Source organism: Natrix helvetica (assembly GCF_964273705.1).
Source record: "Natrix helvetica genome assembly, chromosome: 2".
Taxonomy (NCBI): domain Eukaryota; kingdom Metazoa; phylum Chordata; class Lepidosauria; order Squamata; family Natricidae; genus Natrix; species Natrix helvetica.
The window spans coordinates 59,359,657-59,431,745 of NC_138552.1; the positions used below are offsets into that span (position 1 = coordinate 59,359,657).

The 72,089-nt window shown below is 39.0% G+C and overlaps 2 protein-coding genes across 4 annotated transcripts in view; one reads left to right on the plus strand and one right to left on the minus strand.

Annotated features, from left to right (window-relative positions):
* Nucleotides 1–3,014: 3,014 nt before the first annotated feature.
* LMNB1 (lamin B1) lies at nucleotides 3,015–31,749 on the plus strand. The gene is made up of 11 exons (XM_081941368.1): nucleotides 3,015–4,006; nucleotides 12,572–12,728; nucleotides 20,050–20,175; nucleotides 20,488–20,658; nucleotides 22,343–22,468; nucleotides 24,577–24,797; nucleotides 26,123–26,348; nucleotides 27,232–27,336; nucleotides 27,691–27,810; nucleotides 28,045–28,161; nucleotides 31,076–31,749. The coding sequence occupies exons 1-11, from the start codon at nucleotides 3,642–3,644 to the stop codon at nucleotides 31,115–31,117; spliced, it is 1,776 nt and encodes a 591-aa protein (XP_081797494.1). The 5' UTR covers nucleotides 3,015–3,641; the 3' UTR covers nucleotides 31,118–31,749.
* A 13,954-nt stretch (nucleotides 31,750–45,703) lies between these two features.
* Nucleotides 45,704–72,089, minus strand: part of MARCHF3 (membrane associated ring-CH-type finger 3) — a 124,374-nt gene continuing 97,988 nt past the window's right edge. For all 3 annotated transcript variants that reach the window (XM_081941129.1, XM_081941128.1, XM_081941127.1), the window contains 2 exons: nucleotides 53,968–54,177; nucleotides 45,704–46,124 (listed from right to left, as the gene is read on the minus strand). In XM_081941129.1, coding sequence (XP_081797255.1) covers nucleotides 45,966–46,124; nucleotides 53,968–54,177 — 369 coding nt within the window. In that variant the 3' untranslated portion in view covers nucleotides 45,704–45,965. The remainder of the gene's footprint in view (nucleotides 46,125–53,967; nucleotides 54,178–72,089) is intronic.

A 72,089-nucleotide genomic window follows, 5' to 3' on the forward strand; every position in this document is an offset into this window, starting at 1 on the left:
AAAGTAAATAAAAAGTGGTCTAATTACTGTCTAAAGTTGGATATTGTCATACAGGAAAAAGCAAAGCAAAACACAATTATGATAGAACAACGTCCCATATTAGAAGAAAATGCTGTCTAAATGTTCCCAGTATGCCAAACAAGATGTTTTATAACCAAATGGAGTCAGAACTGCAGTTTTTTTTAATAAAGTGCCCTTCCTATCTTGATATTTATGCACTGTGAGACCTTTGTCACAGATAAACCTGGATAATAGCATCACTCTTACATTGTGTGAGTATATATGAGCTGCAAGACTTGTATTTTGCCATAGTATCATCTACAGCTCCATAAGTATTACTAGGCTAGGGTTTTGACCAGCAGCTGGGCACCAATATATTGAGGAATACAGAAAGACTGATCATGTGGGGCAGTCTAATGAGCATTTCTGAAAAGGCAGATACCACAGAACAAAGTCTTCTTCCTTATCTACCCTCTCCCCATCCTGTTATTTTGAAAACAAAAACAAAAAGCAGCAGTGTGTGTGTGTGTGTGTGTGTGAATGATCAGGCGTGTACTGTATTACACAGAATTTACTGAACAGTGAAGTAGTTAATAAATTTTACTGAGTTTACTAAGTTACTACTTACTAAGGTTCTTGATAAATGACTATCAGACTTTGAAAACCTGGTATCACTGGATCATGTTCAACAATTTTGTTGAATTAACATTAACTAAAAAGTTTTTTAAATTGGATTTTGAATAAATGTGCAATTAATTGTTACAGTTTTGAATTTTACTGTTACTATCTTCCTTCGTGCAAACCGCCCAGTCAGATGACACCCCCCAGCCACGCCCACTAGCTCTATTTAGCGTTTACCGCCCACTTTGGGGACCACTGCTCTAGATTCTTGTCCCATGTTAGGCATGCAAAGATGCTGGTTGATTTTGAGCCAGCCATTCTCTCTCATCCCAACCTGCCTCACAGAATTACAGTTGTGGGGAAAATAGGAGGAGAAAAGAATATTAGGATATTCACTATATCAAGTTGTTCATAAGAAACAAGGGCGAGCTATTTTTTTAAAACATTAATCCTATATTCACCTCAAAATCAAAGAGATTAAACATGAAAAACTTAGTTCTTTTAGGCCAAAATTATAATAATGAAGTCATCATTTCTGCAAAGGAAGAATCACCTTGTTGCAAGCTTTAGATTCAGCATCATACAATCATCTCAATGCAATAAATTATAAGTTTATCAAGAATTAAAGAACAGCAAAATAGGAAAAAAAGCTTTGATACATTTTATGTTTTGTTTTGCCTTTAAACACATTGGTGTCCTGGCATGTCAGAAAGGATTGTTAATTTTTCTCTTAATGCTAGTCATGTAGAAAAGTGTTTTCCCCACCCAATTCTTAATTCTGGAAGAGAGGCTTTCTATTGTCACTTCAGAGCAAACAAGCATAGACTCATAATCACAAGTATCTAACATATTTGTAATATTTAGTTCCAATCTATAATATTTTTCAGGGAGAAGTCTAATTGAAAAAATGAGGTTGCTTCTGAACAGACAATTGTAGAATTACGTGTCTTAGCAATTAATTAATTGCATATCAGCACAATCATGTACAGCAGCCTGATATTTTGATATTTACTCAGCAATATGGTAATTTTATACTAGAGATATTTATATTAACATTTTTAAACTGCCAAGATATGAGAAACATATTAGCTGTGTATTCCAGAAATGAGTAAAAAAATGACTATATTTTGACTGAACCTATTGTGTGAACGGAGCCACAAATGTATTAATTTGGCTGAATTACCAATGAACACATTCTCAGATGTAGTTTACACACAACACTTAAGCCAAAAAGACAACCTAAGCCTCATAGAACCCATTTAAAATCTTAAAATCTGTTTCAGACGTTTCTACTAAATTGTAATTTTTAATCTGACTAGAGAAAATTCCAAAAATGGAAGAAACCATAATTTTAATTCAATTTAAATATTAATTACGGTAAAATCCTTTTTTTGCCCAGGAACTATTTATTTTGAAATGCAGCCCACATGCCTTCAAAGGTCAATTGTAGACATTAGCTCACAAAATGTTCATTTTTTTCCCAGCCACTGGATTTGCATTTAACTGACCAGGTATGAAACCCATGGCTAGCCAAGCAAATTTCTGGCTTAAGTTTGCTATGTGAAGTTAGCCAATTGTGAAACTCAGCAAGTAATCCTTACTGCCATGCATAACCTCAGGCTAAGCTTGGCTTCAAAACTACATACTAAGCCATTATTCGCTTTAGTGTATAAATCACGACAGACTGGCTTCACGTTCGGCCACAAAAACCTGACTAGCAATCCACAGCGGTTGGGATCACACCACAGTAAAGCCACAAAAAAAACCTAACCCAGCTGTTGCTTAATGAGCTGGGTCAATCCAGGCTTTCAAAGAGTCACGATTCAACCACCCAATCCTGCCCAGCCTTAACATGGAAAGGAAACTCAAGCAAGATAAATCAACAACTTCGGTTCACACGCTGGGGCAGTCGAGCACCCCCTTTTTGACCGGACATATTTCCCTGGCTATCTGCGACGAATAAGGCTGCTATGTAGGACATCCGCATTAATGAGGCGAAGGAGAAACTCAACACCGCGGCAGCAGCTGGGAAGGAAAACAAGAGCGAAGAACATAAGGGCGACCCCCGCTTCCTTCTCCTCCTCCGAGCAAATCCTAGCCTGGGCGGGGTGGGGGGGTGGGGGAGGGGATGCAGCAGCAAAGGACGGCGGTCGCGCGAGCCCAGCAACGCGCGCGGGCGCACTAAGGTGGGCGGTGGAGCGGGGAAAGCGCGCGCGCCGCTATCTCGCTGACAGTTGCAAGTCTGCGCGTTTTGAATTTTGCGTCCCGATCGCCATAAACAGCGAAGCTGAGCGCGCTTCGCCGCCCGATTGGCTAAGCTTCCGACACGTGACACAGGGATCCGCGCGGAGAGGACGGAGGGGGGGAAATAGGGAGGGACGTAGGGAGGTGGGGGAGCCGAGGTGCGTGGCGGCCATATTGGTTTTGCGCTGAGCCCGCCTGTTTTGTGTTCCTTTCTACGCGGGAGGAGCGGCCGGAGGCTGTGCACCATCTCGGTTGGATAGCTAGGTTTGCTCTTTCCAACGGCAAGCGCCAGCGGGAGTCTGCGCGGGTCTTCTTCGAGGCATCTGCACTTTTCCTTCTGCCGCTTTCCTTTTTTTTAAAAAAAAAACCCTCCCTGTCTTTCCCTCTCAGCACCTGCAGAAGCCTCATTTGTTTTCGCCCCTCCTCTTTCCTTTTCCTCCTTTTTTCCCGCCTGGCTGCTTCCTTTCGCCTCTGCAGTTCATTCATTTGAAACCTTGGAGTTGTTTTTTCTTTCGCTTTACTTTTCCCTCACCCTCTTTTTCCACAGCTGAAGCAAGAGGCATTCTTAATTTTTTTTTTGTTCGGCTTTGCTTGTAAAGTCTTTTTTCTGCTTTTCAATCCGATTTGTTCCGCTGGGCTCGGGAGACGTCTGAGTCCTCCGACCCTCTTCCCCCCCCTCCCGAAACTTTCGGGCCCCCTCCTTCGGCTCGACACCGCCGGTTTCCCGCTTTGCCTTCTTTTATCTTCATCCCGTTTACCCGCGCTTTGTTCGCGCCATGGCGGCTGCTGTGGCGGCTTCCACACCGATAGGGCAGCGCACCCGGAGCAGTGCGGCCAGCACACCGCTTAGTCCGACCCGCATCACCCGCCTGCAAGAGAAAGAGGAATTGCGGGACCTCAATGACCGCCTGGCCATTTATATTGATAAGGTCCGCAGCCTGGAGATCGAGAACAGCGCGCTTCATCTCCAAGTCACCGAGCGGGAAGAGGTGCGTGGCCGTGAAGTCACCGGCCTTAAATCCCTCTATGAGACCGAGTTGGCCGATGCCAGGCGCTCTTTGGACGACACGGCTCGGGAGAGAGCCAAGCTGCAGATCGAGGTGGGCAAGATCCGCGCTGAACACGATCAGCTCCTTGGCAAGTAAGTGGCTGACTTTGGGGCCTATTTCTCTCCCCTCCCCCAAAACCCCCATAGTAACTTTAACTGGAGATCGCCCAGTAATGGATGCAGGGTGATCGTTCAGCCGGAGCCATGTGGTTTCCTGTCGTCCCTTAGAGATTCCCTTGTGTTAGCTTTCTCCCTAATGTAGCCACGTGATCGCCCATCAGGGTCTATGTTCCTGAGGGGGAAATTGGGGGCGGGGGGTTTATTGGGTTTTGATGTAACCGACCAAACGATCCTCTGTTATCCCCAATAATTGTCTCTCATCCATCTCTATTCTGCAAAATCGTCAACTTTCCTTACCCCCCCTCCCGTAATGCATCGGATGCCACCGACTATGGAGGCAGAAAATGAATAAATAGCAGGCGAAGTCCTACAGCTTGGTTGAGGGTCCGTGGGTATTTTATATTTGGGGTTACAGGATACGCGGGATATTAATGGAAGGCTATATTGATTCCAACCTTAACGTTTAGTTTTAAGTATTCATTCTCTATTGTTAATCCTTGTTTTGAAAGGTTATATAATTGAGAAATATGGATCATTTGAAATTCAGATAAGATTCCAATCTCACTGTTTGCTACGTTCACAAATGAGAAACAAATGGTTAGAGAATGTTACTGTCTCCTCCCCTTTTCCCCCCATTCATTTTTCTGGTGGTATATTAATTCAGTTTTTAACCATCTGGGCCATGTGCTTCAGCTCATGTATTCTTGACTGAATGAAAATAAGTTTCCTGTTCTACCAACTGTTTATTTTCTGAATGATCAGTTTTAACCTTTGGGTTGATCATTCAATTTTGAATGTGAATAGTTGATTAACTATAAAATTCAACATTTACTTGATCTAAATATGATTATTGTGTAATAATATTGGACTCTGTAATATTGGATATTTAAAAGTCACTTAATTGGCCCACCCAGGCAAATATTGTTGATGCTGATTGGGAGCTGCTCTTCAGTTTTTGCAGACAGGAGTTTCTCCAACTCTATTTGGAGATACTAATGAAGGAATCTGGACCTCAATGCTATATACAATATCAAGTGTTCCACATTGTGGTTGATTTAGTTAGTCAGTTTTCTGTCACTTTACAATAGTCTCTTGCTATTTAAAAATCTGTTTTCTGTGAAAGAGCTCTGTGAAGTGCATAGCTATCTAACATGTATTAAAATCATACACATTTACAAAAAAGATTCATATTTCCATTTTAAATAGTTCAGGAATGCGTCTGAAAATACTTGTGCAGTGCTAGTAATTTGAACTTTGCTAAACAAAAATAGTAGACAAGTATTCACCTATTTGCAAATAAGAATCCTTGTATCATTGAAAGTAAAAATGCAAGCAAATTAATTTTAAGGAAAGCAGTTACATTCTTAATTGTTATGATATTGCATTTTTTGTTCTTAAATGTTAGCTATGTTTCTTTTGATAACTTGTTACTCTATTGAAATTAAAGTATATTTCATTTATAGTTTTGACATGTGCTTCTAGGGAAACTTCTCATAAATTGGTGCCTTCTACATTTGTTGACTTGAATATATATAATTTGCGATCAACAAACAATAAACCCTAGTTTTAGAGTCCAAACTATGTGTTGGCATCTGAAAATGTTGGTAAGTTATGCATTCATTGCAAATATGTATGGTATCTGACCCTAATGGTTGGTTACAAAAATATAAAAATAATAGCATACCCATATATTTGCAAAACTTGGAGTAAAACAGTGTGCTTTAGTTGCCATCCTAATTTGAATGAGATGGAACTCACTTCAACTTTAGCAATGCATGTCACAATGTAGATTCTTCAGTACAATTGATTTTAGGATTGGTTTATCTATAATACTATATCAGTCAGATTTGAGAGAGCCAAGTATATTTAATAGGTATTGCAAAATGGCTTTGCATGGCCGAGAATTGGATTCAATTTGAGATAAGCAGCTTTACTCATAAAAAGCAAGGTACCTCCTATTAAAGCTTTTGAGACTAGCTTTTCCACTTTACCCGAGGCATTGGTGGAAACATCTTTTCTGTCTGCACATCAAAGCAGCTGCTTCAAGGGCCTTGATGAGGTGGTGTTTAGTAATGGACATTTTCACATTTTGCAAAGCAACTCACATGGTTCAGCTAAGGCAATGATGGCTAACCTTTTTTTCCTCGGATGCTGAAATCGTGCGCGGGCATGCTGTCGCATGCACTCATGTGCCCACACCCATAATGCAATGTTCCTCCCACGTGCCTCCCCTGCACATGCGCACACGACACCCCCCCCCAAGCGCTCGCCCTATGGATGCATGCAACATCCCCCCCCCCTTTTGACCTCACATCCCGAAATAGCTCTGAGAGGGGGGAAAAGCCTCCCATTGAAAAGAGAGCTGAGTGGGGTGGGGAATCCTTCCTTCTCCTCCTCTCAGCGATCTTTTGCAAAGAGAGGCTTCCAAAACAACGATCTTTTGCGAAGGGAGGCTTCTCAAAATGGGATGCCCTCGTCTTTTTGCTCCCCTCAATCCGTCTTCAGGAAAGCCACCAGAGGGCGAAAAATGGCCAAAAATGAAGGACAAAATCAGCTGGCCAGCACGCGCATGTGCACTGGAGCTGACAGGGCAACGCCTCGCGTGCCCTAAGAAATGGCTCTGCGTGCCATAGGTTCACCATCACGGAACTAGGGTTTTGAAGGGAACACTTTGCACTGCATTGAATCAGGTGTTAACTGATTCTTTATTATTTGTATAGGATTTTTCCGGTTGTTCACTTTCTACTTCTTTCTATTAAGTAGGTTATTTCTTCATAATGTAATGTTTATACCATGAAAATTAGAAAAGGGAGCAGGTAGCCTTGTGTATTTCATAATGTGCACTACAAAATTATTACTGTCTCTTTTATAGTTTCAGTCTTTTAAATATTGCACTGATTCAGAATGTATCGTTTATATTTGAGTAGATAAACATCAGTCTTCTCAGGAAACCACTGTGCTCTTCAGACAAGTTGCCTGGGAAAATAGATGTGTCTTTTCATATAGTTAAGTAGGGCCTTTAATTTTAATCTTTAACACAATATTAATTTTAATTAATATTAACCTTTCTTGTTCAAAAGTGGCTATGCATGAGAAATTAAGCTACTTGGAACAGTCTGCAGATAGTCCTTGAGTTACAACTATAATTTAGTCTAGTTGTAAGTCATGGTCACAAGTTGAGAAATCATCCTACTGGATTTGAAGTTATTGCTGGATTTTTTTTTTTTACAATGCTCATTAAGCAACTGTCAGTACTTTAAATGAATCAATAGGCAGTTTTTCAGTAGTCATTTGGCAAAAGTCACGAATAGTGGTCTGCTGATCATGTGACACTGCAAACAGCTGCAAAGGTTTGCAAACATGCAAATACAATAATGTGATTGCAAGGAGGTTATATAGGTTATGGGTCATAAATGGCTGGGGGATGTCCATTGTAACTTTAAATGGTCATTAAATGATGGTTGTACTACCTGTAGATTAGAACTATAACTAGAGTATCTGGCCAAATCTAACAGGATTACAGTTACAGAAGACTTTTTCTTTCTTTTTATCTTTACATTGCAATGATAAAACCTGTTACATCCATCAAATGGGCAGAAAAATGATTTTAGATGTGCGTCTTGGATCCCTAGTTTACAATTATGCTAAGAAAATGTGGTGTAAATGCATATTTTCATTTCACATCTTCCAATCACTCTTTAATCTGCTATAAATTAAGAGTTCAAAGCTTTGCTGTTATGATACTCAAAACACCTGTTTCATCATTTTTGCCTTTTCAGCAAGTTTGATTTTGTATGAGTGTAGGTGGATTGGTAGTTGCCTTGGGAAAGTTTCTGTCAAACATTAATAATAGCTTCATATGAAGTATTTTATAAAGTGAGGTATGCTCAGATATTAAAATCTGTGTTTATGAAGAAAAGTAACCAAGCTGCCTGCTGCAGATCAGTGGATTTGTACTGCAGAGAAAAGGCAGGCAGTATAACAAATGTTATAGAGCGGGGTATGTAATTTTTGTGATTTGATGGGTTTGCAATTGATACCTTGAGAATTGCATCTGTATTTTGAATAGTAATGTAAAACTATGTAAAGAAAACTGGATAAATAAATAATTAATACAATGCTTATATATTTGAATTAGAGTAAATTATGTGGATGTATCTACAGTTACAAAAAGTGATACATTTGTATTATTCCAATACAGTAATATTTGAACAGAATTAAAAAGTATTAACTCTTAATATTTAGAAAGTTAGACCATTGAAGTTAACAAAGAGGGGTATTGTTATATGTATATTATTTAGAATAGATGTTAATGAGCAAAATATTATTTAGTTTGGATAGTGTAAGGTAAATGTTTATACTTTCATATGCTTATATAATGTATTAGATTTTCTCATGGTGGTTCCTGATATGTCTTTATAATAGCAATAACAATTTCATGCAAAATTATCATTCTTAAATAAACATTCTAAGAAAGGGTCATCTTTGTTTATTAGGGTTTGCCACTCCATAATGTATGCTTGTATGTATCCTTTATGAATGTGATAAGTAGGATGGTCAGATCTTTTTTTCTTTAATCCTATGTGGCAGAATTCTGAAAGAAATTTTCAAATACCTCATTACAGAACTAATATTTGTTCTTTAATGTTCAACCTCTAAAGTTAAAGATTGTTACTGTTTCTATTTATATATTCTAAAATACAGTAAACCACGAAAGTCAGTATTGTGGGCAATATTGCACAGTTCTATGAGAATGGGAAAATATGTCTCTTCCCAGTAGTGATAAATTAAAAACGTAATGCCTTGGTTTCAGTATTACATTGGGAATAATGTAATGTAATGATGTAACAGTATGTTGTATGTTCCAATATGTTGCTCCTTATATACTTTGTGTAGCCACCAATAGAATGCATTTAAATTGCAATAGGAAAAGCAAACTTGTTGACTGAAAAAGATTAGAGTTTTGGAAAAAGATATATTATGTAGTATTATCAAGAAGTGTCAAATCCAGGGTGTTTGCAAATACTATTGAGATTGTCCAGGATCGTATAGAAAATGGCAAGCATAGCAGTTTTTCTTCACAATGGGGAAACTAAGCTGTCCTTCAATAAACTGAGGCATATGTAATATTTTAATAAAAATAGTTGTCCAGCCCATCTCTTAATTAATACATGAGTAGTAAAAAATACCAAAATCTTTAGCTTCAAATCCGCTTCAAATATAAACTGAATTTGTCCAATTTTAACATTCATAATAAGATTGCTAGCTTCTTAGGGGTGTCATTTCCCTTAAAATAGATCATTCCATTGTTTAAAAAAAGATATTTAGGAAGTAATATTACAATATATGTTTATAATTGCCTTTAGACAATGATTTAATTGATTCAACAAGTATAAACTGATTCATTTGGTGCATAGGACAGCTGTTCTCTAACAAGTAAAATTGAAACAGATGTTTCATGTCCCACATAGTGGAAGATCTCATTAGGAGAGAATGGCTAAATACATTGCTTCAGTTGTAGGCTGCAAATGTCCCATGCTACAAACATCCAATGCCAAAATCCTGCTTGGATTTCAGGATGGACCTTTGTCAGCAAATCTCCCCCCCCCCCCCCCCCCGAACTAGAGGAAGTCTTCTCTCTTGCAACTTCTGGGTTCAAAGTGTCATAGCAGGCAGACTTCTAAAGAAATATGTTCCTCTTTTACAAGAAAAAACTGTCCAAATCTCCACATCTGGCCCAGGGGTGGGTTCCTGCCAGTTCTAACCTCTTCTATAGAAGAGGTTCCACAAATCTACAGTGCCATTTAGAACCGGTTCCAGCTCCCTCCCCCGGCCCGTCCGCACATCATCAAGATGAAGAGCGAGAGGAGGAATTCTAGGAGTTGAAGTCCACAAGTCTTAAAGCTGTCAAGTTTGAACACCCCTGGTTTTTTTTCCCTAAAGGGTTAGGGGTGCAAGGATCTTGTAACTTGACAGCTTTAAGAAATGCGTGCTTCAAATGCCAGAGTTTCTGAGCCAACATTTTGGTTGCTAAGCAAGAGCGTTGTTAAGTGACTTTCACCACATTTTGCAAGTTGGCCACGCCCACCCAGTCACATGACTGCCAAGCCATTCTCACCCGGTCACATGGCCAGAAAGCCACTCCCACAAAGCAGGCCACATCTACAGAAGAGGTTCTAAAATTTTTTGAAACCCATCACTGGTGAGTAGGGAAGGGGCTGCTTTTAAAGTAGCACTTTAAAAGTGAGTGAGTGGGGGGGGAGATGTCTTCTAGCTTTTCCAAAATCAGCTGAAGTTGGCTAACATTAATTCAAATGCAACAGCAGCATAATGCCTGAAAGATAATTCACCTACTTCTTTGATTCTTTCTATATATAAACTAAATTCACCAAATTGATTGCTGAACAATTTTGGTAGATATTCATGTGTTTATATACACATGCACAAGTATGGCAAAAAGCAAATCAGTTTGTGAATTCTCCAGGTTTAATCCCAAATAAGCAGGCCCACACTTCCCATTGAATTAGTAGTATATTTATGTTGGTTAAACTTATCCTTCATTTTAAATATTGTAATATTTCATGGTTTTTTGCACTACAAATAAAGAAATGTGCAGTGTTCATATAAATTTGTTCGTGTTTTTTTCAAACAAATCTGGCCTAAACAGCCTGAGGGACTATTATCCCTCCTTAATTCACCATTGGAGGCTGCATGTGTGTGTATGTGTTGATTCTCGCCTTCTTCCGCCTGCTTCCAATGTCTCTCAATGCCCATCTTGGGGGGGGGGGGGGTTAGTTGCAGTCTTAATTGGTGCAGTTCTAAGTCTGGTTTATTGTGTGGTCATCTGAAACATATGATCAGGTCTTATTTTGAAGGAAATCCTATTTGTTTTATTCTTTTTTTAATGGTCTTTTTTAAGGAGCCTGAAGCTGCTTTTTTTTATGAAGTTAGGCAAGTGGCAAGAAAATTTGCACTCTTTTTTCCTTTTGGGGGGGGTGGCTCTTAAGTAAATAGATTCCTTGGGTTGAGCAAGTACAGCAGGGACAAAGGCAAAATGGACTGCTAAGTTGTCCCACCCAGTCCCACCCAGTCACATGACCACCTAGCCATGCCCACTCACCCGGTCCAGCCCCCCAACAGTGTGAAGGGCCGTGAATCGGACCCCTATTCAAAAAGTTTGAGAACCTCTGATCTAAACTCTTGGAATTTTACTTCATACATTGTGTTATTTATAGTAAATAAATACCCAACTCTAGGGTGGTATATAGATGAAATACTTGGCATGTAGAGTTTTATATGTGCCCGAGATTTTAGTTTAGTTTTCCCCTCTAAAATGCAGGTTATATTTAAGTGTAACATTTCTGTTAACTTAATTAAAAGAATTTGAACCAAAAGTGCTTGCACTGCATAAGAAGTTAAGAGACTGTAGTTAATATGTTTGCAAGCTAATGATACTAGGCAGAAGATTTTAACCACCAACCTAATATAAATTAGGGGCATTTGATGCTATAATATAATTCTTCTTAAACACGCTATAACATAAGACTTCTCCATTCTTTCATTGCTAAAATCCTAACAAGACTAAGCACGCACTATCTTCAGAACCCAGTTTTGATAAACTTTTCTGTATCAATGAAATCTACATACCTGCAAATGAATACCACTAGCAATAGACTTATATACCACTTTACAGCCTTCTCTAAACAGTCAGCATATTGCCCCCAACAATCTGGGTTTTTCTTTTACCCACCTCGAAAGGATGGAAGGCTGAGTGCCAAATTGCACTCAGCTGGTCAGCAGACAGCTTGCAGTACTGCACTCTAACCACTGTGCCACCATGGCTCATCTGTTGCTGTTATTAGATTTTGTATGATTTCACTGTAATTGAAGAGTTTTATTTATTGAAAAGATGAACATGAAGTACAAACATACTTTTTGTCATGTTTAAATGAAAATTAGCTGCAATTGAAATATTTTGTACCTGAAAACTCAATTCCAACAGCCCAAGAGCAAACACAGATTGGATATACATATCGTACTGATGATTAAAACAAGTAAACAATTGTTCCAGTAGTCTTGATTTGTACAATCTGTTTCATCAACACACAGTTGCCTACCAAATAAAGCACAACAATATGCAACACACCCATATGAATTAGATTTTTTTCCATTGTAAAGTTTTAAAGCAAAAAGAGCAACTTTTCCAGCAGGCATCTGTATCTTTTATTTGGCCTTATTTTCTTTTTTACTCTCATTGTGCTCATAAATAAACCAATTTATCTGCCTTGGTGGCAGCAAGGATATTACTGCATTACTATGCTGGCCTGGAAGCGGGGGGGGGGGGGGGAGCTTACATCACAACTTTTGGAACAGCTGGCTCCTTGAGATGTTTCTTAATATCAAATATATCTAATTAGAATAAGCCTGTTTCATTCCAAACTTTCTGCTGTACCTAAAGTTAATTTGTTGCAAATTAACTTTAGGTTAATTCATTTTCCACATTCTTAATCTTTGAACTGAACTTCTGCTTTGTTTTAGCTATGCAAAAAAAGAATCTGATCTGAATTGTGCTCTGGCAAAGCTTCGGGAATTTGAAGCTTCTCTAAATGCAAAAGAAGCAGCCCTTGCTACAGCCCTTGGTGATAAAAAAAGTCTCGAAGGGGAGCTTGAGGACTTAAAGGATCAGTTTAATCAGGTAAATCATAAGCAGCTATGTTTTCAAGCAGTTGGTTTTTGGATTCTTATTGTAGTGGATTACATAATTGGTGTAAATATGTACTACTTGGCTGTACAATATATAATTTGAAAAATAATCTGCCAGTGCTATTAAACTGTTTTACTAAAGTAGTAGCAGCAACTATATATAGTGTATTCCTAATTATTTATATTCTCCGGTGCACTGCTTGGAGTGTCCAAGCAAGGGTTAAATTCTGTCCCACTGCCCAAGGACTGGATTGAAAATCTTTGCCCACGCCCTTTGGCTCCTTCCATCCTCAGTTTTTCAATTCAGTCCAAAGCCCATTGGACATATTTACAGCCTTAGCTGAAAGAATTACAAGTACTAATGCCCTTAGCATAGTTCTTTATTGTTTTACCTTCCTTTTTTAGTTAGTTAGCTTTCATTGTTTCACTGTCTTGATTGCCTTGCTCTGAGAAGCCGGATTTCGCTCCGAACGGAGCGCTGGCTTCTCAGCCTCCCAGGCTGCCCGTCACCTCTGTAATATTGCCGCCCAGCTGCTCTTCACCGGCGGGACTGTCCGATGCTCGCCGGCCCGTCCGACATTCAGGAGGCACATCTAACAACTTCAGCCGTGCAGCAGAGATCGAGCAGGAGCGGCCGTCCATCTGCCGGAGCCGCGCCACGTGGCTGGACGTGGCCATTTTGGGAAGTGGCGCTGGCCATTTTGAAGATTTTTTCCCCCGCCAAATTGCTGCTCATTGCTGCCGGAGCTTCATCACCCAGTGGAGCCACTTGACTTTCCTGCAGCAAGCTTCGGGCAAGTGCTTGGCACTGGCATTCTCCACGGGCCTTTCCCCTACCAGTAGCAAGTTCCACTTGCAGTCCCAACAGTCCTGCTCCTCCTCCTGAACACAGCGCCTCAGCCTGAGCAAGTGCGTGGGCGGAATTCATCCATCTTCCTCCAGGCCTACAATTTCCTCAGACTCAGCTGTCGGTATCTTGGGCAGCATCGACAGATTCCATTGCCGAAGCTCCTGAGCAAGGGCCCTCCTCCGGGATGGATAGGCCCTATAGCAGAAGGGCAGACAGGGTGGCCAGGGAAGCTATAAGAGGGATAGGCAGACACCCTTACTCCAGGAAGGAGTCTGCAGGACAGGATAAGGTGGATGCCAGGCACCAAAAAGCCCTAGAAAGGCAATTTAAAAGGGCGCAGAGGCAAACCATCACGGTGGCTCAGGTCCATCGTGCGGACCCACCTGAGTCCCCGGGGAGCCAGGCCCTTTCCCAACCAGCCCCTTTCCCATCCTCCTGCAGGGGGAAAACCACAGGAGTTCTCAGACCAATCATATGGAGGGTCCAGGTAGCCTTCCCCTTCTATTGGTGGGGGTGCAGATCTGTTTGACTGTGGGGTAGTGGAGGAAGAGGATCCTCCCCCTCCTTCTGTGCCCTATAGGCTGGCCTCACGTTCTACTTCCAGGGCGGCGACCCGCCCAGTGGAGGATCATCTCTCTCAGCCGAAATGAGGGAGGTGGTCGCTTCCGCAATATCACAGGGCATTGCCCAGGGCCTCAAAGAACGTGCTGAAAAATCGGGCCAGAGGCACAAGAGCAAGTCTAAGATTCCCAGGCCTTCCTTGTCTCCCCCCTCTGTGGTTAGTGCTGAATCAGTCTTAGAGGGGGAGGATCTGGCTGAACCAGATCAGTCTGAGGACGAGGGTTTGGTAACTGATAAGCCCGCCTTTACCGGGCTGTTCAAGCCTTCGTTATTTATGTCTATATTATACAAGGCAAAAGTCATTACTCACCAGGAGGCGACCCCCACCATTACTCAGGTGTCTACCGACCCTGCTGACCCCAGTGGGGGGTTGTTTGATGAGACTATTCAAGCTCAGGACCTGGGGCCTGCGCCCACGTTATTCAAGGACATTGTGCAACGCCAGTGGGTGCAGCCAGGGACCTGGGAGGTAATGACAAGCAGCTTTATGCCGTAGAGTCCGGCATGGAAGATCTACTCAAATTACCGGAGGTCGATGCTCCGGTGGTGGCCCTGACCTCTAATTCCATCCTTCCCCCAGATCTCTTGGAAAGGCTCAAGGCGGAAGATAAGAGAACGGAAAGGGCTTGTCATAAGACCCAACCAGGCTGCGGCATGGACCATTAGGGCCTCCACTTCAGCCTCTTTCTTTAGCAGGGCTTCCATTGCCTGGTTCGTCAACTGCTCACCCGTATTCCCCAGGGTGATACCAGGCTCTGTCAGGATGTTAACAAAGTAATGGCATATGAATACACTGCAGATGCATCTCTTAACGCAGCAAAGTTTGCTTCCAGAGCCATGGCCTCTAAAATCACCTCCCGCTGGCTCTTATGGCTCTTCCATTGGAACGCGGACATGAGATCTAAAAGGAAACTCGTTTCTGTTCCCTTCAAGGGTGGCAAGTTCTTTGGAGATGCCTTAGACTCTGTCCTTATTGAGAATAAGGACAAGTGGAAGGTTATGCCTTCCATCTCCCATAAGCCGGACCGCAGGACTTCTTCCTTTCGGAAGCAGTCCTTTCGAGCCACCGACTCGCAACCTAATTCCTCCTCCACCTCCTTCCAACGCCCCTATCCCCAGGGCTCTGAACAAAATGGATAGGCAGCCATTTAGGACAGAGGCCATCACCAGTCCTTCTCTAGACATCCATTTCGCGGGGGATTCGCCAACAAGCCATTCCACTGCAACAAATGACCACCAGTCACACACCCCTATAGGGGGTCTGCTTCAACTGTTTGCAGACCGTTGGGAGATGACCATGTCAGATGCGTGAGTACTGCAAACAGTGAGGCTCGACCTCACCCTAGAGTTCATTTCCCTTCCCCCCCAACATTTCATTCGTCCCATACCTAGTTGTGCCATCAAGAGGGGGCTCATGCAGACAGAGATTCGCCATCTGACAGAAATGAGAGCCATAGAACCGGTTCCCCTGGGACAGGAAAGGAGGGGGTTCTACTCCAGCCTCTTTCTGGTTCCAAAATGCTGAGGAGGGTGGAGGGCCATGTTGGATTTGATGAAGCTAACTATCATCTTGCCTACAAGAAGTTCAAGATACACTCCCTCCAGTCATGATGACTTCCATCAACTTACAGGAGGCGTTCCGATAAGACTGGCCCACAGGCGATTCCTGCGGGTTTATTATGCCGGCCGGCATTACCAGTATCGTGCCCTCCCCTTCGGCCTCTCATCAGCCCCGAGGGTCTTCACAAAGATACTGGCCGCAGTGATGGCAGACCTCCGAAAGCGCCCCATTCATCTACAATGTTATCTGGATGACATTTTGATCCAGTTCCACATGCAAGCACAGCGGGACCTGAAAGTCACCATCGACTCCCTGCAGTATCACAGGTTTTCCATCAACCACAAGAAGAGTCATCTCCCTCCCTCCACGAGAGTGTTACACTTGGGAGCGGTGATCGACACTTCATCATGTCTTGTGTCCCTGTGTCCAGATCGGATTCACAGCCTCCAAGAGCTGGTACAGCAGGTTCAGCGGTCTCCTACCATCCCTGTAGTCCTGCTGTCACAATTGCTGGGCAAGATGATTTCTTCTCTGGCAATTGTTCTCTGCGCAAGGCTGCACGCAAAAGAGTTGCAATGGTTCCTCCTTCCATTGCAGAGAGCCAATGCCAGCAATTCCAGGACCCGCATTCGCCCATCGCCAAAAGTACTAAGCTCCCACAGGTGGTGGTGGACACCAGCATTCAGGAAGGGCTTGTTCTGAGAACCCGAGCGTGTGATCCTCACGTTGGATGCCAGCCTCTTCGGTTGGGGAGCTCACCTCCGCAGCAAGGTAGTGCAAGGCAGGTGGTCCGCCAACGAGCTCGCCCACATCATACACCGGCTGTAGTTGAGGTTGGTCTGCCTTGCTCTGCGCAAGTTCCAGTCAGACCTGCAGGGGCACCATGTGCTTGTCCATACAGACAATGGCGACGAAGGCGCACATCAATCGCCAAGGCGGCACCAGGTTTAGCGTATTGATGGCGGATGCAGATGCGCTTGGACGGTGGGCAGAGCGTAATATGAGTTTCATAAGAACGGAACATATATCAGGGATAAACAACGTTCGGGCGGATTGGTTAAGCAGGGCCACTCTGGATCAGTCGGAGTGGCGCCTCTATCCGAACCTGTTCCATCAGCTGTGTCTCAGGTTCAGCACTTCACTAGTCGACCTTTTCGCCACCCTGGAGAATGCCCAACTTCCCCGCTTTTTCACCAGATATAGTTGCCTCAGGTAGAAGGGGTAGATGCGCTCAACTGCCCTTGGCCTACGGGCCTGCTTTACGCTTTCCCGCCATTGCCTCTACTTCCTCGAGTTGTCAGGAAGATTATGCTGGAACAAGCAGAAGTGCTGCTGGTGGCCTCTTACTGGCCACGAAGAACTTGGTTAGCCGACCTCGCCACTGTCTCGGTCAGCCAGCCTTGTAAAATTCCCCAGGAATTGGTCTCCCTCAGCCAGGGGGTCATACAACACCCAGAGCCCCGGTGGCTCAATCTGACCACTGGCACTTGAGGGGGATCTCCTAGCTGAAGCCAAATTCTTGAGCCAGGTCATTCATACCATCCAGGCAGCCCAGTGTCCTACCACCATTAGGATCTACGGGTCCACGTCGTCTGCCTTCTCCACGTGGTGCGGCTCACATCACCTAGAGCCACTTCCACGTCTCTCCCTCAAATACTGGACTTCCTCCAAGAGGGATTTGATAAAGGACTAGCTCCAAACGCTTTACAACGCCAAGTCGCTGCATTGGCCACTGTAATATCTGTAGACTCTTCCCAATCACTCAGCCGTCACCTCAGCATATGGGCCTTCCTTAAAGGTGCATTGAACCTGTGGCCGCAGGTGATCCATCAATACCCGTCCTGGGACCTGCTGTTGTTCTCAGGGCTCTCTCAGAACCACCCTTTGAACCTCTCCGATCTTCCATCAGGCACCTTTCCTTCAAGATGGCCTTCCTCATCACCATTACATCGGCAAGGAGGGTATCAGAACTGGCAGCCCTGCCAGTCAGGGAGGATTTGTGCCTCATCCATAGTGACAGGGTCATTCTACGACTGGACCTGTCGTTTATCCCAAAGATCAATTCCTTCTTTCACAGGGCCCAGGAGCTCGTTCTCCCAAACTTTTGCCCGAGACTCACGCATCCCGGAGAACGCCGTTGGCATACCCTCGACATGCGAAGAGCATTGAAGAGGTACATCAAGTGTACATCCTCCTTCCAACGCTCAGAGGCCTTATTTGTATGTTTTCAACCGGCGGCGATGGGTCAAAATGTATCATCTTCCACCATTAGCCGTTGGATAATGTATTTCCCTGGCCTATGAGCACCAGGGTAGGTCTGCACCTCCCAGACTGACAGCACACTCAACCCAAAGCGCAGCGAATACCGCGGCCTGAGCTACCCAGGCCTCGATTGAGGAGATCTGCAAAACCACGACCTGGGCAACGCCATCCTTATTTGTTAGGCACTACAAGCTGGACAAATATGCCTCTGCGGATGCTGCCTTCGGAAGAAATGTCTTGCAGAGCGTGGTTTCTCCCGAATCTTGATGTGGATTGTGGATCTCATTGGAGACACCTGCCCTAGTGACATTTTGTTTGGGCATGTCCCTTGCTTGGACACTCCAAGCAGTGCATCAGAGAATGACCACTGGCTTACCTGAAGGGTCGTTCTCGGTGCGCTGCAGGAGTGTCCAACCCCACCCTGTAGTATTATTTCCAGAATGTCCTGGTTTTCTGTGTGAGGATCTATTGCCAGGTGGACATCCGTCCCAGATGGACGAATTGAAAATCTGAGGATGGAAGGAGCCAGAGGGCGTAGCCAAAGATTTTCAATCCAGTCCTTGGGCAGTGGGACAGAATTTAACCCTTGCTTGGACACTCCTGCAGTTCACCAAGAACGACCCTTCAGGTAAGCCAATGTTCATTTTTAGTGATAGTCTGTTATGTGTGTAAGGCTTGGGCCTATATGTTACCTTTTCCTTAGGATTATATCAAGATGATATGATGGTTTAATCATAGCTAAAATGTTGCATCTCAATTTTAATAAAGTAGGGTTCTTTAAATTAACTATAGCTAAAACTAGAATAGCCATAGTTTACTGAGTTTAATTTAAAACGGAAGTCTCTAGAGCAGGGATGTCAAACTGGATTCCTTTGAGGGCCAGATCAATATTGCAGTTCTTTGGTGAGGTGTGGTTAGGACAGAGGAGAGGGGATGGACGCCTCCTGCAGCACCTTACTGGCCAAAGGTGTGTGTGGGTGGCCACGCACGCTCTCTGCACCTCTTTTTCGACCTGCCCGGCCTCCAGCAGCACTCTGCTTGCCAAAAATGTTTTTTGCTGGCGGAGGCCCCCACATGGCCCTTTTTAGGCCTCTCCAGCCTCCAGCAGCACTCTGCCTGCCAAAAACAATTTTGCACGGCAGAGGCACCACAGGCCAGTCCTTTGAAATTTCCAGGCTGGCCCCACGGGCTGGATTTAAGCATCCCGCAGACCGGATCTGGCCCACGGGCCTTGAATTTGACACCCCTGCTCTAGAGATGTGGTCCCTGTTTATGCTAGAGGAAAGAAATCTTTGCCAAACATGAGACCTGACTCATTCACTGAATTGTCCTCTCTGAAGGGGTCACTTGTACAGGTAGTCCTCGACTTAGAATAGTTCGTTTAGTGACTGTTCAAAGTTACAACAGCATTGAAAAAAGTGACTTATGGCTGTTTTATTAAATTAATAAATACTTGATTGAATTGGTTAGGCCTCGACTTTCAACCGTAATGGAGCCTACCCATTATATTTAAGTTGTGGTCATAAAACAAGTCATGCATGTGACTAATCCAGTTTTATAACATTTGTTGCTGCAGTTATTAAGAGCCCACTGCAGTTGTTAAGCGAACCATTTATTTGCTATGGACAAATAACTGGAAGTAATGCAGGATTACAACTGAAATGTCGTAAAATACAGTTGCCTGATTGTTGGATGTTGCAAATGGCCATAAATGCGGACCAGTTGCTGAGACTCTGAAATATGTAGCTGTCGGAACTTCAAAACGGCATCACAGGTACCCATAGGGAGGTCTGTCATTACTTAGTATGGTCACTAAGTGACCAGTTGTAAGTTGAGGACTACCTTTATACTTAGAATTTAGACATTTAAGAAATCTCAAATATTTATGTTATTAAGCAGGTTTTGAATACTGTAATTGGTCAATTATATAAATATTGGATCAGATGATACTTTATTCTCTCCTGTAGTGCTATTCTGGTGAAATTTGTGCTATAATTTTATTTTAATATTCTTTTCAAGCTTGAAGCTGCTTTTGCAGCTGCCAAGAAACAATTGGTGGATGAAACATTATTGAAAGTGGATCTCGAAAACCGCTGCCAAAGTTTGATTGAAGACTTGGAATTTCGAAAAAATATGTATGAAGAGGTAATGAGTTGAGATTCTAAAACCAAAACATTTTTTCAGCTAGGTTAGGTAAACCATTATTTTATTTATAATGTTTGTGGCTCACAGATACTCTTTGAGCACATCTTTGTGATTAACATGGCAAAGCACATATTGCTATCCTCTGTTACCAGTAGAAGTAGTTTTGAGGAGGATTGCTAGCATGGGAAAAGCTGAAGATCCTAACCTTGTAACTCAGTATTACAACCCTAACATAATATGACAGCCTGATAAGATTCCTACTTTTTTAAAAAAGTGAATGCTTTTAAAATAACTTTATTTATTTATTTTTAGGAAATAAATGAAACAAGAAGGAAACATGAGACTCGCCTTGTTGAGGTGGACTCTGGGCGTCTGATAGAGTATGAATACAAACTGACTCAAGCACTGAAAGAAATGAGAGAGCAACATGATGTACAAGTGAAACTTTACAAAGAGGAACTTGAAGAAACATACCATGCCAAAGTACCCACACTTGAATATTTTCAGATTTTTTTGACTTGCTGAAAACTTTCCAATGCTGATGATGTATATTAATCGTAGAAATGATGAATTAGAAATCTGACTTGTTAAAAATAGTTACAAATTTTGTGTTCTCTTAGCTCCTGCTACAGTGCTAAATAACATATTACTCTTGATACTATCTTTGCTTTCTTTTAGCATAGTCATTTAATTCTCTGCAGGTTTTGTATTTTGTCATTTTTCTCCACTTCTTTCTATTTTGCTTTTCCCGGGTACTGCAATGTACATTATCCAGACTTTTTTCTCTCTTTCTTATCAGCAATTGTTAAGTCTGGGTGTTATGTGTCAGGTACTTACCTATTTGAATTCTGAAGTCCCAGGGAACCTTAGCGTCTTCATTCTTAGTTCTTTACCTATTAATGGTATAATCCGTTCTTATTATTTCATTTCCCTTCACTTTCAGTATCATAGCTTACCGTTTTCTCTAAAAATGCAACAAAAAAATCTCTTCTTTCCATATCTCATCTATAATTAGGTCAGTGATGGCGAACCTTTTACACACTGAGTGCCCAAACTGCATGCATACGCATGCACAAACTGAAAGGTGTACATGTGTGGACATGCATGCACGGACATGCACTCACAAATGCACATGCACAGACATGCCCAGCAGAGACCCAAAGACCAGCTGGCTGGTGGGAGGCGGGGCATCCTAACACCAGCAGCATGGCAAGCAGTAAGATATTTTTCTTTTGTGAGCTTCTGCTTCGTCATTTGCAGGAAAACAGAAGCTCACGAAAGAAACACCATGGAGATCTGACCTGGGGCAATGGCGCGCGTGCCAGCAGAGAGGGCTTTGCGTGCCACAGGTTCGCCATCACGGCTATAGCTCATCATTTAGTGCTGATCAAGAAAAGGCCATTAAAAGCTGCTAGAAACAATTTTTAAAAGCTTGGTTGAATAAAGCCAATATTATAAATTTTTAATATTGTGAAGTTTATTATTTTTAAGTAGTGGAAGTTGTAGGTCACATCTCCCCCTTTTACATGTTTCTCAAATTCTGTGAGACACTAAAAGGGCTCTTTACATGATAATGCATTTCATTCAGTCTTATTCTTGTTGAGGAAGTCCTAGCATGGTTAACATTTGCATTCCCCTAACTGAATCATTAGTAGATAAAGGAATTACATGCTCATTATGTTTTGTAGCCTATATGCTTAACCCTAAAGTGTAACAGTGTAGAGTGCTCTTAAAACAATAGATAGCTTATTTCATGTGATTGCACTGATTTTTTTAAACAAGCTGAAATTGTTGAATAACTGAAATTTCACTGAACTGGAATATTTTTTAAAACTATTAAGCACCAGTTTGCTGCCCTTTTCCAGTGAATTGTTAACACCCTATTTCAACTATCTTAAATCCTATTATATCTGCTTATTAAATATTGAATTAATAAGTATAGTGAAAATGTTGCTGTTTGGGGAAAAAGAGTAATCTGAATATTTTGATGGGTGGAAGATCATTCACCAGCAAAATATTACGTAAATTCCTTGTTGTCATTTTGCCAGCCTGAGAGGTTTCCTGTATTACGTAACTTAATTCTGTTACAGATTTTTTAAGAGTAAAGTACTTGTTACTGTATTTGTTGGCAAAGTAACTGGAATGCTTTTTCTGTGCTCTTCTGTAGCTTGAAAACGCAAGGCTGTCCTCTGAAATGTGTAGCTCAGCAGCTAATACCGTAAGAGAAGAACTTACAGAAAGTCGCATGCGCATTGATAGCCTCTCTTCCCAACTGTCTGCTTTACAAAAAGAGGTAAGGAATTTAAGATTCTAAGTGAATATTAGCAGGTCCTAACTAGATTGGATTTGTATTTCTCTCAATTAAAAACAGAAGACAATATATCTCAACTGTATTACTTTTCAGGACAAGGGATTATTTTCCTTTTATTGCAAATACCAATGAGGGAGTTTCTCGATCTTCCTTCTGCTTTTAAGAGAAGAAAGAGGGTGACAGAATAGAACTGTGTCTGTCAGCAGTCAATCCTCCTTAAATATTTTGGGGTGAATCTTAGATGCATCTGAATTGAGGTGTTTACCATTGAATAAATTGTGCTGATTCTTTTGGAGTTAATTTAATTTTAACTCTTAATTTGTGCTTTAATGTGTTTTTTGAATTAATTCTACTTAATGTATTTTAGTTCCAATGGCTTACACAGTTAGGTTCCCTTATCAAAACAATTGCTTTGGCTTTCAGCTGACTATTGGTTGCGTAAAAGTAGTACTATCAGAAGAGTGAGCAATGTTTTTAACATAAAATATTTTTCTTATTTTATTTGAGGAAAGTAATATAAATATTTTAAACTACACCATTTGTTATAAATCACCTTGTTAAAGTTATTTTAAAATATGTACATACGTTAATATATAATGCAGCATAAAATATATTAACTGGCTTTTATAGGAAGATATTCTTAATTTGCTTTAGAGCAGTGCTTCTCAATTATTTTCTGTCATGCCCCCCCTAGGAAGAAGAAAACATTTCGCGCCCCCCCCCCCCCGCGCGACTGTAAATAGTATAATTTGTCTATAAAATTGTTATAAGTACACCTCTGCATAACTTTCCTCGTCTCCCACCGTAGTCACATGCTTTCTTTCCTCTTTCCCTCTTACTTGTCTATCCTTCCTTCCACCCTCCCTTCCTCCTTCCCTTCCTTCCTGCCTCCCTTCCAGTTCCCTCCTTCCTCTTTCCCCCTGCCTGCCTGCCTTCTTTCCTCTTTCCCTATCCTCCTATCCTTCCTTTCTCCCTCCCTCCTTCCCTGCCTCCCTTCCAGTTCCATTCTTCCCTCCTTCCTTCTGCCTCCTTCCTGCCTGCTTGCCTTCTTTCCTCTTTCCCTCTTGCTTGTCTATCCTTACTCCCTCCTCCCTTTCTTCCCACCCTCCCTGCCAGCAGCTCCGCCAGCATCCCAGCTGGAAGCAGCAGCACAACAGTCGCCGTTACCAGGGGCGAAGGGGTGGCGGTGGCAAGATCGGGCGACCGCCGCCCCTTTGTCCCTTCCCCAACAGCGGCTGTTGCGCTTCCGCTTCCAGACGGAATCCTGGCGGTGGAGCTGCTGGCGGGGAGGCAAGCTACCTGCATAAAGACGCCGCCGAGGGCATGGCAGAATATATCCCGGCTTGAAGTGGCAGCGCTGGGGACTGCTCAGAGACTCATCAGAGCCGCGGGCTGGAGCTGTGCAAAAAGTCTGCTTGGGCTGGGGGGGGGGGGAAGGGAGGGAAGCCTGGGACAGCCATGCTTCCCTCCCTCCCACCCCCGCCCGAGCAGGCTTCTTGCACAGCTCCAGCCTGCGGCTCCAATGAAAATCCACAGTCCGAAGTGCTGCCACTTCCAGGCGGGATATATTATGCTTCGCCCACGCCGCCGCCGTTGCACCCAGATGGAAAGGGAGCCTTCGCGCCCCCCTTTACGGAGCCTCGCGCCCCCCCAGGGGGGCGCGCCCCACTATTTGAGAACCGCTGCTTTAGAGTAAGGAACACTTAATCCTTATACTGTACTGTTATATTTAGTATTTACTCAAGATGTTAATGCATGGGAAAATAGCTGAATTCTGAATATTAAAAAGAATTGTTCTGCAAATGAGATTGTTTTGTAATCATTCAGTGATATGCATGGCTTATTCTTGGCCCAAACAGGAAATATGTATGTTTATTTCCTTTTGTGTTAGATTGCTTAATAATCTGTAGAAATATATTTTTTGGGGCATAGGGGGACAAATTAATTCCTTCATGCTAATTATTTTATGTACAAAACAGATTAAAAACATTTCATGTCTTTCGGTTTCAGTTTTTAATAGCATCTTTCCATATATATATATTCTCAGAAGTTAAGATTGCTGAGGTTTTCGTTTTGTTTGTAATTTTTAGTCTAGAGGGTGGCTAGAGAGGATGCAAGAACTGGAGGACATCCTGGCTAAAGAAAGAGATACCTTCCGCAGGACACTCTCTGACAAAGAGAGAGAGATGGCAGAGATACGAGATCTGATGCAACAGCAGTTGAATGATTATGAACAACTGCTAGATGTAAAATTGGCTCTGGATATGGAAATCAATGCTTATAGGAAGCTGTTGGAGGGTGAAGAAGAAAGGTAATGTAAAGATAATTTAGTGTTTCTATTCATTAAACATTTACCCACCTCTCTGAAGGTCAGGAGAGACCTTGTTGATGAGATATGTGTATGTTTTTAACAAATGGAGGTCAAAATGGAAAAATCCTCTTTGCCAAATTTTCTCCTAGGATTTTTATGTGATCATGCTTACATTTGTTGGCTCATTCATGTGTGATATGTAAAAGGTAAAATCCAACTAAAACGTTTTGCTGTAAGGAAGTGTATAGTATAAACAACAGTACTGAAATAGTATTGATCTGGTAATTTTAAGTATTGTAATCACTGGGGAAAATTGCTCTTGGTGGGGAATAGATTTGCTAATGGAAAGCTATAGGTATTCCTCAACTTAACCACAATGGAGCCCAGTATTTATGTTGCTAAGTGAGAAATTTTTTAAGTGAGTTTTGCCCCGTTTTACAACTTTTACTGTGACAGTTGTTAAGTGAATCAGTGCAGTTGTTAAATTAATAACATGGTGGTTAAGTGAATCTGGTTTCCTCATTGACTTTGCTTGCTAGAAGCTAGAAGAATTTTCATCTAAATGAACTCCAGAGGAGACTAATTGGGAAAATTGAACACTGCTTCAGCAGCCTCTACCTCCCTAAATTCCTAAATAGTCTGCAGGTCACCAGTCTGCCAATCTTATCTACATCTTCTTAGACATCACATCTGCCAATCAATATTCTTGGATTTTTTTCCCCATCCAACTACCAAATCACGGTTGCTTATGATGCTCGTGTATTGGTGTGAAAGTACTATACAATTCACATGTATGAGACATGTTTGGGCACAGAAGAATTTCCATAGCATAGCAGTAAATATAGCCCTTTCCATACTTTCCAGCCTACTTGTTCTGAACTAGCAGTCTTGAGGATTAGAAGAAGATTCATGACTCCTTTTTCTTTCCTAGTTCAGTTTTGGATTGCTTTGGTCATGTTTTGCATCTCCCAACAGAAAATCTATGTATCGTTTTTCTTTCTTTCTACCACTTCTCTTCTAAAATGTATGCTGCTGAATAAAGGACGATTTAATTCATTATTCTTTGGCTAGCCTTTGTTTTGAAACCTCTTAAAAACTAGCCTCAGTTCATAATGTTGGTTATGCGAGGAGAGGGTAGAGACAATAACTGAACTGTTTGTATTTGAAAATATAAGCCTGCATGTTAATTTAAATATAGATTAATTGACTTATTTTATTCATGAGGTGGGTTCACAAACCTTACCCTGAACTTTTACCAGCTCATAACACAAGATGGATGAAGACATTGTTAAAAAAAACCTGTATTCATGAATTTCTCTCCTCAGGTTGAAACTTAGTCCCAGCCCATCTTCTCGTGTAACTGTCTCTCGGGCATCATCAAGCCGTAGTGTTCGTACAACGAGGGGAAAGAGGAAGAGAGTTGATGTAGAAGAATCAGAGGCCAGTAGTAGTGTTAGTATCGCTCACTCAGCTTCTGCCAATGGAAATATCTGTATTGAGGAGATAGATGTAGATGGGAAATTTATCCGCTTGAAGAACACTTCTGATCAGGTATGTTAATTATGTGCTAAGACATAGTATAATTGATTTGTTTTCGATTATATAGTATATATAAACCCAGCCAGTGAAAGGTTGTTTTAAATCTGTTTACTGAAAAATTTTAGTTCTATAATCCCAGTGGTGACATATTTTATTAAACAATTCATTCTTCTCCAACTTGTGTGCCAAATTCCCTGATTCTCAGCAATTGCCATGCTGGCCAAGGATTATTCAGAATTGAAGTTTATATAATTAAAGGATGGATAAGGCTGACATAAGGTAGAGACAGGAACTTAAAGCCTTTCAGAAACTACAAATGTAGCGTTATTTCATTGCCTATGATAAGGGAACTGTTGGAAGATGAAGTTAAGGAGTTCCTGGAAGGCCAAAAGCTTAAAGGGGTCTCTTAAAGTTTAGCTACAGCCCATCCTGTTTTATGATTCAACTTTCTATGAATAAACTGCCAGTCTAGAAAAAATATTGTACTTATTCTTTATTTATTGGTAAAAAGGATAGCGTACATGCAAAATATATTGTATATAATTCTATTAATCTGAATGGCTTAATTGGTAGAAATATATACTATATGTACCCATGGGTAAGCCAAGAATTTTAGGTTCCAAAATATAATCCAAAATTGGTTTGATCTATCTGTAGACCAAAGCTATAGACCCAATTTTTAAAGCCTATCAGAGCATTAAAATTGTGCAATTTTATAACTTGCGATATAAAAATTTGTAATTTCCTGCCTATCGCTATGGTTAAAAATTTAAAGTTAGATTTATCTGCATATGATGCATTTTTGTGGTATTTTCGTTGAAATTTCAAGGGTTATTTGTGTTCATGTATTGTAATTGCCTAATACAGATTTTTTTTGTCCTCTGATTTAATGCAGGATCAACCAATGGGAGGCTGGGAGATGATCAGAAAAATAGGAGATGTTTCTGTGAATTATAAGTATACCTCAAGATATGTGCTGAAGGCAGGCCAGACTGTTACAGTAAGTGATCAACTTTGTGGAACTCAAAATGTAGCTTGTTAATAAAATATAATCTGGACTACAACCAGAAGGTCCAGGTGGAATGGAATAATAACTAATTAACATATGTGTAAATTAATCCTAATCAATATTATGAGTGTCATTCGGACTCTATTCCCTAAGAAAATGAAGCCTGCTGTTGATTATAGTAAATGTCTTTAAATTGTTATTTCGCTTCAGATTTCTGGCAATTTGTACCCAAAAACATGCAGTTGTGGTGTATTTTGTCTTTTAACATTATATGTAAATAGAGATGCAAAGATAATTACTGGCAGTTATGTATAAATTTTGTATGATCTGTTTTATTTTTCTCAGATTTGGGCTGCTAATGCTGGAATAACAGCCAGTCCTCCCTCTGACCTCATCTGGAAGAACCAGAATTCCTGGGGCACTGGCAAAGATGTGAAAGTTGTTCTGAAAAACTCTCAGGGAGAGGTAACGTAGATACATATGACTCCATTACCTTGATACAATTTAATTTATTCTGTTAAAAAAGGATGTGACCAAATAGAGGAGTAAGCCTGTGATTTTCCTTTTAATAAATTAGTATACTTCTCCAAGTGGGAATTATATATTCACAGCAGTAGTGCATGCTTACAGTAGATAATAATAAAAAAAGTCCTGAAATAGTTTGAGTGTTTGATAATAACCCGGCAATGTCTATTATAGGAAGTTGCTCAGAGAAGCACCGTCTTCAAAACAACTTTACTTGAAGTTGAAGAGGGGGAAGAAGTAGACGAAGAACCAGTTGAAGCTGTAGAAGAGGAACATCTATTTCACCAGCAGGTATCCTATAATTTCAGATATCTTAAAAAATTGTATCTTCTGAATAATGTAAGGGGTTTTGCAGAAAACCAGGATAGGAATACATTTAGTTGTTTAACAAACCGACATAGAGATCTCACAAATGAAATAAATAAAACTCAAAGAATCTGCTACAGACTGAGATCCAGACAACTTTTCTGATAGTTCTAGCTATAATGTGATATTAACATTTGCTAGGGTTGCTGATTTTTGACTGTTGGTAATCTAGAACAAGGGTGTCAAACTCATGTCATTGTCACATGACATATCAGGACTTTTTTCTCCTTTGCTAAACCGCGGTTGGCCGTGACCAGCACGTGACGCATCCGGCCCATGGTCTGTGAGTTTGACACCCCTGATCTAGAGGGTAAAGAAGGAACTATTAACTATCCATTGAAAGATCAGTAGGGGAAGAAAGACCAATCACTTCATCTTCATTAGTAAAGCCACGAGGGAAGAAACATCACCAGGCTAATTGATAAGCACATGAAATACAGCCATGCAAATATAGCTATATCTATCCAGATCTACATTAACCATCTTTAGCTTATGACAGTGATGGCGAACCTATGGCACGTGTGCCACAGGTGGCACGTGGAGCCATTTGTCAGGGCACGCGAGGCGCTGCCCTGTCAGCTGGCCAGCGCGCATGTGCGCGCTGGCCAGCTGAGTTCACCTTTTTAAAAGCTATTTTTCGCCTTCCCCAGGCTCCAGAGGCTTTATAGGAGCCTGGGGACGGCGAAAAGAGCCTCCCCGCCCCCCCCATGGAGACCGTCCGGAGGCTTTCCTGACGCCTTCGGAGCGCTCAAAACGACCCTCCGAGAAAACCGGAAGTGACTTCCGGTTTTCTTGGAGGGTCGTTTTAAGCGTTTTCAGGGAAGCCTCCGGACGGTCCCTGAAGCCTCTGGACGGTCCCTGAAGCCTTCGGAGCGCTCCAAACGACCCTCCGAGCAAACCGAAAGTCGTTTGGAGCGTTCCGAAGGCTTTAGGGAAGCCTCCGGACGATCCCTGAAGCCTCCGGGGGGGGGCTCTTTTCGCCCTCCCCAGGCTCCTGTAAAGCCTTTGGAGCCTAGGGAGGGTGAAAAAAGCATGTAAAAATGGGGGGAGCAGCTTTTGTGCGCGCGTGCACACTGGGGGGTCGCACATTGCATTATGGGTGCGGCACCCCCGCACACGACCCCTCTGCGCTTCCCCCACTTGTGGCACGCAAGCCAAAAAAGGTTTGCCATCGCTGGCTTATGAGGTAGGAGAGAATGAACTGGGAAGAGTAGTACATTTGTGCTTGTTTATGTTTGAAATGCTTTTCAGTTATTCAGGTTTTCCTCAGTGTACATTTAATCTTCTGTTTAGCTGGTTCCTAATTTGAAACCAGTTTTTCCCTTAGAGCAGTGTTTCCCAACTCTAGCATGTTTAAGATGAGTGGATTTCAACTTCCAGAGTGCTGCCTGAGAAAATTCTGAGAGTTCAGAGACATATTTTTTAAAGTTGCTGAGGTTGGCAACATTGATCTAGATCAGTGATTCCCAACTCCTGGCTGTGGTGTCTTCGGAACTGGGCTGCACAAGAGGCAGACTAGTGTGCATACGGAGCTCCCGTCGCACAGGCGGGTCGGCATGCATACATGCCACTCCTGCAGCCCACTTCCCTGCCCCAGCTGGGCCGGGCCACTAAGCCACAAAGATTGGGGATCACTGTCCTAGATCCTAACCTGCTTCACGATTTTAATGTTTTAAACACTGTTTACATAGGCCTGGCATAAAGATGCTAAATTATAGCTATTAAAATATTTTGAGAGCCATAAGCAAATTCAGAACTGAGCTCCCTTAGATCCAAGCCATTATAAACATAGCACTAAGTATAATATTTGTCTTGTGACCATCTTTTATTTTTTTAGGGGCGTACACAATGTAGAAAATATGTTTTTTTTTTAAATTCAAAATAAACATTTGTGACTCAGAGGTTCGCAAACATCTGCAAATAATCATGTTTTAATAAACTGGAATATTTTGTTTGTTTCAGGGTTTGGCTGAAAAATGTTGGAGAGATATTAAAGGGCTAGTAGGGAAAAAACCTTATGCACCTCCCGTCTTCACATGAGGCATGGGCTGCCTTGCCTCTCAAACCTCTCATTGCCTTTCCCTGTACTTGAATTCAAGTGGGGAATCTACAAGTGGCAAGCATATACTGTGCTGCAGTTAACCCCTCCCCCAGCTCCAGATCTTCTCACCAATGTCTCTTCCATCCTCCTCTTAGCCATTGCACATTATGCCCATACATTGAAGGGCAGCATGTCCAACCACTTTTCCCCCTAACAGTACCTTCCTTTCTTTGTGTTTCCTTAGCTATAATCAAGTGGCCTTGCTTGCTTTTCCCAGTCATCCCAACACTGTTATGCCTGGAACACTCCACATTTCAGGCCCATGTCTGGACAAAAATGTGTGCTTTATTCTAGACAAAGACACTCAAAACACTTCCATCCATGCTACAACTTCACGTTAAAAGAAATTTCTAGCAACAATGTAGAATTTAGTTCTATTTCAGCTTTTGCATATGAAAACTTGCTCAAGGTTTTGAAGGAAGTAGTTGTCCATGTGTTTTTGATATTGTATATGCAACAATATTGTTCAGATATAGAGAGGTGAGATGCCTCTTATATAATATTTGTCAAACAATTTATATTGTTTCATGCAAATGATTTTAATACTCTTGAATTGTTCCATGTTTTCCTCCTGAGACAGAACATAAAATATATTGTTAATAAGATTCGGACATGCTTATTTTTTATACTATTATAATTTGGGAAAATAGGCAGATTATTCATTACATTGAATGTATATCAAACTTTACAGTTTTATATATCAGTTACAATCTGAACATTTTTTTATATTTAAAATAGGGAGACCCACGAGGAGCCAACAGAAGCTGTGCAATCATGTAAATGCCAATCATCTAGTCCTCACTTATGTTTATCCCTTCCTGCAGAGGAGAACAGTCTTGGAAGCACAACATATTTTTGTATTTCCTTTTGTGAATTTTAAAGCTGTGTCTGGCCTTAATTTCCTTTCTCCCAGAAAAGGAGATTTTTGTATGTCAAATCATATATATATAGCTTTTTGAAATGTGAAATATTGACACTGAACTATGTACTGTTTTTTTCAAAACAAAACCAACCCTCATTTTTACGGTGGTCCTTTTTTAATATCCTTGTTAAAAAAAATACTTGTGTGGGGTTTGGTTGTTAGTCTAGCCATCTACTCTTTATCTTTTTACATTCTTACATGCTTTTTGGAAGGGGGAAGGAAAGTGCTTTCAACAATTTTTTGTATGGAAAACTTTTGTATTTTAGCAATCAAGATAGACAAATTTTACTCAAAATATTTGTAAAGAAAATTGTCGTCTATTACATCATAAATAGAAGGATGAAGGACTCTAAAACAATTTGACTAGTTTCACTTAGCAATTTAATCAGGAAATGGGCTTATGGTAATGTGTGATGTGTGTTTTTAAATTCTAGTGTAACTTGCATACTTTTTCATGTCATATTAACAATAAAAGCTATCTTAAGAAGGGTTGCATGTTAATACTTTGGGGGAGGAAGTTGAATTTTTAGTAAAAAGAAAATATAGAATCATCAATGCTTGTTAGTGAGGGAATCAATTGTTTAATAATTGGGTATCTTAGATGAATTGGTGTTTTTAGATTTTATAAAGTATTTGTCATCTTACTTGTACAACTCACAAGAAAATGTGTTTTGGGGGAGGCTGGAGGGGTGGGGAGAGTTTAATCAGGTGTAGTATTTATGGAAAGTTAAATGGGCTTACAATGGAGAGAGTAATGCTTACAATGCAGATCAGTGAAAATGGCATTGCTCTGTTTTTCTCCCAAGAGGATAGAAAGATCATATGACCTTGTATCCCTGCATAAGGCAGGCTTGCAGAGTAGGTAATGGCCTCCTACTCTGGAAGCCTGTGAATGGTCACGCAAAGTCTGACAAGCCCTTACTCAGCTCTTTCCTCATTAAGAATATTTGAAACCATCTCTTGTTTAGTATTTTTTTTAAAGCCACAACATATTAATCTTTTAGACTTATGAACATCAGTGCTTCAGCATTGCTATTGTACTATCAGAATTCTTTAGAGATACAGACTCTTCTTCCTAGATTTTGGGAATCCATTCTCCTTTTTGTACTTTATGCATTGATTAGACTTTCTTTGCTACATAGGAGCCTCACTTTTTGTTGCAGGTTGATCTGTACTGGATCTTTTGAAGGCATTATATTATTAGGGGGGGGGATTCACTCATTGCTCACATTCACAAAATCATTAAATTTTCTACTGTTATTATATTCTAATATTTCTATTAAATTCTGCTAATGGTTATTTTACTCAGACAGTTCTTTAGAAATATGACAACATAAATATAAAACAATCCTATGTAGAGGTTTGGCTGAATCTTACTTACATCCCATGGTTGGGTTTTGAAACTGGGAAAATGATAGTGACTTCTTGATTTACTTGACCAGTGTCTGTCTGTTTGTTTATTTAATGTTTGTGAGAAAAAAATAATATTCTGATTAACATTTTTTTTAGAACCAAGAAACAATTATGTGCTAAGGGAAGTGAAATCAAGTTGCAGATGCAGCTTTTTTAATGCAATGTTTTCCAAAAGTGTGGCCCAAGGATTCCTGGACATTTCCAAGACCACCTCGGGATCTGCAAAATCAAAATTGCCACCTTAAAATTCAAAATAATACAATATTAAAAGCCCTTCAGAGAGTTGTGAGATGTAGTAGAGGCAGCAGATGGATCCATTTTAATTATTAATGTATACAATATTGATAAATACAAAAACCTATTGAAACAGAAGCTGTTTTAGCGACTTTTGTAATTTTTAAAAATGAGAAAAGGGCCTGAGGAAAAAAATGTGGGAAGGGATTCTAGAGATGTTTCTCTGTCAGAATTGAAGAATCGATTGTATTTACCTCCAGAACTTGAAAAGGGATGTTCAGCTTTATAGCCTTCATTTTTTCCAAACAGGATATTAAAGCATCAGACAGAGATAAAACAGTTTTAAGCACAATTAAGAGTTGCAAATGCCAAAGATTCTGTTGTGGTTATCATGTTACAATACTATAATCAGCCACAAGATGGGAGTCTTGCTATTAGAGTGTTCATTGACGATTCAAAGCGGGGGAAACAGAGTTTGTTCTTGCTCAGAGCATAACAGTGCTATTTCAAATCCAAGGAACTAGATAAAGGGCAAATTAAAAGAAATGCTCATTATGTAAGTGGTCACAGACAAGAAACATTTGGAAAGAATGCAAATAGTGCATTTACCATTTAAAAAGCTGATCAGAAAACTAGTTTCTGATGTATTTTTAATGAATAAAATATTTAGTGAGTATTTTACTTTCAACATTGGCTATTAAGCTGAATAGCTCTGGATAAGACTAATGTACAATTCCGGAATTTTCCTATAAGCTCTGATAACCTAATGGAATTCAAAATCCATTACTAAGTAAAATCTATGTTGAACTTAGCACACTGACTTCTCAGGTGAAACATTTTGATTGCACTTCTAATCAGGCAAAATGCGGTCTACAGAGTTTGGAAAGAGCAGAATAATTTCATATGTATTAAATCCTTGGCTCAATGTTGAAAATGGGCTGGGAATTTATTGATTACCTTTCCATACATAACTTGAACAGCCAGGGTCCTTCAAGGAATTACATCAGGAGTTCTCAAATAGCGTGGTGCTATGACCACCTAAAATAAATGAATATGTGTTGGGGTCCGACAGACAGGGATAAGTGAAATGTGGCTTGTCCAAAGCAGGAACATGATTTTCCAGGAATTGTGGATATGCAGAGGCCAAAACTGGATTTGCTGTCACTACTTTGAGCTGTGAAAGCTTTTCCATTTACTACAACACCTGCATCAGTCAGAACCCACTCTAGAGTGTAGCCCAAAGTATCTCAGCCAGAATCAATTGCCTTGGCTCACTTTTTCCTCTCTTCCATGATTGGTGGTTTCTTGATTTCCTGGGATCATTAGTCTGGATCCTGGTGCTAGAAATCTATACTTTCCTCAGGCAGGCAGCATGGCCTGGCCTCTCAAGAGATGTTTGCTGTTGTGAGGAAAAAACAGGAGGAAGCATGTGCCACCTTGAGCTAAATGAAAGGCAGGATATAATTCGCAAGCAGAAGAAATACATTGCTTGGACTCCCTGCAGTGGCCATGGAGAACCAGCTCCATGACACAGCATACCCTTTCCAGGAAGAAGCCTGGGTGGCATTAAGTAATAGGACTTAACTCTGGCCAGGTTGTCAGGTAGCACTTAGGATAGATTAAAACTACCATGGGGGCCATTGCAGCAAACAAAATGGCTGTGGAAAGAGAGTCCCCAGTTTTTGGATGCTCTGATCTCATCCAATCCAGTTCTTGGCACAAAAGACCGCATTCAAGCAGAAGGTGCAACACAGGAGAGTCATTTGCACAGCCTGAGAATAGAAAGTTAAGATTTGAGAGATGATGAGATACATAATGGGGAAAAAATCCATACAACAGTAAAATTATTCTGGGATAATTAATTGTTAGTTCATTCTTTTAAATATTAATAAATGTAATCATTTGTTCTAAACATTTTGTTTTTCCTGAACAGAATTATGGGAGAAGGATCAATTCAGTTCGTGAACACAGCATAGGTATTCTTACCTAAAATGTCAAGTTGATGCATATAGTTGTAGGCTGTGAACAAAGAACATTTGTTCAATGCCCAAAGGAGATTGGACTCTGATAAATATGAAAGATGCTTTATGAGAAAATAGTTTCCTAATATTTGGGCAATCAATCTTTGCCAGCAACCTGGATTCTCTGGTGTTATATAGTGGAGTCCTTGTAATATAGGTTGTCTTAATTAGATAATCTAAAAGATCTAAAATATTTGACTTTATATACACTATGGGAAACTTAGGATCTTAACAGTGGAAATTCAGAGTTCAAGAGTTTGAACTACAGTATAAATTCTACCTTCTCCAGTTAATTCTCCAGTTTTAAGGGTATTTAAGATTACACTTTCCCGGTGGACAGTCTCATCCACAAGAAGGAAAGGAGAAACTTTGGAGGAAGTTAATTTGTTAACATGTACCCTGACAATCTTAACACAGAAAAACATTTTGGGGCAATTTGTAATAAGCTACTCTGAAATGATACTGTGAGAAATGCCCTTTTAAAAATGGAAATTCCACAGGACGATGTGTTATTAAACAGGAGATTCTTCAGATATCTCTCAGCAATGGTTAGAATTGAATATTGTGTTTGATCTGTCTACCTCGTCCTTCCCATGCCCCAGGAAAAGCTGTTTTTGACATTGGATATAATGGAGGCTGAACTGGTGGCATGTTAGAATCCGGAGCGCTCTTAGTTTTTTACTGGCGACATAAAATTTCCATCCAACAAGGAGGGCAAATGCTACTCCTTACTTTTTCACCTTTCTGTTGCTGGATTTATGATGTTCTGCATAAAGTTCATCTTTCAGACATTAAGAGATAAGACAATTTGAAGCATCTGAACCTCATATCGGCTTAGAGTATGAATTACTTCTTAATGGAATTTGAAATTCTTTCCAGATTGAAAGGTACACTGAAATAAAGGGACTTATTAGGCTTCTGTTATTCTCTGATTTTATGAGAAAAAAGTTTAAATGTGGATTCCAGAGCAGCAAATGAACCCCAGCCAAGGTGAGTGTCCAGGAGTCTGCCTTTTGCTGTTCAGACATTAAATATTTGTATGGCTAACTTCACATCCTAAGCCTGCTGAAGTGGAAGGGGAAAAAATAGGAACTTTGTCGTGTGAAAGAGGCAGAAAAATGTGTTAAACATTTGGCAGTCATGGATATGTGTGCATTATATTAAAGTTTAAAATGCCAAATAGTTCAGTGGAAGCAGGATCATACTTTATTATAAAGAATATGTATCTGTCCAGATTCAGGCAAAGTATACTCTGTAAAAATGATATCTGAAACTACTGTACTGAACTACAAATTTAGCAGATTTTACATAAATTCTATGAGTCTGTCATGAGAAGGCACTGCAGTGGTCCCTAGTTCTTTACTTATGAAATGTCATTCATCTGCCTACCGCTAAAAAGCAAATGAAAAAAAAAGATATCCGGCTGAAGGAATGCAAAAATTAGCACAGGGAGAATTTTAAAAAGCATACGGCTGTGTTCAGATTTAATTAGAGTAGAGTAGAATTTGGTCTGAATGTCCATCAAAAAGGAACTGAAAAGAAATCTGAATGTACAGTGGTGCTTAACTGCTGAAGATCAAAAATGTAGTATGAATCTCCTTGATTGCCCAGGGTAAAGGTAATAGTCCACTTGCCATTTTTTTGCTCATGATCATAAGTCTTTCAAAGCTGTCAAATCTTCCCAGCCATCTTTAACAAATTCTCCCTTAATACTGCTACCTTTTTCTTAATACTGTGGAGCAATATTATTCTTCCAATTGTCAAATAGAGATGCAGTCTAATCAAAGGCAGCCTGTACATAAGCAAACTACCTCTGGCTTTTAACATTTCTCTAATTACACCATCCACACTAACATCTTTCAACATTCTCATTGTACACATGGCTTCCTTTTCATCCATTTCTGTTCAATATTAACAGTTACATTACATGGTCCTAGCATTCTCTTACTTCAGTTTCCACCCAAATCATTTCATCAGTTTTATTTTTAATTACACTGGTGAAAACTTCTTGTTTACCTTTCATTATTTTCAAAATAATTATTTCTGTCAAACTCATTTGCCTTCCTTTTAAATCTTAACCATTCTGTGCTTTTTTATATACTACATTCTTTGTGTTGATTCTTTCCCTTTGTAGATGCTATGCAATATATTTCTCTCATTCTTAGTTTTTTCCAGTTTTTTTTTTCATATCCACTTGGTAGGACTTTTATTTTGTTGCTTTTATTTTATTATGTGTATATTTCCAATTGCTTTATCTGGGGATATTAATAAAAAGCAAATATTTTTTTCCCAAATCTGTAAACCCCATTCTGCTGTAATACTCTAAGGTCATAAAGCCTGCTAGCCTATCTGTTTCCTTTCTCACCAGAATTAGCTTGGCCTGCATTTTAATAATGAATAGGAAAAGTTTGAAAGAAATATAGTCATTTTCTTTAATTGCTTTTAAGCTGTTTGCTCCAGAAAAACACTTCTTTAGAAGTGCAAGAAATGGATTTATCTTGACATTGTGCATCTCCTATTTAAAAATAACTTCTCAAATGATAACAAATCTATCAGAAAACTACTTTAGTTAAAAGGTGCTACAGAATGAAACTCTTTAATATAAACTGCAGAAGGGGAGAAACATATTGAAAAGTAGAGCTTTTCTTTCCAAAGCTAACAAGACATAAATTCTTTTGAAAAGCTAAACTTAAAGGGCTTTAATGCATTACAAATGTTTATTCATACACACTGTAGTAAATATTGCTAAGGGGCCTTCTTGAAGCTAACTTTGTGTATCTCTAGCTCCAATGCTCTTTTGATATATAAATAAATAATTTGCTGTTGTGATGCCTCCCTCTATTATAATATTGAATCAAACATTTGAGTGGCATTGAAGTGACATTGAAGTCCAAATAGCATTTGGGTGCGCATGAGTAACTACCATTTAACAAATATCCCAGAGGTTCTCTCTCGCTGCATAATTGTAATGTGTAACCTATTTCTTGCCTCAGACTCATATTAGCACATTGTGAAATGCTTGGAGTATGTAGGCTTCATTCTGGAAAACGAGAATGTGGTTTTGCACAGAGAATTGGTTCTCCAGGAAAAGGCTTATTACTATGTTGTTGGTTAGAGTTACTAATATACAAAGACATTTCAAAGGTTTTTTGCTTTTTAAAAACTATCTTCTTGCGATTCAGAGTTATTTAGATAACAAGTCAAATCAACGGTGTTTTTTTTCCACATGAGAAACTAAGGACAATAATGCCACATATATATTTATTTTTCATTTTTTCCTCTCATCTCCAGCTCCGTTGATCATCAGAATTGCTTTGTTATATCTTTAGTGTCTTTGAATTTGAAGAGTTTTAAGTAGTGCTTAGCCTCAACCATTACCCTGTCATCAATACTACATTGTACAGCTGTCATCCTGGCAAACCTGTTCTAACCCTTCTCAAACAAAACTTATGTGTTCTAATTGTTTAAAGCAGGATGAAGAATAGGCTTGAATTTTGAGATTGACACGCATGCAAATATCACTGCATTCTGAGCTTAAATTTTCAAGACCAGATGAATTACTTCCCAGAGTTAAAGGCACAACATAGTGATGTGGCTGAACTTTGCACAATGTGCTTTATATTTGAAAAATCTGAGAGAAATACTGAAATGTCACTTGCCCAGAAAGGTGCAAGCAACCGCTACTTTCAAAAAGGAGAGGAGAAAAATCCAGCAAACGAACACGGGGGGAAAAATATGGAGCAAATTTAAAGATTGATTTGTATGCCTCTTGAAAACAATGGGATAATGATCTACATGATATATTCCCTCCTCCTTGTTGTTTTCATGAGTCTGTGGAGCCTTGGGCCAAAGGGCTGTTTTTCTGTAGAAGAGCGATTTGGCAACTTGATTTCAGAACAGAAGGTGAGTAAAGCTGAGGCGACTTGCAGACGGAAAACTGCCTGCTCCAGTATTAATGGTCCAGATTTGCTTTTGCAACATTATCTCCACAGCGGATCTGGACGTTAGCTGGCCCTGCTGGAAAAGAGCTGCAGAAGCCCAACACTTATATGAACACAGGTCTGCAGGAGGGGTGGGGAAACCAATGATGAAAGCTATTGTAGTGGCACAATTTAAGTGCCATTCATCCCTTTTGCATGTGCATTTCTTACAATGGCACGACATAGTTTTTGTCGTTTTGATGAACACTTAAGTTCCTGCAGTTCAACCTTCTATGTCAGGATCCTGAGTTATAATGGACGTTCTCTCTAGCAGAGAAAAGGGCAGCAAGCTGATGCTGCTTCTCTGGTTGGGTGAATGCCTCTGAAACAAATACCATCTTGTGCAAAGGTACATCTTTCTAAATCAGAATTTTTCAAACTTGGCATTCTTAAGATCTGTATACTTCAACTCCCAGCATGCTGGCTGGGGAATTTTGGAAGCTGAAGCTGAAGTCCATACATCTTAAAGTTGCCAAGATTGAAAAAAACAGTTCTAAAGCATCCTTCCCCAACTTGGCTTTCCAGATCTACAGGTAGTCTTCAACGTAAGACCACAATTGAGCCCAAAATTGCTGTTGCTAAGTGAGAAATTTGTTTAGCGAGTTTTGCCCCATTTTACAACTTTTCTTGCCACATTTGTTAACTGAATCACTGCAGTTGTTAATTTAGTAGCACGGTCAAATGAATCTGACTTCCCCATTGACTTTGCTTGTCAGAAGGTTGCAAAAGGGGATCACATGACCCTTGGACACTGCAAATGTGATGTGACTCATGTGTCATGCATCCGAATGTAGATCATGTGACCATGGGAATGCTGCAATGGTCATATGAAAAATGGTCGTAAGTCACTTTTTTCAGTTCCATTCTAACGTTGAATAGTCATTAAGCAAACTGTTGCAAGTGGAGGACTACCTGTATTGAACACTGCATTGGATAGTTTTCCCAAACTGCGATCATCATTGGAACAATGAATAAAATAAAAATGAGGAGAGATAGTCAGAGGCAAAGCGCGGGTGAAGCGAACCGGTACCAACCAGTACAGGAACCCACCCTTGGATATAGTGTTATTTTTGCATCACCTTCCATAGCTCTGGTCAATTAATTTGCGTTGACTTAAATTTGTGGGGGAGATATGAACTGGGTTGGTGGAACATTTTGAACATGTTATAGAGGAGTTATAGAGGAACTTTGAGTTAAAGGAAGGTTATTCTGAACAAGAAAGAAATGTGTTGGTTTAGTCCAGGGGTAGTCAACCTTTTTATACCTACCACCCACTTTTGTATCTCTGTTAGTAGTAAAATTTTCTAACCGCCCACCGGTTCCACAGTAATGGTGATTTATAAAGTAGGGAAGTAACTTTACTTTATAAAATTTATAAAGCAGAGTTACAGCAAACCCCTACCACCCACCATGGAAGCTGGAACGCCCACTAGTGGGCGGTAGGGACCAGGTTGACTACCACTGGTTTAGTCAATATGAGTTCTTTTTACAATTGATTGAATAGCTCTAGTCTAAAGGGTTGACTATTATACAGCAAAAGAGAAATTAGGAACTACAATATTTATCTGAGACTTTTTAGCAGTTTTTTTCTTTGTTTTTTAAAATAACAATGATTACTCCACTTAGTTCAGAGATTCAAATATTTTCTTTTAATGTAAAAATTATGTATTTTGTTTAAGGCTAAATTCTCATAATCAATATACTGAACACTAACTGCACAATAATTGCTTTGTATTATGTGTTTAATCTGGTGAGATTCACAGCCTTTGGGGCTGGTTAGTAGCTCAACAGCTCAAGTCCTAACCAAGGACTGATGATGATGATGATGATGATGATGATGATGATGATGATGATAATGTTAATCTTTAGTGAGATTCACAGCCTTTGGGGCTGGTTGGTAGCTCAACAGCTCGAGTCCTAACAAAAGACATAGGAACTGCTAAGGTAACGTCGGAGGATATAAGCTGTTCCAAGTAGGGTGGTTTTTTGTAGAATCAGAATGTTCAAGTTCGATAAATTAGATTTTCCAAATAGGAGGTAGCCCTTTAGGTATTCCTCCAAGGGTTCCAATTACAATTGGGACAACACACAATTTCTTTTTCCACCGTCACTCAACTTCAATTTGCAAGTCTCGGTACTTTGTAATTTTTTTTTCTTGATGCTTATCTTCAATTCGCGCATCACCAGGTATTGCAATGTCAATGAACCGAACTTTTTTTCTTTTCAACTATTGTTATAACAGGTGTGTTGTGGATGAAGTGCCTGTCAGTCTGAATTCTAAAATCCCACAAGATCTTGACTTCTTCATTCTCTAAAACCTTCTCAACCTGATGGTCTCAGTGGTTTTTGTTGTACTCAAATTCAAACTTCTGGCACAGTTTCCAGTGAATTATCTTAGCAACTCAGTCATGGCATGGTAGATAGTCAGTTTGTGAAATTTTGCTGCACCAACTGATCAAGTCTCATCTTTCTCATTACAGAGGCGACATTTGCTATTGATGGTAACATGCTGAATTTTTGCTTTCATGTAATTTGTGGCTAAGGCTTGTTCTTGAGCTGCCAAAATAAAGCCTTCTGTTTCTGTTTTCAGTACTTCTAATCATAACCAGTTCCAAGTTAGTTTTTGGTCAGCTTTGCCTTCAATACTTTTCAAGTATTGGCCATGCATAGCTTTGCTTTTCCAATTTTCAGCTCGCTTCTCAATTGATTCTTTCTTATATTCAGCTTTTAACTTAGTTGTCTTCAAAAGGCCTCCTTTATATACTTCCTTAATCATTGGTTCTTCACTTTTCTGGATGTAATCATTCAAGCTGTGTCTTTCTTCTTCCACAGTCTGCTTTACTTGTAGGAGTCCTCCACCATCCTCTGCTCTTGGTAGATACAATATTTCACTTTTAGGGTGCAAAGCATGATACATTGTCATAAGCTTCCTTGTTTTTCTGTCCAAATTGTCCAACTCCATCTGGGTCCAGTCAATTATTCCTGCAGAGTATCGAATTACAGGTATAGCCCAGGTATTTATTGCTTTTATGATGTTTCCTCCACTCAATTTGGACTTTAATATTTTGCAAATTCATTGAATGTAGTTGGCTGAAGTTGATTCCTTGACTTTATTATGCATTAAGTCAGAGACCTCTAAAATCCCCAAGTACTTGTAACTTCTAGTTTTACTGCATTTATCATTTCTTCATTCTCAAGTTCTATTCCATCATCTTCTATGACCTTGCCTGTTTTGATTGCCATTGTTACACATTTGTCAATTCCAAACTGCATGCCAATGTCTTGACTAAATTCTTTTGTGCTTTCAATTAATAAAAATAGTTCAGCTTTTGTTTTACCAAACAGCTTCCAATCATCCATGTATACCAAGTACGAAATCCTTTCAGTCCTTTCTTTGCAAGTTCGTATCCACAGTTCACTTTCTTCAAAATGGTTGTCCAAATTGTCCAACTCCATCTGGGTCCCGTCAATTATTCCTGCAGAATATCAAATCACAGGTATATCCAAGATATTTACTGCTTTTATGATGTTATTGTTGTTGTTGTTATATACTTTATTCATTAAACATGAAATTCAGCCAACTGAACATTCAAAAATGCATCACAAATACCATTGACTGGTGCTAATGGTTGATACGGTTTGCTACCAGCATCCTAGGTATCAACCAAGTACCTTCTTAAAATATAAGATGTTCCGAGTAGCACAGTTTTTTGCAGTTCTGCTAGTGTTATTACAGGAAGCTGCAATTTGTTGATGTATCTTATAAAATTCTTGGACATGGTGCCAAGTGCCCCAATGACAAAGGGCATCACTGTTACATGCTTCATCCATAGCCGTGTAGTTTCGATGGCCAGGTCGTGATATTTCATTATTTTTTCTAGTTCTTTTTCTTCGACTCTGGCATCTCCAGGAACAGCGATATCAATAAACTCTATCCTTCGGCTCTCTACAACTGTGATATCTGGCGTGTTGTGCTCCAAATGACGATCTGTTTGTATTCGAAAGTCCCACAAGTTCTTCTCATTTTCGATAGCTTTTTCCACTTTATGTTCCCATGACTTTCTGGATACAGGTAAACCATATTTTTTACATAATGGCCAGTGACTGTTGTTGTTGTTGTTGTTGTTGTTGTTGTTATTATTATTATTATTATTATTATTATTATTATTATTATTATTATTAATCAATTCTTTCTTTTCTCCTTTCTCTTCTTTTTTCTTTTACAAAAAAACAAATAATAAATAATATAATAATAATAATAATAATTATTATTTTTTTAAAAAAATTAATACATAGCATGTATGTACATGGCTTAATATTCATGAATCATGTTCAAAAATCATTGAAATAGCTTCGATAAAAACCAAAGAGATGAAGAGATTTCCTGCATTGTGGAACTTTCCTTACTTTTCTTTCTCGTGTACCCCATCCAATACTTACTCTTATGTCTGTTCCAATGAGATACCCCTCCCCCCCAAAGACCTGCAGTATGTGTTCACTGCTGAGCACTAAAAAGAAGTAATGCTAAAGGAAAAAAACAGACTAGGTGGCACAGAAAGGCAGCTGGTCAGAGTTCTAAGGTCAATTGGGAGCTGTGCACAGGCTAATCTCTAAAGTATTGACAACACAATTTAACATCTACTTGTATTTATGCCGTTTGTCCTGACCTCCTATGATCTCAATTTGATTGTCGCTCACCAAGTTTACAGCTCTTTCACAGTTTCTTCTGCTTTGTGAAGTAGCTCTTTTAAGCAGAGCCACTTCTATTTGCTCATTTAATTTTACTAAACTATAAGAATCAGATGCAACTGAACAGATGAATGCAGAGGCTGTTTTTTGGTCATTACCAACAACAGAAAGATCTTTTCCCATCACTGAGCCCTGCAAAAAACCATCTCCCCATGTAAACTTAAAAGCATAAAAGTTAGGCGTATGTGCCTTGGGTGTGTGGGTGTGCTTATTTTCCAAGAGTGAGGGTGTGTGGAGTTTTTTGTAGTTTGCAATGCACTCTGGTAGATTGCACCTGTGTGTTGTGTGATGGCTACAATCATATCTAGAAGTAGATGTAGACTGGAATCTGCATATGGTGGGACTCAATTCTACTAGTTAACAAAGAACAGTTGTGTAATCCATTTAAAGTCTTTGTAATTGCTTTAATGCACATCCTCTTCATTTCCCCCTGACCCCATAACATAGGAAATGAGACAAATGTTGAGTTTTCCTCTACTGAAATATGATTCAGCAGTGTATTTTCATTAACAAATATTTTACGTGCTAGGAACATTTGCTGATGTAAGAAAAGTCCATTTGATAGCCTAATTCTAAAAATAATGGATCAAAATGATGCCTTTGTCGGTCATGCTTTGGAAAGGGCAATCATGCCAAGATATGCCACCCAAGAAGTGAAGAATTTAACATTCAGATTCCAAATTGGAATTGGCTACGATTATAAGGCGGTTGTAAACATTTTTAACAAAGAGGTCTTAGTCTGGTAAGCACAAAGAAGTTAAGGCTTAGATGTTTCCATCTAAACTTATCTGTCAGGTTGCAAATCCAGCCAAGCTGTAGTTTTACTCATTGTAATGCAAGGCAAGTCCAAGCTTCTTAGAACATGTCTAATGAGCCAGTCCTTTATTATCTGTGCAAAAGTCCCCCTAACAAAATAAATTTAGGAATTAAATTTAGAGAACATTGTTGTGACGCAACCTAATTCCTTGCGATTTCAATCAATCATTTCTCCACAATACACTTTCTTTTTCCTCTCCGCTTGAGAAAATTGCTTTCTGAAATGATGGGGTGTTTTTTTTTCCAGACATCTGTGTTTTGCAGCAGGGAAACAACAGCTCTAGTCTATAGTCATGGTTGCAAGTCTTCACCATTACAGATTGATATGAAACTGGTCCCTCGAAGGTGGAAATTCTGAAGATAAAAAAAATTCATATCAAAGGGCTTTGGGAGTTTTGGCAGATCGTGTTCATCTCCCTTCTGCAGTTTAGCAGAAGCTTTGGAATTCTCCTCCCTACTTCTCCTCATTGCAAAGGTTACTGTTGTAATGAAAATGGGAACAAGCAAAAGTTTTTAAGAAACAAACAAATAATAAATAAATAAATAATAAATAAATAAATAAATAATAACAGAATATATGTAACTGGGCAAGAGAATATACTGATCATAGCAGTGAAAGATACACTTACACATAAAAAGAGATCCACATATCCAAATATAGGGCTGACCTATATTTACTCATACTAAAGAAGCCTTGTCTACTCCATGTAGTTGCCAAGAGAAAAAAGTGACTCAAAAGCACAAAAATAAAACAAAACAAAACAAAAAGAAATGTTACCACTATTGAGTTTGGAAATGTATAGAATAGACTTTCCCAACTTGATTCATTCCTAATGTTATAAATGCAGAATGTTAACTCTGAGAGTAGCAGTTCCAATATACAGGAGGTGTATAGCCGAGAAAGAGGAAATATACTACATAAATATCAGAGCTCCATTTATTTTGGGATTGTGCTTAATAGGTCATTACAAAGCCTTCATTTTTTCTCTCTCTCAAGACATTAAGCTATAAAACTTTTCATTAGCCTTCCACTGAGAATTTTTCTTTTAGCTGTCTCTAGACCTAGTGTGGCTGTGTGACGAATAGGTTTTGTATGCATGTGCTCTCTCTCTCACATACTCATGTCATCTTAAAGCAGCCTCCAATTCTCCTTAATTAGTCTAGATATAGGAAGAGAGAATACAGCCTAGAAGATGACTGGACCTGTTTCAGAAATAATACAATTCACATATTTTGCAGTGTTTGCCATCATAGTTTTTAATCACAATTAGAAAAGAGTTGCATCCCTAGTGATGCAGCTATCAACATGTGTTGGAAAATTCCATACAGTATCTGCTAAATTTTAGACATGTTTGGCAGCTTAGCAAATATCATATGATTGCAACATCCATGATTTAAATTGCAACAGTCATGTCTTTTCTTCTACAAAATGTGTCTTTCCAACTATGATGCTACCATATGTAGTTCATGGCCTCTGGAAAAGATTATCACAATTAGACAATGGTCTCTTTTGAGTTCCTTTTGACTGAATGCAGGCCCAGCAAGGATTGCTGGGTAGAAGGGATGCTGACAGACTTTGGGATGAGAAGGATAACTCTTTGATTGGTCCGATGCCATTCATTGTATAATCTACAGTGATACCTAAAGGATACCTGCAGGAAAATAAAGAGAAGAATTTACAGTTAAGATGACCAGAAAAACACACTCAGAAGAAAAGTCAAGGGCCTTTTAATATTACTTGCATTATTGTGCCTCAACCTGAATGATTCTCTTTTAACTCCAGTTCTTCTCAACTCAATATGCACTTCAAGGAAGTCTTGAAAGGATTTAAAAATCCAGTTTTTCAATCTGCTTCTGTAATATTTAATCTAATTTTCCTTTTCTATAGCAACTAACGGAGCTAAAAAATACCTGGTAATAAGTCCATTTGGAATTACTTTGTAAATAATTTCAGTGAATTTAAAAACATTTATCTGAACTTAAGTTTTAATAAAAGAGAAAATGCTGATAGTTTGGAGTACCATCCCTTTTAAAAATATATCACTTTATTATGCAACGAAGCATAGAGCAACATTCTTCAGATTGGTGTTTGAATTATGCAGTAATGTTTGGTAACATCTTTCTTTGGAAATAGCCAAATTTTATTTCAGACAGATCAATGTATCAGGATAATAGTGACAATATAGTTAGGAAGTGATATATCTACTAACCCATTTATAATGAGATTTAATTGATCAGAGTTCTTTCAAGCACTTGTGATAGCATTTTTACAATGGCCACTGGATTTTCAAATTCTTCACCCTGAATGGATGTGCAATAGTGGTGACAGAGGGATAGTAGGCAGATTCCATGATGCCATTTCCTGTGTTCTGTGTTCATTACTCATGACCACTAGTGGCACAATATCATCAGAGGCTATCTACATTTATGGGCTTCTCCTTAGGTTACTAAGATTCTTTCCTAGAGATTATAGAAAGGATAGGTCCCTTTTAGCATTTTTTTATCATTGTAAGCCTGGTTCTCAATGAATATTTGAGGAATTTTTCACAGGATAAAATGGTCCCATTACTTCAAGCCCACTCCACTTAGTCAGGCAGGGAAGATAAACTGTGGATTTTGTCAGCCAAAGAATTCCGACTGGTGGGGCCAAGGAAGAGAGCCTTCTCTGTCATTGCCTCTGCCCTGTGGAACACTCATTCTGGAGGTGAGGCAGGGCCACAGTCTCCTGGCTTTCCAGAAGGGCCTGAAAACATGGTTCTATGGCCTTCCTTGGGGCGCCTAGATGAGCACACAACTGTCAGGCTAGTTGGTGCTCTGAAAGCCTTCCCCACACCCTTTAATCAATTTTTAACATTCTTTGCCTCTTAAATTTTGCATACTGTTTTTTATGCTTTTGATATTTTATTGCCCACTGGTCAGAGTCCTTTTGTAAGGGAGAGATGGGCAATTCTTATATATGACAAACACATCAATAAATAGCCTAGTTAAGCCTAACGGGCTGTTTACAATGAGTTCTTGCCTTCAGCCAATGCCTAAGCTATGTTGGCTACTGAAACTCAGAAGCTCAACTTTGCATTTTGTAAGGAAAGTCTTCTGTGAACAGTTTGCAATGTTGTTAGTGGATAGCAAAATTGTGTAAATCTCACAACCATTTCTAAATCTCTGGGGTTTCTCAAAAAAAAAACATTTTGACTAAACATTTGTGTACATTTATAAGTTATAAAACTCAAACTCAATGTGAAAGCAGGATCTGCTCTTCATCATTTTTTTAAAAAACAGAAACTTGGATCCAGGACACTTCCTGTCCAGAACAGAGATGAGATTTGTTCATTGATGAAAACAATGCTTAGATTCATTTAAAGGACTAATCACAGTCTTTGAGAGAGACAGGGTCTTATTTAGGAATGACAGAAAATAGCTCCTTTGAAATGTATGGATCTCTGTTCTCAAAATAATAGCTCACTAAACTCTTACATTATTGAGATACAGCAGCATTACTCACCCAGATGGCAGAGTTTGGTTTATACATGGCTTAATATGAAGGCCAATGTGGAAAAAAATGATAATAACTGCCCTGAGGTATATCTTATGAAACACAATGTATCAATCAACAACATGTAATATACCACAGCACTGTACATCACAACACTCAACACCTCTGGAATTCTTGACTATCTGGTAAAGTTTCAAAGCCAAATTATGCCATAAGCAAAGATTGTAAATATAGTTTTAATTAGGTGAGTATATTTGGTCAAGCATTATGTACTATGAGATGTATCAGGTTCTGTTAACTGGATGCAGCTTGCATATTGGATACATTTTAAACCCTTAACTTGTGGTAGCATAAACTGCAATAAGGCTACTAAGAAACTACAACTATTAGAATCATATTTGAAAACCAGCAGCTTGAATCAATATCAAACTAGAACTTAAAATCCAATTCTCTGTCATATGCTATTGTGTTAACAAAAAAAAATCATGATTTGGGGTCCTAGCATGATGTAATGAAGTATAATTCAAGCATATTGCAAAACTGTTAGGAGGCAATTGGCTGAATAGAAAATGGATTGGGATTTAATCTCTCCCTCTCTCTCTATCATCTACTATTACACTGAAGCCCTGTTGTTAGACATTGAAACTGAATCTCTTCTCTGAGAGCACATTTCCTCATTAATCTAGTCCATTCCTACTGAAGTCATAAGAGGATAAGAAAGGTTCTCCCATCTGGCAAGCAATATAAAACATACACCTACCATGCCCCTGAAACTGTATATTCAATTCAATGATGGGAGGCCATGTTTGGTTTAGGCTTATCACCTCCCCATGTATGTGTAAAACAATACTCTTGGAGGAAAGGCACTTTTAATTATCACAGTACTGAAGTTTGCAAATCAAGATCTCTATCATTAAATAAAACCATCATTGGTGTCTCCCAAACCTCACAACTTTCCTAAGGAGATTTGAGAAAGGAAGAGGGACAGCAAAAGGAAATTCTCAAAGCTGGATTAAAAGGACACCCATGGGATGTTGGATTCAGCTCTCCAAGTATAACTTAACATGCATATTTATTTGGGTAGCAATTAAGAGGCAATAAAATATGGTCACGGCATACTTTTCAGAAAATATATTTCCCTACATCCTTCATAATATGAAATATAATTTTGGGATATATAACTTTTAAAATCTGTTCTTTTCAGTTTATCATATATTGTTTATCTAAATTGGCATTTATAATGTACATTTTTTTCTGTAGCAGCATATCAGGAGAACAGCAGTACTGGATAATATAAGTAATGAGAAAGATATTCATATAGGCGGCTTATTATTTTAGACAGTAGAATTTTGTGTGCCATTTTTTTCTGGAAGACTGACCGTGCATATACGAAAATAACCTACATTAATTTTATTGAAACTAAAGGAAGTTTCCAGTCAAAAACTATTCAAAAATTAGTTTGAGCAGTTTCCACTAGTACAAATCAATTGATTTAAATAGACATTTTATTAATTTAACAAACATTTGTTTCTTTACCACCTTGAATCTAAATGTATTTGGGTATATACCGTAGTAGATAATTAATAATGCTCCTCAAAGATTTTTTTTTTTAAAAAAAATTCTAGATGACTGCCATAATTTCTCCTGAGGGGCCAAAGAAAATGGTTTCTAGTGCCCTTCAAAATGCCAGAAGAGAAGGGACGAGGCACACATTTCTCAACTAAACTGAGCCATCCTGTATGTTCATCATAGATCGGAAAAACCTCAGAGAATCTGTATTTCCATTCCGGGACTTACAGAACAGCAGCCCTGACAGTGTTATACTTGTTCCTACTGTGATGGCTTTCCAGAAGTCTTAAAGACTGAATTTCCGCTCCCCACCCCCCAAGAGTTTTTGTTGGCTGAATTTAATCTTATTAGTGATCTTTCACAACAAACTTTAGCTTTTCTTATACGAGTACTGACTTAATAGTAGTATTTCTTTTCTTTGTGAACATCTTAACACTATTGTCACAATGCCTTTTACCCTGCATGTTTTACTTGCAATATATTTATGGATGTTTTAATTTCATTTGTCTGCCTGAAGTTGGCAAGATATAAATTTAATAAACAAATACATAAATAATGTGGCACTATTACTGAGAAGAGCTGCCTTCTGATCTGTATTCCTTGGGCACAACCTCCCTAGATGTTTAGACTGAAGAAGGATTTATGGGTGATAATTAGCATTATGCTCAGACTAATAGCAACCGGTGCAGTGATCACAGAATAGGAGAGACTCTGCAATAACAAGATTCTCTTGTTAAGAGGCTGACTGCTGTATTCTCTACCGGTTGCAGTTTCCAACTGCAGGCCCTGGAAGGCAGACCCATATCATGTGTGTTGCAATAACACCAAGGTGCATGATCTCTCTTGCTGAATTATAGTGTGTATGATGTGCATGCCTGGATACAATATATGCATAGATATATGCTGAGTAAAACAAATGTGGCCCATCTAATATGAAATGCTTTAATTTATACAGAGGTGGGTTGCTCCCGGTTCGGCTCAGTTCGGCCAAACTGGTAGTGGAATTCAGGTCTGAGTTGCAGAACCTGCAGTGACCCAGGCCTGCCATGCCTCTGAATCGTTTCCCTTGCCGCCACTGGGCTGTTGCCATTTTTGGTTTTTAGTAATTGCGCATACGCAGTTCACTGTAAATTGTTCTGCGCATGCACAAAGAACAATGTACATTGAACAGCGCACACACATGTCTGGCGCGCATATGAGTGAAGCGAGCGTGTGTGTTGCAAACTGGTAGTAATACCGGCAGCAACCCACCCCGATCCAGATGTGCTGACAATTAATTCCTTTTTCCAGCAGGAATATTCATCTTATTCAAAGGTTCTTAAAATAAATTTAGCTATTTGTCTGAAACAGTATAGGGTTTCCTGCCTAGGCAGGGCGTTGGACTAGAAGACCTCCAAGGTCCCTTCCAACTCTACTATTGTATTGTATTGTAAATGCTAAAGTGGATGCAGTTTTGATAAAGAAACCATAATAGGACTGAAAAGCAATGTAATAAAAACATAGAACCAGACCAACCAAATATGTACCCTATCTTTTTCATTCCAGTGCTCTCAATTCTAGACAGTACAAGAACTGCTGAGAGCAAAAGTGGAAATTAAAGATGGAGCGTATTATTTGGGATCAAACTAACCTATTTTCAGCTTTCTTCTCAGACTAGAGAATACTGCAAACACCAAGTATCAAAAAGTTGATGACCTTCCAAAGATAGTATATATTAATAACAGTACAGTCAAATAGAAATTTCAGAAAACTAAGGAATTAGGAGGTATGCACAGGAACAAAGGAAAATAATTAAGAATGAACAAAAGGGGGGGGGGAATCCAGCACTTCCACTGAGATGTAAGTTTCTTTAAGCTTAATGAAGCTTAGTCCCAACTAAGGATATTTAGAATGGCAGCCAGATATAAGGAAAGGAGAAAGCAGATGAGCGGAAGTTAGTTTACATCATAAATATCATAAATATAAATTACATGAATATCAGGGAATAACCGAGAAGCAAGAGAGAGATGATAATTGACCACCATTCCTTGCTGTTGAAGATTATGAAAGTGATTGTTTCAATAAAGACTTCCCATCATACGTCAAGATAACAGCACCATTTTTTGTAGATTGGTGGCTGCACAGTGCTGAAAACAATAATGAAAGTAGGTTCTGTTATGGAGGGAGATTAGGCAGAACATGTTTCCTTTTTTATGGAGAGGAGAGCATTTCTCTTTAGTATTTTTCAAGTCTAACGTACGTCTAATGAGGTCTGTGCAGTAAGGATACCTTCTCCCATGAAGCTGTACACTGGAATCTGTTCTTCATAGCTGCTGGACCACAGCAGAGATATCTGGGGAGAGTGCAGCATATTTGAGAGGGAAGGAAAGTCTTTTGGCATGAGTGGGAGTCATGGCTCTAGATGCAGTTGTTTTTCTTTTTTAATCTTCCCTGTATGTGTACTCAACTTGAAAGCGATGTTGACTAAAAACGTCTACCCTGTAATGGCATTTCATGATAGAGGACATAAGTAAAGAACTGGTTTTATTTTCTTTCTGAAAGCATCTGTGGACGTAATGCATCTCTGCTACAAGGAACCACTGCGTCTTTGCTGCAGATGTTTTTCAACTGGGAAGATTGACTGCATTCTCTTCTCACTTCTTTAGCAGTGAAAATCTATCAGCCCATTTTAAGTAATTCAACCATTCTAAAAGGATCACATTCTCAATTCTTCCTCCATATTTGAGACATCTGGATGTCTGGAGGAAGGAAGACAGCTTGTGTTTCAAAATGTATTAGTGTACAAGGTTACACGGTAGAAACTGTTTGGTGGTGTCAAACATAGCTTTCTCACTCAGGTTTAACTAGAAGCTCCAGACTTGTTATTCTGAAATCTACTGAGCCTTGAAAAATGCTTCTTATTACCAATACCAAAGGAAAAAGACAGCTCAGATCTTTCCCACTATAGCTTGTTCAGAGCACTATAGTTGGTTAGTCCTGAACAATGTCCACAAAAGCTTATTTAGGAAAAATGAACAATGTCTCAAGTTTCTGTCTGGAGGTAAATGCAGGTGTCTCACACAAATCACATTAGAGAGAGAAGCAGGCTTGTATAAAATGAATCTCTCTCTAATGTGGCCCAAACGACAACAACCTAAGAGAGAAAAAAAGCATGCTGGGTAAGATTTCAGAGCATTAGCTTCAATCTGCCCATTATTAGTGCCAAAAGGGAAAGGGAATCGGTTTATTTTTTTACTTGCTGCATAGATATGAGGTTGATGATGTCTGCACATATTTTGCTGCCTATTTTCCCTGCACTGATTTATTTCACCAAGATTCCCCCACCCCCACCCCCATCTACTCATTGCAGTTTGGCTAAAGTCTCTTCATATTATGCCATTCCAAATACTGGCTTGGATCCAAGGCCATCTGTCTACTGATGGAAGACCTTTTGATCTAAACAAGACATCTAATACCCACAGACCATTTCTGTGGTAGAAAGGGAAGAGATACTTTTTGTTAAATATATCCTCATTCTGAAGTCTTTATCATTTCCAAGATTATGTTGTGGAACAGTGGAAAGGTAGATGGAGAGAGATTGTTACAAAATAATTCTCTCCATTTCCATCAGCCAACAACATTCTAAGAGAAACTACGGGAATGCAAACCATTCTAGATCCAACCTAAAAGAACCAAATTTTGTGTGTGCGCTATTGATTTCTCTATCTATCTATCTATCTATCTATCTATCTATCTATCTATCTATCTATCTATCTATCTATCTATCTATCTATCATCTATCTATCTATCTATCAATCATCTATCATCTATCTATCTATCTATCTATCTATCTATCTATCTATCTATCTATCTATCTATCTATCTATCTATATATATATATATATATATATATATATATATATATATATATATGCTGGTTTTGTTGTTTTTAAGCCCACAGCTTGAAGATGGCAGGTGTGATCCTGCCAAAACGTTGCAAAGACAATCTCAACCTTACATGGGAAAAGACCCGAATACAACAAAACCAGCATACCTACACCCGTGAAAATCTACGAAAACAAATTATATATATATATTCTTTTAATGACCCTGCTTCAGTGTGAGGTCAGGGGAACTGATTGGAGCTGAGCACTTACTGGCCAGATGAACTTCCTGACACCTACGTGGAGTTCACAGTAGACAATTACTCATTGTCCCCAGAGAGAGAAATAACTGCTGCTATCTAGGATCGAACTCACAGCCTCCTGATTGCGAGGCAAGAGCTCCACCTCTAGGCCATCACCCCGATCACGATTTCAAGATATATTATGAAGCTGTTATTCAAATAACGAAGTCTGATCTTTTCTCACACAATAATTGTCACCAGATGTTCCCAGAATAACATTATAAGATTTATCATACTCTAATGTAAATAGAATCAAAAGACTACTTACTAGTGTCCAAAAGAGGTAAATTGTGAAGAGTGCGACAGTGAGTGCAATGAGCCCAACAGCTTCTAGCCTACTACTAAAGTGCAGATGATCCACTGCTCCCCGCAGACACAACCAGCCGGAGATAGTAGCCAATGGAGTTATAAACAAGAAGCACACCATGTCCCCAAACAAAGTCCGTTTCTCATGTTGGGGGCCAGGATTTTTTAACCACTGCAGAAAGAATCAAAGCATAGTCAGTCTCAACAAAAGGTATTCAGTCAACTAAAGAATCCATTTTCTATCTCATTTATACAAAGTTATGTTTTAATAAACAGTAGAAGTAAGGTCATAAAAAAACCCAGAAATTTATTAAGTAGAGCTGCTTCTGCTTTTCAGCAGGTATAAGGTAGAACTCCACTTTGATCTTCTATTTACATTACAGCAAAGTGTTCCCATTTGCTCTTTCATATTTGTTACATAATACTTTCTAAAACACTAAAATTATTTTAACATTGCTAAATAAATAATAGTATGCAGAGTATACCCCAAGGTTAATCAATAAATGCTTATTGATAGTTCTTCCAGTAAATGTAATAATTTGTAAGTCATAAGACGTGACTATATTTATAAAATTGTGAGTACACATGGATTTAGATTCAAGGAAGAAACAATCCAGATATTTACATTTTGATAAATCTATGGGGAAAAAGAGGAGAGAAAACCATGTTTCTGAAAAAAAAAATACTAATTAAAATATCTATTTGTTTAAAGCAAAAGATAGTTATTGGAAAGCTACAGATGATAAAGTTTGAGTTTATTGTGGAGGAACACCAGAACAACATTTTTTAAAAAAAATCAAGCTTGTATAGGCTACTACTACTACCATACACAAAATTCTATTCTTTTGTTTTTTCAAGAATCCTATATATGTTTAATCACAGATACATTTTATTGCTTTCAATTGGGTCTTATTCTCAGGAATATATGCATAAGATTTTACATTCTTTGATTCCGATTCATATTTGTATGGCTACAGAAAGAATCCTATTGAGTAACTGCAAATTATTTATTAATTCTTGTAATTTATTCTAATAATATACTTCAATAATATCCTGTTCCAATCACGGTTCTGGCTCATACAGATCTCAGATTCAAAAGGTTATCACTTTTGCTTATGTGAACAAAAAAAGTAGAAATAAATATTATATTGTTGTGAATTTAGTTATTTTAAATTTGCTTACAAGCGATTTGAGTCAGCCCCCAATTATATAAAATGTTCAAAATAAAAGACAGCAAACGTTGCTAAAAAAAATCAGAAAAGTTTGGTGAATTAGCATAAAATGATGATGTGTCTCCTATAATAGGCAAAAATAAAGTGAAGGAAAATAGTCTAACTTAGCTCATATAAAATGATGGAGATTGAGCTGACATTTACCGACTAAGAAAGCAATCGCAGAGGACAGGTGAACAGCTCAGTAAAAATATCAGTACAATATAGAACTGTCTTGAAAAAGCTAAACCCAAGCTGAGATCAGTAGGAAAAGACTACTGAGATTAAATTTCCAATACTGTAATGCCTTTTAGATGATGATGATGATGATGATGTACTTCAAATACTGTGCACAATTCTGATCATCACACTTCGACCACAGAGAAAATGAAAAGTCCTACACAGCTGTGGAAAAACTCAGCTATGAGCAAAGAGAATGGTTGTGGCTCTATTAACAATAAAAAGCAATACAATAGAAATATATAAAATTATGCTTGGAGTAATAAAATGCTGGATTAAATCAACCTAGATGACTCCAATCTCAGAAATGTATTTGTTGTGCTCATCTGAAAACTACCGAAGGAAGAGTTGAAGTCTCATATTTGACAATTTCTTAAAAGTTACGTAGTGACTGTTCTGAATTCACTAGTTAATAGCTACTATTTGCAAGCAGATTATTTACTTCTCTTTGTGTAGCCTCATATAAGTAGAACTATGTCACTTAAATAACTACACTATTTCTGCAGGTGAACATGGGAAGCAAACTGCATTGAAAGGCCATGTATCTCGACAAGGTATCAGGAAATGGGAAAGTTTTTTTGGTGTCTTGAACCTTGATTCACTCTTTTGCAAAACATGTCCACTAGTAGATGTTGTAATCACTAAATAATGATCAGCATACATTTGCTGCATGAATTGTTTTAAAGGTTACTTCTACAACACTTCTAGCATTTTAAAAATAAATCCACTTTGTAGAGTTTAAAAGAGCAAAAACAGTGACTACCCTTAAAATATTATTGTACTTCACTTTGTACCATTATCTCAAGGTTAGTTAAAGAATTTAGCAAGGCAGTTGGGAAGTAGATATTTTAAAAGTAGAAACAAGGATATTATATTACAGACAAATAAAACTCTCACAGAGATGTCAAGGCACTGTATAAAATGATTCAGGGCTCCGTCATAAGGATGTATCTCATTTCCTTAAAAAATACTGCTGAGGATAGTAACTGGATATGGTTGCTTCAGCAATCCCAAGTACAACTGATATACTTCAACACATGACTGACTTACAACTTACACCTTGTAATGAGAAACCAACAACCAAGAGGAAATAGAAACGACAAGACGGAAATAGGGAAGAAAGCCAAAGATGACATTCAGAAATTAATGTAAGAGAAAATATTTGACATGCAGACATTCATTTATCACTGTATGAACTGAAGGGACAATGGAGTTTAATTCACTGGGAAGTAGTCTGTGCTATACTGTAGTCAATCCCATTGAAAGACCTTTCATTCTCTGATCTCTTGCTTCCAAATCTCCTTTATTCAATCTACAAACCACATTTATATGCAAAAAAAAACTGGGGGGAAGAGAATTGCATTTTGACTACTCTATTTTCTCAGTTTCGATTGAAAGGCCACATGGTATACACTGAAATGAACCTCTAAACATTTTTAAAACTACAAGAATTGGGCTACAGAAAGCGGTGGGTCAGAGTTTTCTTTTTCTCTTTCCTCTCATCTAGTGGTCATCTGGATTTTAGCAAGCCAGATTTGGTAGTCCTAGTCTCTGTTGCTGCCTGACCAATTTCTCTTCAACTACAAAGTGTGCATCAAGTGTAATAATATATTATTAGGTATCATGCGATGAGAAGATTGGGGTCTTTTTCTTATGATCCCTGTTGATTTGACGTACTTTGAGGTACTTTCACCTCCTGTAATGATGTATATTTTCCAGCAGGGTCCACTTCCCTAATCCCTGTCACTTGTTCTGAAATGACAATAGATAACTCAAAATCCTAACACTATTTCCACTTCACAAATTTAGTCATTTCCCTAGATATAGAGGCTTAAATTGCTCACGTTCTGGCCTATTCAAGCACCATCTTCACTGAATAATTAGATTCCAATTTCCAGGCTAGGCTCAAAAATTTGTATACCTTCAAAAAAAAAAAAGTCTACATTTTCCTTCCAATTAAAATGAATGCAATGTTATACTATATCCATTATCCTGATGTGGCAAGTTACTGTGTTTTTCCTGCAAGTTTTTATTTGACATCTAGTTCAAAATGTATTCACAACTGATTTTTGCAAAAGAAAAATGTAGAGCTGGCATTTGTAGGGATGGACACCTATAGAAATAATTAAGGAAATATAGAAAATGTTAAGAGAGCTTGGTGATCTGTTTAGCTTGAAATATCACATAAATGGATGCCATTTTTTCTTCTTATTTCTGAATACCTGCTTAAGTGGAAATAGTTTTCAGTAGTGAGAAAATTAGTGGAGCAGGCAAGGCATGAACAAGTAGTTTTCAATCTTCATAACAAATTTGCAATAACATTCCATGCATTCAACCAGTCAGCAGTTTGGGATAGTATTTGTGTTTCTGCCATGCAATCATTCAACACTGGAGTAATCAATTGCACATTCTATGTAGTTTACTTAGATAAATTATATTTCTCTTTGGAGCATAAGCTCATTAACTGGACTTTGCAGATACCCATTATCCAATATAGTTCAGCAAGCCCTTCTTTATATTTTACTGGGTGTCTATATACCTAGACTTCAATTTCTGCCATATGGTATGAAAGAAGATGCATAAAAGATGTAAATTAATTTATTTAAGTGTTTAAATTTGGGTGTGGCCAATACGAATAGCAATAGCATTAGCACTTAAGACTTATATACTGCTTCAGGGTGCTTTATAGCCCTCTCTAAACAGTTTACAGAGTCAGCATATTGCCCCCAACAATCTGGGTCCTCATTTTACCAGCCTCAGAGGGATGGAAGACTGAGTCAACCTTGAACAGGTGAGAATTAAACGGCTGAAATGCTGGCAATTGGCAGCAGAATTAGCCCACAATACTGCATTCTAACCATTGCACCACCATGGCTCTAATATTAATACTAACACCCGCCCCACGCCCCACACACACTTATGCATGCATACATACATACATACATACATACATACATACTGTACATACATACATGACTACTAGTTTATAGCTTCTTTTTATAGTAGAAGCAAATGTCAAGCAATCATATTTTTAAGCAGAGTACATCACTGTTAGCCTTCATTGAGTGAGCAATAAGTTCATCATCCCCATTGTATGAAACTCTACACACACCTGAACCAACTTGAAATTCAAAATGCAATTTTCAACACTTAATAATTTAATTCTCTAGGCATTAGCTATTAAATGGAAATGAGTGCAGTTTAAACCAAGAACCAGAGTATGTCAGTTTAACCCAATACATAGCCTACCACGTTGACTTAGAAATAAATTCCACTCATTTTAATGAGCTGTGGTTCATGCTACATATATTTTGGATTGTGGATTTACACCTCTCAATCCCAAATGTTCATTCTGAAATACTGCTATTGTGTTCAATAACTTCTTGCCTTGGCGTAAATAATGTCTTCAGTGCTACTGACTAGTTATTTCCCAGAGAACGTATACAAATTCTTTCTTAAAATTTAATTTAAAGCAAAAACTTTAAAAAAAAAAAAGACCCCCAAGATTTATCAACCAGAACTCGGAGGCAAAAGAAATATAATGAAACAAAAATGAAAAAAAGACAAGCATGCTGATTTTATCCCCCCAGAACTAAATGAAACAGACAATTCATTCACACAAAAATCCATTCTTGATTACCCCAGTCTTTCTTCATTTCAAAACTATTATTTACAAGGTGTAATCATTTTCTTGCAGCTGTTGCTAAATAATTGAAAGTCAGATTATTTTGTCAATCTGCAATAAAACCACCACAGACTATTATAAAATACAGATTTTTACCCATCCATAATCTTAGTATATAAGCAAGTTTGAAGTGAAATATTGCTAGGCAACTTGAAGCATTGGCGCTAAAGAAACACATAAGAGTTCACGGGAAGTTTCTAGTAATGAATGCAGCCAATTACTCCCAGCCAATTAGGTTGCTATATGGGGAAAGGATTATTAGTAATAGTAATAGCATCCCACACTGCTACATTTTTACACACAAACACATGCAAACGGCTGATATTAAGAAAGATCCATATTACAGAATCAAGATATAATATTTTATTGGCTTATTCTATCACACTTAAGAAGACACTGAATAAAAAGGGAGATTTTGTGTTGGGTTTTTTTTTTTTTGCAAATACAGAATATGACTGAGGCTTAGTGGAATAGGTGTCAAATACAGAATACAGTAGATAAAGATTTAGAGTTACAGGACATAACATACTAAATTGATAAATACACAGATAGGCCTCAACTTATAACTATTCATTTAGTGATGTTTTGAAGGTACAACATCACTGAAAAAAGTGATTTGTGATCAGTTTCCATACTTATGACTGTAGCAACATCCTCATAATCACATGATCCAAATGCAGGCATTTGGCAAGGAGTTCGTATTTACGACAGTTGCAGCATTCCAGGGTCATGTGATCACCATGTGACCTTCCCAGCCAGCTTCCAACAAGCAAAGTCAATGGGGGAAGCTGTATTTGCTTAATGATCGCTTGTTTCACTTATCAACTACTGCAGTGGTGGGATTCAAATTTTTTTATTATCGGTTCTGTGGGCATGGCTTGGTGGGCGTGGCAGAGAAAGGATACTATCAAATCTCCATTCCCTCCTCACTCCAGGGGAAGGTTACTTCAAAATCCCCATTTCCTCCCAATTAGCTGGGACTCGGGAGGCAGAGAATAGGTGGGGGAAGGACTAGTCAGAGGTGGTATTTACCGCTTCTCCGAACTACTCAAAATTTCTGCTACCGGTTCTCCAGAACTGGTCAGAACCTGCTGAATAGTACCGCTGAACTACAGTCATTAATTTAACAACCCTGGCAAAAAAGTTGTAAAACTCACTTAACACCTATCTTGCTTAACAACAGAAATTCTGGTCAAGGACTACTTGTACACATTATCTGGACTTTTAAAGCTACTGACTTACTTAGCAGATTAAATTTAATGATATTCAGGTGGTATATATAAATTAGATTGCATAAAATGTTCTAAATGGGAAGGGGAAGAGTAGCATTTGGCTTGTATCTATCCAAATATCAATTTATGATTCAAATATTCATATATAGTTAAGAGAAGGTGCTGAGGATATTAATATCTTGCCACAAGATCCCAGAGTTCATAGAACTCATGTTAGTTTCAAGTAACTTTGTAAGAGAAGTCATCTGCAAGCTTTCATTTGTTTCTTTCTAGGACAGTGAGGTCTACAGACGTGTTGCTATACTGACTGCCAGGTTTCAGCATATTTCACTACCAATGTTTATAGCAAATGTGCAGCTTCCATGCAGATTCAGCAATAGTTACTTGGACTCTTTTTCTATCTCATCTGTTTCTGTTAATGCACACAGTTCACAATTCAGAAGGATGACTTCTAAGCATGTGAAATAGGATACATTTTAATAGTATTGATGTATTTATCTGTTGACATGAGCATAAAATGTTGTTTTGCAGTAATGTACTGATGGCTGTTGATTATATCTACTGATTCAGCCTTTTGATTTTATGGCTGAAAACTTTACTGGAAATGTTCCGATGTTCTTAGCAAGATTTTGAAGAGAGAAAAAAACACACCCCATGATACAGAGTCATCATATAGTGATGAAGAATACCTTCCATGCTACCATTTGTGATACCCAACAAAAGTGGTCCATTCAATATTGTGCCAGGTCACTTAGCAACATTATTAATAGTAACTAACCTGTTTCCCTGAACATAAGACCTCCCAGGATAATAAGCCCAATCAGGCTTTTGAGCCCATGCGCTAAAATAAGCCCTCCCCCCCAAAATAAGCACTCCCTGAAAATATTGCAACACAGCAGCAGCCATGAGGTGACTACGCTCGCTGCCTCCTGCACCTCAAAAATAATAAGACCTTCTTGAAAATTAGGCCAAGCGCTTATTTCGAGGGTCAAAAGAAAATAAGACCCTGTCTTATTTTCAGGGAAACACGGTAATAATGCCTTAGAAGACTACTTTGAAAGATCTATTCTACCTATTGGTCAAGAACCCACACATACACTTAGCTGTCATTGAGCTGGATTAGAGTTAGTAATGCTTGGAATTGGTCTATTGAATCAAGAAGACCTAATCATGTTAAATTACATTCCACTGACTTCAGTGAATATAATTTGGGATCCAACATATTTGCACTGGACATTTTCATTTTACATGTATGCTCTAACTCTAACAGATGTATTTTTAAAAGGATAATTTCTGTGTTCATAAAACATAGTATGCCAGAATAAATCACTTGTTGACTTAATGTGATGGCCTGGCTCACACAACACACTAATGCAATGGATGGGGTCCCACCATTTTTTAAAATGATCCAATCCTCCGTCAGTTTCATCTAGCATATAGTGAGAACCTAGCCGCAACTTTCACGGGGTTTGATTTGTAATGTTTATTCTGTTGTAATACCTCTCAGTGCTCTCATTTCTTTTCTCTGGAATAAGTTTTTAAAAATAAAATAATAAATCTTTCAGCCTAGGCTTCAACTACCTCAGGAGAGTATAATGAAGTATAATTCCCGCTTTGGTTGCAACAGGCTCAACTGCCAATTCTAGTCCATTTTAGCTTTTAAAGCCAGTGGGCCATTTCATTTTGTTGCTCACATGCCTAAAATGCTTTTCCTTCAACCCTTACAGTGATCTCTTGGTGAACTGTGTCAAAGAGTGTCAAGCCTCCAGTTGCAGTCACAGGATACTAACCTCCTGCCTCAGTGAATGGCAGCAGGTTAAGGTGCCACAAAACTAATCTCAAAGGAAGCAAGGAAAACAGTTCAAAGCCTCAATATGGGAAAACAGTCGAGTGATGTTCAAGTTTCAATATAACCAACTGCAGAAAATGTTCCTATAGCAGGAAAGCAGCTCTTAATACTGCTGAGACTAGTAAAAGAATAATAAAGCCTTTCTGATACGTTTATAAGAAGCTTGGTCAAAAAACAATGTAAGCCTTAGTTCTGCATGAATATCCCCGTACTTCAAAGGATTATTATATTGCCTAGTTTAAAACATTATATAGGTTTGTGATAGCATTCTCATTTGTTTTAATGTATTACATACCGTTTAATGCTCCAGTAATACTGGAAAAAGTGTGGGCTCATCTGCTGCTAGGTTAGAACTCCTAGCATCTTTTTGTGTTTAGTCATTGTGTAGTGGAGACTACACTTCTCAAGTTACAGACAGGAAAGCTGGAGTTTCATAGAAGTAAATGCAGCAGGTGAGGTATGTTGCTGCCAGAATAGTATGGCCTACTCAAAAAGCCTCCAAAACTCAATCCAATATCATGTACAGGTGATCCTGTACAGTCCTCGACTCACAACAGTTCATTCAGTGACCGTTCAAAGTTACAACGGCATTGGAAAAAGTGACCTGTGACCGTTTTTCACACTTAGAACCTTTGTAGGATCTCGATGGTCATGTGATCAAAATTCCGATAGTTGGCAGCTGCCTCACATTTATGATGGTTTCAGTGTCCTGGGATCCCTTTTTGAGACCTTCCGACAAGCAAAGTCAATGGGGAAGCCAGATTCCTTTAACAACCATATTATTAACTTAATAACTTCAATGATTCACTTAACCACTGTGATTAAAAAAAAAGTCGTAAAATGAGGCCAACCTCACTTAACAAATTTCTCACTGAGGAACATAAATTGTGGTTGTAAGTTGAGGACTACCTGTACACGATTACCAAATAATAATCTTAACATGAACCAACTACAGTAAGTGATTAGATTCATGCTCAACTAATATATGATTTGTTCAGTTCTGCTTAATGCAATATGCAAATCCAGCTATTGACAGCCAAATTCTGCCTAGGTCTATTAACCCTACAATATGCCACTTTTAAATAATAATAATCATATATTAATTTTGTATGCCATCCTATTTTGAACAACTCTGCACAGCTCACAACAATCAAAGAGATTGCAATAAAATCAATAAAATATAAAGGTAAAGATAAAAGAGGGAAACCACAAAATATGAATTAAGGGGTCTCACTCTTCCTTGCCAGGCCTTCACGATTCTTCCAAACAATAGAGTAAGGGTCATTTGGATATTGGGGACTAGGACCTTATTCCAGAGAGGAGATGCTCTTTATAGAGAAGTTATGCTTCCGGGGTCCTGAAATATAACACTCTTTAATTGAAAGAACCCGGAGCTGAAGAATTGAATTAGCAGGTAGATGCTATATTTAGCTCAGGAGTCATTGGGATTATTTGGTTTGCAAATTTGCTACAGATGGCTAATTTCTGCACCTTTTTCAGTTGAAAATCACACATGTTGTAGGTTTTATATACATACATTTGAAATCTGCTGCTGTTATTGGAATTAAAATAAAATTAGATAGTTCCTGAATATGATTTACATTTTCATAACTAACATTATGAGGGCAGAATGTACTTTCTGCTTTTTGCTTAAAAGTTCTGCAACCTGATGAAAAGATATTCCTTTTATAATGCTCATGAATTCTTATCTTATCTAAGTATTATAGGCTTTTAATAAGAAAAAGAAATGAAAAAACCCTCTAATCTTTCGCAATAGAACTAGGGGAAAAATTGCATTTCGTTATCATAAGGAGAACAAAATATCATTCAAAACGTTACATTGGAAGTCACATTTTCCTATATCCCGTTTTACACAATTATATAATAAGCTGCTGAACTTATAACTTTATATTCGGATGATTAAAAAAGTAAATAAAATCCAAGCCTAGACTCCAAAAGAATGAAGAACCTTTAATAACTGCCTGGTAGGTAAAAAGCCATGCTTTATGCTTGCTTCGACAAATGACACCAGTGTATTCTGTGATAAGATAAAAGCCAGGGAAGAAGCAGCTATAAATTAAAGCTTGGCATCCCACGTGTTCTGCAAGGTGAACGAATAATGAAACCAACGCAACATTGACAATGCCTCTTAATCCATTTTCTCTGCAAAAGGAAATCCTTATCGGGGAGAAGCAATAGTGAAGTCAGAAGATCAGAAGGTAAATAGATTACCAAGATCCTCGTTTCTGAAAATAAAAGCCACGTTGGACAGAAATGACTACAGTCCCCATTTTTATCAATGACTTATACTTCAGCACCATCTGAAATTTGTCATGCTGAAGTATGCTGAGAACAAATAGCGATAACCTCTACATAAGCAGCCAGCTGTGCTGTTTCAGTGTCTTTGCAATTAAGAATATGTCCAGTTTGAGGAAAAAACTGCAGAACAACCCAGGGCTTTTTGGTTTCTATTCATTTTTATAAACTGCAAGCTGATATTTATAGAGTTTTGCTATAATACTTTTCACTTATATTCATGTCTTACTTTGTTGCCTGCTTCCATAGGAAATTTCCTGAGATAGCCAATTCTGGAACATATCAGCAAATCTTTATTTTTGCAGATATTAAAGTACTTCAAATTAATTCCAAGTAAGCCTCTATACAAAAAAAAGTACAAACAGTATTGAGTATGTCCCTGAATTTGCCTGTTAACTCATTTTCACTTTTGCTTTATTTAATTTTAAGCATATAACATAAGCCAATTTTAACAGCCTACTGTTTTGCCTCTTGAGTTGAAAGAAAATTTCCTCTGTGATCACCCAGCAATACCTTCCCAGCTCTGGAAGCATTCGCTTTCCATTTGAGCTCACCCAGTTACTATTAAGACTCAAGAAATGTCACATTCCATTTGTGCAGGAGAACATTTTCATGGACAGCCAATCAGAAGGTGAAGCTGAAATAAATTAAGCTGCACATCTACTCTCACTGCAATCTTGTGTAATTTATTTTTCTTGATAGGGTTTTCATGAAAAATCATATGCACTGATAATTGAGAATCTTTGTTTTTAACTTGGTTTTTACAGGATTCTTTACAGTATCCAAGCCTTGAATCATTTCCCACAATTGTAATTCCAATGTAGCTGCTCACTTAAATTGGGAGTTCATACCATGATGTAGACTTGGTTAAACACAGCTATGGTTACATCTGAACAAACAGGTCTCTGTGAAAGAGGAATAATAAAGCAGGCAATAAGATTATCCCCAGCTTCACGATCCCTCATTTGCTACTGCTTTCATCAGCTAGACTAGCCCATCGCAAGGACCATGGCAAACTATTTTATGAGGGGGAAAAAATCCAGGGCTTTTTGATCTAGAACAGTGGTTCTCAACCTTCCTAATGCTGCGACCCTTTAATACAGTTCATGTTGTGGTGACCCCCAACCATAAAATTATTTTCATTGCTACTATGTATGTGTAACTGTAATTTTGCTACTGTTATGAATCGTAATGTTAATATCTGATATGCAGGATGGATTTTTATTGTTATAAATTGTACATAATTAAAGCATAGTGATTAATCACAAAAACAGTATGTAATTATATATTGTGAAATATTTATTTCTAATTGCAAATAAATGACATTTTGGCTTAAAGCATGGTGTAGCACAGGGGTCGGCAATCTTAAACACTCAAAGAGCCAGTTGGATCCGTTTCCCACAGAAAACACCGGGAGCCACAAAACCTGGGTGGGTGTGGCCAACTCAACATCACTCCCACCTAGTCACATGACATCCTCCCCCAGACATGCCTACCCAGGTTTCATGGCTCAGTGTTTTCTGTGGGAATAGGGTCTCTCTCTCTTCTCTCCCCCTCCCTCTCATTTGTTATTCTCTATTTTTCCTCTCCCTTTCTCTTCTTTCTTTCTTTCCTTCCCTTTCCCTCTTTCTTTTTCTGTCTTTCTCATTGAATACGATAGCAAATCCAAAATAAAGTTATTAATTGTAGGAAATTACTTCTCTGTAATCTTTTCATAGTGAACTCTAAGTTGATAGAAGCTGGCAAGATTGTACTAACAGCAATAGGATATATATATATTGATTTCTTTTGAGTTTGACAATATGATATGTTATCCAAAATTATAAATAATCTTACTTTCAGATGCATTTTTTTGCCATCTCTGTTATTTTCTTTTAAAAAAATCAGACTTGCTTCCAATTTTTGCCTTCTGGCAAACTGTAGTTTTCTTGGCAAGCGATCTAGCTTGCCATTGCTTTCGTCATAGGTCTGAGAAAGTTAGTTTCTTTCTTTCTTTCTCTTTCTTTTTTTCTTTCTTTCTTTCTTTCTTTCTTTCTCTTTTTTTCTTTCTTTCATCTTCCTTTCTTTTCTTTCTTTCATCTTCGTTTCTTTTACCCTGATTTGTTTCCCTCTCTTTTCCCTCTCTCATTCTCTGCGTTCAGCTCTCTTTCATTTCTTTCTTCCTCTCCCCCTTCTCCCCTTTTCTCTTTCATCTCTCTCTTGCATGTGCAAGCAAAATACCCTCCTGGGCTGGGATCACAGCAGCAGGGACAGCAACTCCTTCCGCTGCCACCACTGAAAAATGAGTAGCTAGCTGCGTTGCACAGGAGAGCCACACTGCGCAGGAGACTCCTCAGTGCCAAACTCAGGTCAGCGCCAGCCGCGGTCCCCTTCGTGTTGGCTCAGGAAAGAGCCGGAGCAGCCATCTCTGGATGCAGAGAGGGAAGAGTTCCAGAGCCCTGCGCAAGGAGACCCCTGTACAGCGCAGGAGAACTGGAGCTCTTCCCTCCCTGCACCCAACCAGCTGCTGCTGTTGCTCCCCATTCCCCTCCTTCCTGAGCCAGCACAAAGGGGACCATGACTCACGCTGACCTGAGTCTGGTGCTGTGGAGTCTCCTGTGCAGCGTGGCTCCCCTGCACTGCGTACCCAGTTACTCACTTCATTGTGCAGTGCGACAGCGGGAGGAGAGTCGTTGTCCCCTCCGCCTTGATCCTGGCCCAGGAGGGTATTTTGCTTGCACGTGCAAGAGATGAGCATGAGAAAAGGGCTGGAGCTCTTCCCAACACTGAGTTGCCTGCGAAAGATGTGGAATCGCAAAAGCAGGCGTGAGGTTTGTGCCTTCTCGGGGCGGAAAACAGATTGCACGATTGGGTCAGCAGGGAACCGCAGGAGAGGGGCCAAAGAGCCGCAGGTGTACACTGTAGCATGGGTAACAGTCTTAATAGGGAATTTCAGCGTATGCGCATCCCACGTTCTTTTATTTTATTTTCCCCGCCTTGTTTTACGCCTCAAAAATGGTACCTCTTGGCTTCCATACCTCTGCCCATCAACCTCCATCACTCAGAGCGAGCGCTCAGCCGCCTTCGGCAAGAGGAGCAGCAGAAGCCCCTACCCTACTGGCGCAAACTTCCAACCTTGCAGACTTCCAACCAGTAACCCCTTCCTACCCCTCCTGAGTCCCCAGTCCGTATCCCTTCCCTTCTTCTCTGTTCTGTTTCCAGCTAACGGTCTCTCCCTTGGATCCCGGTGGAACTAAGCAGAGCTGGCTCAGTGGAGTCGGGGCTGTGCCGGGGGAGTGGGTGGAAGCGATGTCAGGTGGAGACTCGGCGGCCATCGCAGCCTCTCCTCAGCCATTGCCCTTCTCGCTGCTCAAGCCTCCCCCTTTGATGCAGCTTAACCCGGGCGAAGGCATGCACCCTGTAGGAGCTCCCAGGCAGGAACAGTCACTGAAAAATGCCTACAAGGGAGGCCGGCCAGACTGGCCTGATGGGAAGCCCGTCAGTCTTCTGGCACCTCTCCTTTCGCTGCGTGGGGAACCCAAGCTGCTCCTTCCCTTCAGGCCGGCTTCTCGCCAGCCTCTCCATGGGAGGCTCCTCGGTGACCTGTGAAAAGGTCATTTGACGCCCAAAGGGGTCGCGACCCACAGGTTGAGAACCCCTGATCTAGAAATATTGATGCCATTGGTGCCTTTTCCGCTATAATATGTTTGTCTGTTTGTTAGTTTCTTTGTTTGTTTTGCTGCCTGTCTCACTCTGAAAAGTGCCTCTGGGTGGCTTGCAATTAAATGACAAGCCATTAGCAAAATCCAACAAAGATCCAAAAGCGGATGGCCCACTTCCAACTGTAAATAACTAATGGTCTGTAACAATTCACCACAGCCAACTCACCATGGGACAACAGTTACACTAATATCAAATAAAGGGTGGAGTAGAATCATTAAAGAAAGGATGCAAAAGGAGGAACAGAATGAAATGTGACTGGAAAAAAAATTAAAATATATTTTTTATTTTAAATAATTAAATTGAATTGTTAAATTGTCCTATGGTGAATTGTCTCACGATGACCTGGCGGTAGCGAGTTATCCCATTTCGAATAACCATTCCTGGCAGTGGTACCTGTAACAAGGTATAGTAATGCCAAAATGACACATGTGTGTAATTTAAAAATGCCATGACTATGTATGGTATTTGTCAAAAATGTCTGACAGAAGAATGTAAGTTGCAGCATTTCTCTGATTTACATCATCAGACGTATACTGTCATATCCTTGCTTCCTTTTCCCCTCTGGATGCCTGTGATTTCTAGAAAATCTGGTATATCATCAAGCTTTTTTAAAAAAATCCGTCAAATCCTGTTTTTGTGAAGAACTTAGAGCATTATATTCATCTACTCATGAAATGGTGAAAGCACATAGACCTCCCTCTGAATCATACTTATCATGAAAGGGTAGCCCTTTCAAAGTTATGATGGATCTCCCCCAAAGTTAGTTATCACCTGTCCACAAAATTATGGCTGCTACCCCGCGCCCATTGAATTTTCAGTGCTTGATCACCAATTCGCATTATGATTATAGTGTCATGTGACTGCAATTTCTGCCATTTTTGCTGGTTTCTGGCAAAAAACACCCATTAAAAAGAATGAATTTGCTTAATGACCACATGGTAATGCTTAACTGTGGTGAATTGCTTTGCAACTGTCATAAAAACAGTGGAAAGATCTAGTCAGGTCATATGTGACTGGCATAATGACCTCAATGACTTATGACCAATGTTCTGGGTTCAATTGTAATTGCTAAGTAAGGACTATCTGCAGTCTTCTAATTAAAGTTTAGAAAACTGAGACATCGTTGTACAGGATAGTCAGTATTGGCCCAGTAGATACCTTTCAGAAGGTGTTTCCATTATTGGAAGCTGGAAACTCAGTATCTACCAAATGCTTGAATTGTTTTTCCTCCCTCCTATCTATTCCTTTTATGTAAGTGTCATTTATCCTAGATTTTAAGCCTTAAGACCCCTTAATCATTTCTGACAAGGGAGAAAGAAAATCAGGATTCATTTTATACCAGTGGAACTTGGAATGGGTACTATTCTGTCTCTCTCTGGAGTACAATGGACAATCACCTGAGAAAACTATACCAGAATACTATAGAACACACATGAACCCCTATGAATTGAAAAGACCCAAGAGTCAACCTGAAAGAAAGAGGTGTTTTGAGGTGATCATTAATTTCTTCCCAAGAGGAGCTGAGACAGCTATGTGGTAATGACCACATAAACCTAATTTAATTAATTAAATAAATGTTGTATGTATAGTCTTCTACGTGCTCATATGAAATGCAATGAAGATGAAAACTAAACCTATCAATATCAGCTCTTTTCCTTTGATTCTGGATCAATGACAGAGCCAAGAAAAGTTGAAAGAATTTTTGGACACTGTAAGGATTTGGAAAGGAAGGTCAAGGAAATTAGCATATAGGCAGTGTTTTCATCAATCAGTTTCTTTTCATTGCTTAGTTTCAATTATCCAGGGTGATGGGGCAAGAAAACAGGATTCTAGAAGTCAACAAATGGCTACACAAACAGAAAGGTTGGATGCTATGACAGTGGCTTGTGCAACCCTCATGGAGGGCTTCTGGAAATTAATGGACAACTTACAAAAACTGGGAAATGTTTTGGACCCTCTAATCAGGAAGGCATTAAACAAAAACAAAAGCAGACTGGAGTGACAAAAGTCTTGACTTGAATATCTACCTAAGGACAGGGTCAAGAAAGCAGAACACAAAAAAGCAGGATGCTGGGATGGAGTTCAGAGCTTCTTAAGACAAGACTGCAGAGATACCAGTAGGTGGTACTCAAAACTTCCTATATTTTAGCATCAAAGCAAAAAAATATGGCAATAAAAAGGGAAAACCAATGTTCTTAATTCAGGAAGACAAATGCAATGAAACTTGTTGGGATGATACTCATAATTGGCACAGGAGCTCTGAAAATACATTAATAGGAAATGGAAAATCAGCATAGACAAACAGAAGATGGTATTCAGAAATTATAGAAATTCTGTCACAAAAGGTAACAGATTGAACTGAGGCTTGCAAGAGATACCAAAACTAACAAATAGAGCATTCTTTGGTTATATTAGAAAATGCAGGTCTATTGCTAAGAGAAAGTGGTGAAATGTGTGGATGATGGTGAGAAGCAGGACTTCCCAAATCCCATTTTATAGCCACCTTCTTTGAGAAGGAAAATGGAGCTGTAGGTAGCAGTTTTTATGCTACTGGGTGAACAAGGAGTCAGCTTTGAACATAGAAGGAGAGAATAATGAAGAACTACCTAATGTAAATGAATTTGTCTCCAGAGTCATATGGATTATATCCTGCGGTAGTTAAATAATTAGCAGAATTGATTATAAAACTGTTCTCAGTAACCTTTGAAAACTTCATGTCTACACTGAGCAAAGTCCTTGAACAGATTATCAAGCAACCTGTTTGTGAGAGCTTGAATTGGCATGTTACAATTAAACAGGAGTCAATACAGTTTATCAAAACCAGTGTCTGACTAATGTAACCGCCTTCAGTAGAATTTCTAATTTAATAATTCACAGAAAGGCTACAAAGTATACTTGGACCTCAATAGAACCTTCATCAGCTAGTCATCAATGAGTAAAACATGAAGTAGGTGATATTAGTTAGATGAATTCACAATTACCTGCATGATTGAACCTAAGGAATTCTCATTAATAGCATCCCTTCAGACGGTAAGTACTGAGTGACTATAACAGTTAGACATATAAATATCTGCATATGGATAACAAAAATGTAGGGCAGAAATAGGATGAATAGACACTTGCCTGGCAGAAATACATCTGGCTATCCTTGTCAACCAGAAATTAAATGTGAGTGAGCAGTGTAATTTAACTTCTAAAACCGCAAATGCTATATTAGGATATAATAACAGAAGTAAAGAGTCCAGGAGGTAACTATGCCACAGGATGTAACTGTTCCACTCTACTCTGTCCTGGTCAGAATCTACTTGAAATGCTGAATATGGATCTGGGCACCCGAGTTTTAAAAAATGGACAAAATGGAACAAATCTGGAGGGGAATCGCAGCAGCAAAGAATCATGAAGAGCAGTTAAAAAAATCTAGATATGTTTATAATAGCAATTTTCAAACATCTGAAAGGCTGTCACACTGGAGTGAACATCCTCTTTTGCCCCTATCAGTTAAAATATAAAGAAGGAAATTCAGGTTAGGCATCAGGGGGACCTTTCTGAATGAATGATCTATCAGCCAGGGGACAGGCTGCCATATGAGGCAGTGAGTTCTCCTTCACTAAACCCTGAAACAGATGGCGGATGTCAGAGATGATCTGATGGCTCCTGAACTGAATGAAAAGTTGACCTAGAGACTTCTAAAGTCCCTTCAGTTCTATGATTCTGAACAGTGGAATAGTATTGGTTGAAACAAAATAAAATACATAGCTTTATCTTGTCACCTTCACAACTAATTTTTCATAACTTGTGGAAAAATAATATAATATTCAGAATTCTCACAATGTTGATTTTAAAGTGACC

Coding starts and splice junctions, on each gene's coding strand:
- LMNB1 (XM_081941368.1), top strand. CDS start 3,642: ATGGCGGCTGCTGTGGCGGCTTCCACACCGATAGGGCAGCGCACCCGG. Junction 20,659..22,342: donor AAGAAACATACCATGCCAAA/GTACCCACACTT, acceptor GCTCTTCTGTAG/CTTGAAAACGCAAGGCTGTC. Junction 26,349..27,231: donor TGAAGAACACTTCTGATCAG/GTATGTTAATTA, acceptor GATTTAATGCAG/GATCAACCAATGGGAGGCTG.